Genomic DNA, 72,089 nt, shown 5'->3' with positions numbered 1-72,089 from the left:
AAAACAAACCAGAGGAAGAGAGTACACTTCTTAACTAATTCTTTTTTTTTTTTTTTTTTTTTTTTTTTTTTGAGACGGAGTCTCGCTCTGTCGCCCAGGCCGGACTGCGGACTGCAGTGGCGCAATCTCGGCTCACTGCAAGCTCCGCTTCCCGGGTTCACGCCATTCTCCTGCCTCAGCCTCCCGAGTAGCTGGGACTACAGGCGCCCGCCACCGCGCCCGGCTAATTTTTTGTATTTTTAGTAGAGACGGGGTTTCACCTTGTTAGCCAGGATGGTCTCGATCTCCTGACCTCATGATCCACCCGCCTCGGCCTCCCAAAGTGCTGGGATTACAGGCGTGAGCCACCGCGCCCGGCCAACTAATTCTTTATGGCTAGTGTTACCCTGATATCAAAGCCAGAAAAAGACTTCATAAGGAAAGAAAATTATAGACTAATATCCCTCATGAACGAGATGCAAAAAATCTTCAACAAAATCTTAGCAAATTGAATTTAGCAACATATTGAAAATATTATACACTACACCTGTGATTATGTATCTCAGGAATCTAAGAGTGGTTTGACATAGAAAAATTAATTAATGTAATAGAAGAAAGGATTTTTAAAAAGCACATTAAAATTTCATTCCAAGCAGAAAAAGCATTTGACAAAATCCAACAACCTTCTATGATAAGATTACTCAACAAACTTGGAATAGAAGAGAATTTCTTTAATCTGATAAAAGGCATATCTGAAAAACACACAGCTAATCTCATACTTAACAGTGAAAGACTGAAATCTTTCCCTTTAAGATCAGAATCAAGATGATGATGTTCACTCTCACCAACTCTATTCCACATTGCATTGAAAGTTACGGCCAGGTCCATTAGGCAAAAAAAAAAAAGAAATAAAATACATCCAAATAGAAAAAGAAATAAAAGTATCTCTATTGGCAAATGACATAATATGATAGATAGAAAATCCTACGAATCTGTGAAAAAAAACCCTATTTGATCTAATAAAAAAATTCACTAAATTTGCAGGGTACTACAAGACTAACATACAAAAATCAGTTGTATTTCTATGCACTATCAATGAATTATACTACAAAAAAAAATCAGGAAAATAATTTCATTTACAATAACATCAAAATGAATAAAATACTTGGAATTAAATTTAACCAAGACAGTGTAAGACTTATGTTCTGAAAATGAAAAACATGGAAAGAAATAAAAGGAAATCTAAATATATAAAAAGATATGCCATGTCCATGGATTGGGAAATTTTGTTAAGATGGCAATATTTCCAAAGTTATGTACAAATTTGATGCAATCTCTGCCAAAACCCCAATTTCCTTTTCTGAATAAATGGAAAAGCTGATTCTAAAATTAATATTACATTTTACGGAACTCTGAGTAGCCAAACAATCTTGAAAAAGAAGAATAAATTTGGAAGACTTATACTTATTGAATTCAAAACTTATTACAAATGTACAGTAATCAAAACAATGTGGAACTGATATAAGGGTAGACATATAGATCAATGAAATGAAATTTAGAGTTCAGGGATAAACCTGTACATTTATGGTAAAATCATTTTTGACAAGGGTGTACCAAGACCATTCAGTGTGGAAAGAATAATCTCTTCAACAAAATTTGCTGGGATGACTGAATAACCACAGGCAAAAGAATGACACTAGACCCTTACCTCATACCACATACAAAATTTTTTTCAAAATGAATCAAAGATCTAAATGTAAAAGTATAAAACTCTTAGAAAAAAGCATAGATGTAAATGTTTATGACTTTGAGTTTGGCAATGGTTTGTTACATATATGACAAGCAACAAAATAAAAAATAGATAAATTGGACTTCATTCAAATTTAAACCTTTTATGCATCAAAGGACATTGTCAAGAAAGTAAAAAAAAAGCCAGACCACAGGGCGGGGAGAAAATATTTGCAAACTATAAATCTATTGAGTCTTGTATATAGAACATATAAAGCACTTGAATAACTAAACAACAAAAATACCAAAAAATCTCAATTAAAAATAGGTAAGGGACTTTAATAGATATGTCTTCCAAGAGGATATACAAATGGCCAATAATCACATAACATTATGCTAAACACCACTAGTCACTAGGGAAATGTAAATCAAAACCACAATTAGATACTACTTCATAGCCACTAGGAAGGCTACAGTAATAATGATTTTGAACAACGAAAAATAGCAAGTTTTGATAAGGATGCAGTGAAACTGAAGCCTTCATACATGGTTGGTAGGAATGCATAATGAAGCTGCCACTGTGGAAAACAGTTTGGTGGTTCCTCAAATATTCCTCAAATATTAAACAGTAATTCTGCTCTTAGGTATACACTAAAGAGAATTGAAAACAGGTGTTCAAACAAAAGCTTGTGCAGAATGTTCATATTCATAGCAACATTATTCATAATACCTAAAAAGTGGAAACCACCCAAATGATTATCAGATGAAGAATAAACAAATGAGCTACATCCATAAAATGGAATATTACTGTCAAAAAATAAAGTACTGATACATGCTACAATATAGACAGATCTTGAAAACAAAAGGAAAGAAGTGAGACACAAAGAGCCACATATTGTGTGATTCTATTTATGAGGAGTGAGAACTTAATGAGTATAGAGTTTTTGGGGTGATGAAGATATTTTGAAATTAGGTAGTGGTGATGGTTGTGCAATGTTGTAAATGTACTGGAAGACACTGAATTGTACACTTTAAATGGTTAAAATACTGAATTTTATGCAATATAAATTTTTACCTCAATTAAAAAAAATCAGGAACCCATTTAAAAGGAAATGTTTCAAATAACAAAAATAAAATAGTGGTTTAAAAATGACCTAAAATCACCTCGACTCTTTCTTTTTGAGTGATAGTATTCAACCAAAACTCTTTATTTTTCCTCAGTATCGCAGCCTTTGCAGTAGATATATGCATCATGCTACCATAATTAACACAATTTCCTTGTGAAATTACATTTGCAAAACTACAGATACGTTTTCAGTTGTCTTGCATTCCTTCCAGATAGCACACCATCATCATGTATTATGCCAGGAACTGCAATAATGTAATCAATATTATAATTAAATGGTCCCCACTGTAAGCACATATTTATATACTGTGGTGTTGACAACTGGCTTTAAAAGAGCCTAGAGTTTAATAGTTGTGCGCATCATTTACAGTTCCCCTGTACTACTGACATGATTGATTAGCACTACAATTAGAAATTATGTCCTCTGCAGAATCCATCTTGTATTGGGAGAATTGATTATATCTCACTGGGGAGGTCAGGTCTCATAATGCAAATGTTAATTAATTTTTTTGTATTAAAAGCTAAATACAAAGATTGAATCACTTTTATTAGGAACTTCTTTTAATGAATTCACTGTCCTTTGAACCCAAACAGTTTATCTTTTAGCATATGCATTCTATTAAAGAATAAAAACAATTGATTGTGGAATCATCTACGTGCAGTCTCCCAACTAAGTTATATAGGTATGTGGCAATGGCCTCTCAGTGGCTGTTACATTTAATCTCAGGCTTTTAGCAGATTTCCTTCCCTTCATTTTTCTATTTTCTCTTACTTTTTCTTTGAAAAATAATTCAAAAAATAAGCCTGAAAATTAAATAGTATCATTTTATCTTTCAACGTGAGGATTTAGAGGGGAGTGAGAATATATAAGTTATTTATTCCAAATATATTGTACTAGGAAAGCATCATGTCAAAAATCTTTATGGTGATGTACATGGTAGAAGAGCTTGTAAGTAAACTAAAGAATTGCTAGAATATATTTCATAGGTTTTCCAGGTAATGAAACTTCATGACTCTAATGGAAACCACCTTGTATGCATTTTCATAGAAATTTTGCTGGAAATTTAAATTAAAATGTAACCAATGATGGTTTGCAGTTGACTAGTCTTTGTAATGACCTGGTCTATCTGTAAGGCTTTTAGAGATTTCAAACTCTGTTATGATCTAACATATCTGCATTAAAAACTCTTTCTTGATTAATTTGATGAAGCATACTTTGGTTACCATATCACTTAAGACCAGAATTCTGGGACCAAAAGTCTCTTATGCAACTCTCCCCAGCATGGGATCATTGCAATAGTTTGTTTTCTTAATGTTGTTCCTGTCTTCCTTCAAAAAGTTATAGTAAGCCCACAATTAGTTTGAAAAATCTCATTAGGTATCAAATGAGAAAATCGTTAAATGTGCTTCACTGCGGAAAGCATGCCACACTTTGAACTACATTACTTGGAGTGTTTCACTTCAGAGTCCAGTGCTAACTTGAGTTTGCAACAAGCAGAGCATTAGAGATTTCAACAAGGGGCCATCTCTCATTTCTGAAGATATGTGGTCTTTGGCTTATTTGTGTGCGTGGATGGCAATAAACAATTTGGAGACTCAATTTTGGGTTAATTATCTCAAGGCAATTTTCCCTGGGCTGTATTATTGATGGCTCATAGAGTTACTTCTCTGATACCTCCATGCCAGAGCCTAGCTGAAGCAAAATGGCAACTTGGATGGGTTATCCTTAGTGTTAATCTCTCTATCCACATTCTCCTCTCTTTTGCCATCTGCTCAGACTTCTTGTCTTGGTGTCTAATATCTCCTGTTCCTTTCTGACTCTCCAATATAATGCCCTAATCAGACGCATTTCATCCAAAGAGTGTATGCTTAAAGGAAACCAGAAAATCTGCACTATCTACCCCTACGCCTAATCTTACAATGCCCAAAGAAGGGGAAAAAAGTCTTAGCTTTCCAAAACATGATACTATGTGAAATCTACCTCATAAATTCTGAAATACAAAGCAGGGTTTTATTTGCTTTCCATAGTAAAAAATTGCATATTTTCAACAAGGGAAAAAAATAGTAATTTTAAAAGACATTCACTCATGTCTTTAAAAATCACTGAAAACATTTTCAGTTTTCTCTGGTTTCCTTACTCTAAGGAAATAAGATTTCTGCCTGATGGGTCCACTCCTGGTGTTTGGAGGATCTGGCAATTGGGCAAAAACAGGCAGAGAGCTCAGATAATTGACCTAACTCATAAAAAAACCGAGGCATACCACCAACCAATGAGTGGATAAAGGAAATGTGGTGCATATACACCATAGAATACTACTCAGCCATAAAAAGGAATGAAAAGACAATGGTCTTTTGTGGCAACTTGGATGGAGCTGGAAGCCATTTTTCTAAGTGAAGTGACTCAGGAATGGAAAACCAAATGTTGTATGTTCTCACTTATAAATGGGAGGTAAGCTATGAGCACGCAAAGGGATAAGAATGATATAATGGATTTTGGGGGCTCAAAGGGGAAGATTGGGAGGGTGGTAAGGGATAGAAGACTACATATTGGGTACAGTGTACACTGCAAGGGGGATGGGTCCAAGAAAATCTCAGAATTCACCACTATAGAACTTTAATCAAAAACCACCAGTAGCCCAGAAACTATTGAAATTAAATATATGAGAAAAAATCCAGAGGCATAGAGAAGAAAGATCAGTGATAAGAAAGCCTCCAAGAGCGGGGTTTATAAGAACATCAAGGAGCTTGGAGTTGTGGAGGTGGGGCTTGCAGTTATTGGGGTAGCTGTGGCATGTGAGTAAAATGGAGTGAAGAAGATGGGAATGAGGATTTTAGAGGAGTTTTGCTTTATATTACAAATCAGCTTTTCCTTTGATGCCTTAAAAAGATATTGAAGTAGGTTAAATTTTTTTTAATGATTTTGGATGCTGAACTGCTGTGTCTTTGTGAATGGCACCCATCGTAGAGCTGGGACCACAGATGATTGTTTTACACATTCCACAGATAGACCTATGAGCACACTCTTGTGAGAAGAGGGACTGCCTTTCTAGGCATATTTTGCTCCATGCCGCCACCTTACTCAAGAATTCTCTCAAGCTTTGTTACTTTCAATAAGTTTATAATGCTTTTTCTTGATCAAAATTACCTCTCTTTTGACCAGTTCTCTTGAGAATGTGTTTTCTACTGCCTACTTGCTGAATTCATGTATACTGATGGTTCTAATCAAGGTGACACATTTTCTGCCATATTTGAGTTTCTAGAAAATATGACTCTACTCGAAGGAGGAAATTGTGGAAATTCTAGGCATTATGACACGTCAATGACACTTTTTTCTATCGAAATACTTCAAATAAAAATATACGTTGTATATTTGCTTCCACAGGTTTTTTCTATTCTGTCTTCAAAGAAATTTGTTCCCTTCTTTATTCAGTAATTAGAGAAGCTATTAAGTTAAAGTCAGATTAAGAACAGAATCAAGCACGTGGCCAAAGTGTTTGCTAAATATGGAATTTTGCTGAGCACTGGGGTTACATGGAATGCAAAAAGACAAGGTTCCTAACCTCAAAAAAATTGTAGTCAAATGGAAATGACAAGTAATAAAAACATAACCACACATATAAATGTATATTCATGTCCTATGCTAAGTGCTACGTAGAAAAGAGATAGGGTGCTATGAGAACATATAACAAAGGACATTTCCTAGGATGGGATCAAGGAAAACTTTCCAGAAGAGGTGACAATAAAAGCAAAATATTATTTGTAGGCATTAACTAAGCAAAGAGGATGGGGAAATAGTAGTCAACCACACGTAACACCATGTTCAAAGGTCCTGAGGCAGGTCAGAGCATGAAACATTTGTTTAAGAAGCAGAAGGTAATCTAGGCACGGTGGCTCATCCCTGTGATCTTAGCACTTTGGGAGGCTAAGGCAGGAGGATTGCTTGTGTCTAGGAGTTTGAGGCCATCCTGGCATCATAGTGAGACTCTGTTTCTACAACAAATCAAAAATTTACCAGACGTGGTGGTGTGAAACTGCACTCCCAGCTACTCAGGAGGCTGAGGTGGGAGGATAGCTTGAACCCGGGAGATTGTGGCTACAGTGACCTGTAATTGCACCACTCCATTCAGCCTGGGTGACAGTCTCACAAAAAAAAAAAAAAAAAAAAGAAAGGAAGGAAGTCATCATAGCTAGAAGACTTGGAAGGAGGTAGAGAGGATGCAATTTGAGCTTGAAGAGGCAGAGCAGGCAAAATCAGGTTGGGTTGGTGGGCTGTATTAAATTTTTTTTTCATAGAGTTATGGAAAGCCATAGAGGTGTTTTAAGCAGGGAAGTAGCATGATGAAATTTGCCTTAAGAACTTCAAATGGAGAGGAATGAATGCTGGAAGATGAGTTGTAGAATATCGCCATGATCCAGATAAAGTACAATGGCAGTTTGATCTAGTTTTGTAATGTGACTGACACAATGAAGGGCAGGCTTGACAGATATGTAGGAGACAAAAATTTATAAGACTGAATAGTGATTGCACATGGAAGTAAAGGAGAAGAAAAAGTCAAGGATAACCCTCAGGTTTTTGTTTTGTTTTTGTTTTGGCTTCTGTGGCTGAACAAAGAGTGAGGCCATTGATCAAAGTGGAAAACAATGGGAAAGCCTAGACTGGGGTGGAAATGGGAGTAATGATAGGGCAAGAGCATAAAGAGATCTATTTGTTCGTGCTAGAGTTTGAATTGCTTTTGAAATACCCAAGTTGAGATGATAGCATCTCTAAAGTGAACCTAATGATAACTGTCTGACAGGGTGGCTCTGTGGATTACAGGAGAGAGTGTCTGTAAAATACAGTTCCTGTCACATAAAAGGCCCTCAGCAAAGGTGAGGAGACTACTGGAGTGTGACATGTGTGTGCAGTTAAGCTTGTGTGCTTGCATGTAAATAATCAAAATAATCCTCTCCATTTATGTTTAAACTCAGCAATATAAAGCTATTATATAGAGGATAATTCTTGTGTTTCTTATTAACCTCTGAACTCCTAAGTAATTTAATTCCAAACACAAGATAGACAAGATTAAATATAGCCAACTTGTGTTATGCTATTTTATCTCTGCATTCATTTGAGCCTATAAGTTCACAAAGTCAGGAAAAAAATGGCATCCTGGTTTTAAATAATTACAGTATTTTAACTTTAATTTAATTACAGGGCATTGAACAGTAGACCTTTTAAAACTATGTAGTGACTTGCCTCAGTGAGTTAGATTAATCAGCATATCTCATTATACTCAACACAAAAAAGGATATATGTCTTCTGCTTTATAACATATTCCTTCAATGAGCTCCCACGGTGCTATCAAAACTGATGCTCAAGTGTTTGCAGAGCTAGATGGTTTTCCTTTAAAATAAAAGTCCTCAAGTGTAAGGTTTTTCAGGAAAGAGCTGGGGAGAAAGAAAGTTGGTGAACTGAGAAACAAGCTCTGTCCTGGCAGCATCTAGACTCTGTAGGAGCCACCAAGCACTGACCCCTTGGTTTTTTTTCTGACAGATGACATAAAGATGATCCATGAAGAACGTGGATGGAGAAATAATATTAGAAAACTCCAAATGAAAATAATATTTCAGTGAATGTTCAATTGATGTTCCCTTACTTTTCTACATCAAATATTTCTACACAAAGGGATATTAGGTGTATCTCCTTTTTAAAGACTGAGACCAGCACTTTGGGAGGCCAAGGTGGGTGGATCACGAGGTCAGGAGATCGAGACCACCCTGGCTAACATGGTGAAATCCCGTCTCTACTAAAAATACAAAAAATTAGCCGGGCATGGTGGCGGGCGCCTGTAGTCCCAGCTATTCGGGAGGCTGAGGCAGGAGAATGGCGTGAACCCGGGAGGTGGAGCTTGCAGTGAGCCGAGATCGCGCCACTGCACTCCACCCTGGATGACAGAGCAAGACTGTGTCTCAAAAAAAAAAAAAAAAAAAAAAAAAAAAAAAAAAAGACCGGGACCAAATTTGTATTATGGGAACGTTGAGAAAGCTTTACTCAGCTACATTAAGATTTTTAAGATTTCATACATAGGTTTATCCCAAATAAAACTGATTGCCAAAATTAAAAAAAAAAAACAGTTTTGAGCTGGTTCTTAAATTCTCCATCTATCTAACTGATTAACTGTGCAAACACTGAGTGGGGGTTGGGATGGGCAGAGGGTGAGAAGAGCTAGGGTTCAAGTTATTGAATGAAATTTAAAGAAGATAAATTAGGTTAAGTAATTGGACAGTGAGAATGACTGGTCATATGATTTTCATCTTTATTGACTTAACTGTAGGATAGAATATGAAACATTTTGGGCACTGAAAATGCAGGCTGCGACTTGAAAGATGGCCAAGACTTCAGACCCAAATGGCTCCAGCCCACCTACAAGATGGTGCAAAATAAACCTGTAGTGTTTAAATGGATGACATACCAGAGCAACTGGGTCATGAGTATCAAATAACAGGCCTATAATCCCCAGAATATTAAACAGCACTGTGGCTTTATTTACCAATGAATTGCAGGAGATGGTGAGGCATCTGTGGTTTGGATAAAAATACACCACTTCTTTTTCTTATCCTGCTTTTAATATCCCACATCCATTAGACTTGGTTTGGGCTTAGAGTTGCTTGAGGCTTCCAAAGCTGCCATAGTGGAAAAAAAATACATTCTACTTATGGAGCCACAGAGGTGGGACGGTGGTAAAACAGGCCCTGCACACTTCACAAAGAAAGCTCTCTGGCTTTCTGCTACTAGATATTTTCCATAGCCACCTCTTGAGGAGTCCTTCAATAACCAGATCTTGGAAACACTTTTGCAGAATTACAAAAATTTGGAGTGAGAATTGACTTCGTCTCTTCTCTTTTACTTTCATCTGGCTTCCTACACCTAGCAGGTTTTCAGAATAACACACATAGTTAAAGAGAGCTTAGTGGTAAAAAAAAAAAAAAAAAAACCATATTTTCCACATAGAGTTTGATATCCCATATGTTGGTAAGTATGTATTTAAGTATGAGTGACATTCATTCATTCAATTCACCTCAATTTTCAATGTTTCACTTCCTGCCTTCTTTTTTCCTAGCTGTGCTCCCAAGCCAGGTAGAGAGACGTTTCCAGAACCTCATGTCTTTCTTCCAGTCCTTGTTTTCCCCCAACTCTCTTGGGTGGGCACTTCATTCTCTGGTGAGAAACAAAATAAATTTCTTTCTTTTTGAGTTCTCCAGCATTTTTTCTTGGTTCAGCCTGTATTATCCTTTAAGTAGTATTCTGCCTTTCCGCTGACCATGCTCCCCCAGTCTCCGTGTAAACATCTCTCTGAATTTCTTGCTGTCTTTGGACATTTTCTGTCAGCCTGGAACTTTTTCCTATATTTAAGCCTTTTCTCCTTGATTCTTGTTGAGTCTAGTGGCCAGTTAATAGATTCCTTCTGGTTGATCTTGCACCCTTTCTAATTAGATCAGATCTTACTTCTGTTTCTGACAACAGTTTTCCTGTTGCTTGTCAGTTTCCACCAACACCCTTTCTTTCCTCTTTCATTCACACACACGCGTGCGTCCACACACAGAGCAGTCAGCATCAGCAGGAGCATGCCCTGCCCTCAACCTGATATTTTTGAATTCCCATGTTGAAGCTTTCATCCCCTGGCCCCATTGCTCTTCGTTCTACCCTGGCATTTCTGAAACTATTTGGCATTTGATAATTTCTTCCATGCACAATGAAACAAAAAGAATGTGTGGATGAAGTAGGCAGGGGTCCCACTGCTACCAATCTGGTGTGATTTGCATCTGCCCTGGAAAGCATGACCTGGTAGCTGAGAACGTGTGCTATTTGCACCAGGTGCAGCCAGAGGCATAGAGAACAGAAGTAAGAGATCTCACTCCAAGCAGCAGGGCGCCTGTCAGGGATATAAATATTGCAACACCATGGTTGCTTGATTTTTAGGATTGTTTTGAAGTTTTGTGGCTGTCTTTATCAAGCCAGAGTAGCAATGACTTGTTAACACCATGTGAATATATGACGAGATAAAAAAGATAATATGAAATTTGTCATCCTGCACAAATATAATGACACTTCCATACCAAAGTGATGACTGTTTTTTAAAAACACCCACACAAATAGAGATACAAGTCATTTTCTCTTTTATTTTGTCTATTCCTCACCTTAAAAATGTTCTAGTTTATGTGACAGAGAGATAGTTATTCCTATTCCAAATTTATAAATCGAGGCTCAAAGGATAAGTTTATATAGGTGAAAAAAAATTCTCCTTTCAAGCTCATGCCAAAGAAATAATGATATTTTTTCTGCCTCTAAAATAAAGATGTTTAAACACTGTGTAGTTGTATTATGTGCTTCAAGTGCTTACTCTGCTAGGAGACTTTATTTCTTATTCTATTCTAGGTATAGAATATAATAATTATTTCTTATTCTATGCATAGAATAAGAAATAATATCCCCTCCTAATGTCTCCAGTATTTATAAAGAAACTCTCAATTTTTTTTAAAAAAGTGCCTTAAAGGCCTAGGTGAACATTTCTTTGGTAAACATGGGCTCTGAACTGTGAGCCCTGAGACTGAAGAACTGTCCCAGTCAGGCACAGCTTCCTCTGCTCCTGTGTTGGGAACAGAGCACAGGTGCTGCTGAGGCGGGCCAGGAAACTAGGAGATCAGCTCTCCTCAAGTGGTACTTTCTAAAAGATACGGTGCATCTTAATCAATGGAACCCTGCCCTCAATCACTGGGTACCACCTGGCACCTTTTGCAGCTGATTGTGAACACAGAACACAAAGGGATGTCCAATATTGCACCTCTCCCATCCCAACTTGGTCTCCCTTTGCTCCAAACAGAGTTGGCCTTTATGCAAGGAAAACTTGAAGTCCCCTCTGCCTTGGTCTCACTCCTACTTCCGCTTTTATCTCCTATCCCCACCCCAACCAGTATCCTTGATCCAACCTTCCAAGATCCCACAGGGTTAAATCCAGAGACAACATTTTTCTGTATACCCCCATTTTAATGTGGAGCGAGCAACATCAGTGGCTCCTGGACATCCATAACAATGACAATCCATCTCTCACCAGCCCTATCTCCTCATGACGTACAACTTGGATGTTAAAACTTCCCCTTCCCTCCAGGCGTGGGAATAAGAAGCAAATGAGGGGGGAAGGGGAAGACAGAAACCATGATGTCACTGAAGGCATTAACTTTCATCCCAATAGCCATGAATGTGAGCTATTATTTTTAAAATTAAAAGTAATAATAAATCAATCTATTTGTGCATTCATGGGATCTTAGTTTCATGGGAAGCCTTTTCTGTGTGTCTGTTCTATTTTCATTTTTGACGTCTGCCTTTTCACCAGAAAGCTACATCTATTCCTTTGCTCAAAAGAAGTGACAGTTACAAGAGACTAAATCATTAGTTAAAACCCCCCCCCATGAGTGATTTGCAGAATTGGGGTTAGAATTTAGAATCCCTGGTGTGTACTAGGTATTAGCCCAGGCAACCCTAATTTCAGACAATTCCCTTCATGGTTAGCTAAATTTTATGCTAATTCTCAAGACATCTATTCTGTGAGCAGCCCAAGAATATAAGAAAAAGTCCTTGACCCACTTAATAAGCCCAACTAACTGATGCAAATAGTGGTGGATGCCTTATAATCTGTCTTGTGTAGAACTGAATATTTCTAAGGCGAGTAACCAAATTCGACTGAACTTTGAGTCTTAACCACAGCTCAAAAGAACAGGTTGGATCCGCTGCTGGAAAAACTGGTTTTGGGCAAGATGGATACCTGTGTCTTTGCCTGGGGAGCCACACAGAAGCAACAGTAGGTAGAACAAATGTATCTGAGTGTGGTTAGTTGGTCTCTGTGGGTCTAGCAACCCTTCACATGGTCTGCAAGCAGTTTGATGGTTTCAGAGGAAATGCAAAGACACGATTTATTCACATACATTACTGAATTTGAAAGAAATGATTAACGATTATATTCTGAAAGAATCTACTTATTCTACAGGGACCGCCATGACTCTCCCTGCAGGTTCATTCAGGGAACAGATTTATCTTGACTAACTCATTATTGCCTCATTTGCATATTATTATTTACATTTGTTACTTTTCACATTTCATTGTTACTTTTCTAAGGTGTTATATTCTCGATTCACAGAAATGAATCAGTAGCTCAAAAGTTGTTAACTGAAGCATGAAAGTAGTGATGAAAATAGTAAAGCAAATACCACAACTTCGAACAACATTGTAAATATAAATAGTGAACAGGGCTTGGATGTGAATATGGAATGTGATTCTGCATGTGCTGAGATAACTGAGTTTCTAAATGTGATGAATTTTCACAAGCTAAAAAAGAAAAGTGCAAATAAGAACAATGGATGTCTAAAAATCTGATTTTGTTGAACCAAGCTTTTGTTTTTTCTTAAGATTTCAGTATTTCATTGGATATGAAACTTTGTTAGATAGCAGTACGGAGCCGCCAATTTTCAAATCATTTTAAAGTATACTCACCACACTAGGAAGTTTATCAATATTTTTTAGAACAACAATAAAATGATGCTTTCCAGCATTCAATGGATACATTTTCTTTTTGAAGGCTGAGAAAAGACCATCCAGAATTGCTTTCCTTATAGAAAAAAAAGCAAAACAAAAAAACAAAAATCTTGTTCCAGTCACAGTATACTGACAAGCATATAAAATTTAATGACAATATTATGCTTGGAGAGAAAGTATTATGAGCTTCTGGAAAAATCCTTTTATGAAAAGACACTGTTGGATGTCAACGGCATGGTAGCAGATATTTTGCTTTATAATTACTTGACACTAGTGATGTGCAGAATGTTTGAATCAGCTCTTCTGTAATAAGCAAAAGATACATAAGAAAATAGAGCAAACATTTACTGAAACTTTCCACTGTACTCTGTACTCTATCTCATTTAATCACCCCCCAAATTCTATGAAGTAGGCACTATTCTTATCTCTACTTGACAGCTAAGAAAATCATAGCTTGGAGGAGAAAATTAGAAGTAGAACTGAAATGCTTGACCACCAGGGCACCAACTCCAGAGACTTTGCAATCATATTCCACTGCTTATGGGGGAGAAAACTCAGTGGCTTTTTGTTTGATTTATCACCAAAAAATGTGCTAAAGGGGCAAGAGTATTTAATCTGAATGGCTCGCAAAGGTGCATTGGGATCAGTACTGAAGAAAAATACAATTATAGAACGCATCTCAATTACTAAAGTGTACTTTTCCAGCTTGGGTTCCCTGGGAAGCAACCTCTGAGAAGAAAATTAGCATTCAGGCCATCTATTAGTGAACGCTCTTGGGATTGATACCTATGACATAGAAGGGAAGAGATTGGCATGGGGCAGAGGGAGAAGTTGAGCAGTGCCATTGAAGGCCTCACTGACTTCTTGGAGATCCCTAGAGTAAGAATGGTTTTTGAAATTTTCCTATGTTTGAGCAAAGAGCCTTCATCTTTACAACCCTGTGAGATCATGCATTGGATGTGGAGGGCCCTTGGAAGGAGGTGTCACCTTCAGCAAGGCAGAGAGCTGACAGCTGAGGGTTATTTATCTTCCAACAGTGATCTGAGCAGGTGGATGAAAAAATAATTCCCTCCAAAGGGGCATCTCCCTAGACCACCATCCACAGTGCTCTAAGCAGAAAAGGGTGGTGGGTTGAGTTCTTTGCTTTTCTAGTCTATAATGTTCTGATTGTTGGGGAGAAAGTACACAAACTTTTAAGAAAATCTATAATGCTAATGGGCCAGTTAAAAGTTTAGTTAGTTTCTATGGGTCATGTATATTGTGCAGCTCGGCTACATTCAATACCTAGGATAATGCAATCTTCAGGGCTGACATACCATCTATTTTAGCTGTATAATAAATATCAAGATTTTTTTTCAAAAGCTATAGTTGAAATAGAAAGGATATAATTACTAACAATTGGTGTCTTTTCTAATTAAAAATGTTTGGTTTTTACTCAGTGCTAGAACACCCAGTGAGATGTGATTGGGTACACTGTGTATGTATCCATAAACTACAACAGAACATGAAATATGCAACCAAAGATGGGATTTGAAATTCATTTGATGGCCGGGTGCAGTGACTCACGCCTGTAACCCCAGCACTTTGGGAGGCCGAGGTGGGCAGATTACGAGGTCAGGATATCGAGACCATCCTGGCTAATACAGTGAAACCCCATCTCTACTAAAAATACAAAAAAATTAGCTGGGCGTGGTGGCGGGCGCCTGTAGTCCCAGTTACTCGGGAGGCTGAGGCAGGAGAATGGCGTGAACCCGGGAGGCAGAGGTTGCAGTGAGCCGAGAATGGGCCACTGCACTCCAGCCTAGGCAACAGAGCAAGACTCCAGCTCAAAAAAAAAAATTATTTAATATTATTTCCAAGTTGAAATATTCAACCTTCAGTTTTTTAGAGTAATATGCTTTGGGAAAAAGCAGTCTGTGGTAAAAATAAATATATAAATAAATAACTGTAATTTCTGGATCCATGTTTTATCTGAATTTATGGAACTATTTGAGTTTAAACAGCCCGTATTTGTGAATGCAGATTATCCAGCTTAATAAAAATAAAGTGTAAGGAAGGAAACTTACTGAGAATGTAAAAGTGGGCCAATGGCTGAAGATCTCTGTCACTACACGGAAGGCACAAATACTGGAAGAAGAATTCCAGGAGTGTTCACTCACTGACGAGAAATGATTATCATCATTATTCTTAATTTTGAAATATTGCATTTTTAGTCAAATGTCTAATTGTAAAAAACATTTTTAAATGTAGCCTGCCAACGTGTCCAATGTTAGTTGAAGGAATCTATAGACACAGAATTGCTGAGAAGTCCAATGTAATGGGAAGACTGGATGTTGGGTTATAGTTCTGATTCTTCTACTGTAGGCTCTGTGACTTGGCCTCATCCTTTACCTCTGTGGAACTCGCTGATTGCATCTTTAAAATGTAGGAGTTTGTTTACTTCAGTTTCTCAGCTTCAGCAATATTGACATTTAAGGCCAGGAAATTCTTTCTTGCAGGGAGGAGGCTGTCTTGTGCATTGCAGGATGTTTGGCCGCATCCTGGCCTCTACCCACTAGCCAGTCACACCCATCCCTCCCTCCCCACATCATGAAGACCAAAAGCATATTTAGGCATTGCCAAATATTCCCCAGGGGCAAAATTACCCACAATTGAGAATCACTGGTTTAGATATTTCCAAGGTGAAATCAGCTTTAAATTTCTATGAATTTTATGAACTCTTCCTGACAAGAATGGTTTGTGACTTTAGGAAGCCAGGACTTGATGATTTGGGAAATTCTCAATCTTTCCAGATGGCAGATGATGCTAAAATGAAGAAACTGCTTCTGAAAGCATAGCGTGGAGAAAAAGCCAAGGATGTGACTGCAAAACATTCTACTGAAACCTTTTACTGAAACTCTGAAAGATCAAAATGTTAGAATACTCAGTAACAGCAAGTTAAGGATCATAGATGGTCTCAATCAAACCAGAGGGCCCTAGGAACTGTAAGGGCAGTGTCTCAGCTGTCTCACCAGAAGCCAAAAATAGAAAAAAGATTATCCAAGAAAATCTGTGGATGAACCTTTTGTCTAAAAGAGTGAACACCCATGAAATTCATGCATATGAGGTTCTTGAGAATTTTATGGCAGCAGAAACACTGCCAGTTTGGACTGAAAGGCACAGAGATTACAAAGGCTCTCAGATCCAACGTTCTGTGAACAGGAAACAGGGTGATAAAACTACTCAGCTGAAATTACATGCTACCATTTTCACAAAGAAGGAAGAATGAATCTGAGGACAGAATCAAGAGCACTTGACATCAAAAGAAGTTTGCACAGTTGGATTTCAAAACTGCTTTGCATGGTTGACTACTTTTTACTTTCAATTTTACTGATTTCTGAATCTCAGTGTGTAAACAGTTATCTTATGCCTATCATACCACTGAATGTTGGTAGCAGATAACTTGTTTTTTATTTCCTTTGCTCCACTGATGGGGAGAAATTGTGGTCAGGGGCCTCCACTGTAATTGGTTTAGGTGACTGAGACAAGGAGACTTTGGACTTTTGAAGTGACGAGATTTAGATGAGATTTGGGACTTTGAATTGATATCACAATGGGATGAGACCTTGGAAACCTTGAGCTGGTGCGAATATATTTTGCATTTGAGAGTGATGTGAATCTTTGGGGGCAGAAGGGTGGACTGTGATAGGGAGAATTTCCCGAACCCCCTCACAACACGAGTGTGTTCCATCCCAATCCCTGGAAACTGTCACTACGATGAGACATTACTTTCATGACTATGCTGTGATATATAGCACAGTTAACTTCAGGATAGGGGATTATCCAAGTGGGCCTGATTTCATCACACAAGCCCATAAAACAAAAAAGGCAGAATACCCAATGCACGAGGAAGATTCCATGTGTCAGTGCTTGTTTGAAGGTGGAGGGAGCTACCTGTGAAAGGATGTTTAAGGAGCTGTGAGAGGCTCCAGCCAGCAGAGAGATGAAGATCTCAGCCTTGCAACTCACGAAGGAGGTGGATTCTGTCAGCTTGAATGAGCTTGGAAGTGGATTTCTTCCCGGAGCCTCCATATGAGAACTCAGCCTGTCTGACACATTGATTTCAGTCTTGTTGAGCCCTTCTGGACTTCTGACTTACAGAACTGTGAGCTAATATGTGTGTGTTCTTTTACAATAAGTTTGTGGTAATTTGTTGTGCAACAATAGAAAATGAACATATATGGTAAATGTAAAGGAACTGCTGAAGAATACCATTTAAAGAAAATAATAATAATACCATATTAGAAGATGGCAATGAACAACAAAAGAAATGATTTTCTGGAACTTAAAACATGAATTTTCAAATAAACAATTTAGAGAAATTGAAATAGACCATGATCAAATATAAAATTGTGGCCTATATTATCAAAAGTGATAAATATCCCTAAGTAAAGATAAATGAATGGAAATAGTGAAATAAATGCAAACAAAAAGCAAGGGTTTGCAATCTATATGTAAAATTAAATAAAAGTAGGACAGAAGTACTAAATGAGACAAAAAGAATGCTTATAATGCTAAAGTCACTAGTGCTCAGTAAAATGAAGCGATTACTAATATCCATATACAAAATATAGCAGCAACCTTTACAAAGCAGAAATTATAGGATCCGAAAGGAGAAATAAGACACGCACCAAAAACTGGAGACTTAAAAATGTGTCTCTCGGTCCTAGATAGATCAAGCAGTCAAAAATTAGTAAGGATCTAAAGAAATAAACTACATAATCATCCGGTGTGTATTCTGGATGTTTAAAAGAAAAAATTACATAATGAAGCTACAAAGAAAAACAATAATTTCAAAAACTGAAACAATACAAACATAATTATCTGATCACAATAAAACAAAGGTAAATAACATAATAAAATCACCCTCCTCCCTTGAAATGTAAAAAACTCTATTAAAGTAACTCCTGCATCAAAGAGAAAAACAAAATTAAATCACAGAATTTCTAGAAAATAGTATTAATGAAAAGATGATACATAAGAATTTTTGAGCACAGTTAAATAGAGGCAAATTCATAATACTAAATGATTATAACAAAAAATGAAAAATAAAAGTAAGTGAATTTAATGTCCACTTTAATGAACCAGCAAAGAACAACAAAGGAGAGTGAAAGGCGGCAGAAGGAAGTGGTTTTAATAGTAAATATAATGGTAGATGTCAATGAGTAGGAAAAGAGAAAATCAGTAGAAAGCAATAAATCACCTGGCTCATTTAAAAAAACTGAAAAAGTTATAAACTATTAGATGCACTAAAATAAAGGAAAAACAACAAAGGAAAGTTCAGAAAGTGCAAAATAAAAAATGATGAGGGAATGAAAGCTATGAAATCACAAGTAGAAAGAAGGGAAGAGACAGAAAATCATGATAAATTGTGTGTATAATTTTATATGAATACATTTTAAAATCTAGATGAATTGAATAATTTAGTAGTAAAATATAATCTACCTCAAACAACTCTAGTATAGACAGAAATTCTGGAAAAATAGTTTTCTTAGAGAAAAAATATGTAAAATTGTAAAAGAACTCAACCATATAAAAGCACCAGGCGAAGTGGTTTCATAGAAAAAAATTCTACCAAATCTTTATAGGAGAGGTAATACAAGTATTACTAAAAATCTTGTTGAATATACAGAAAAAAGAAAATCTTCCAAACTGTTTTTCAGAGACATGTACTGATATATTAACACTTGATAAACAATGAAAAAAAAGAAAACCATAAACTAATCTTATATATGAAGATTAATGCAAAAATCTTTTAAACATAAACAGATAGATTCCAATAATACATGAAAAAATGCATACATCAGTGCCAAGTGGGGTTTATTTCAAGAATGTGAGCTTGCTTCAATATTAGCAAATCAATAAACACTCTATAAACAAAATGTTAAAAATGTAACTAATTCATATTAACATATCCTGGAAAAAAAATAAGAATCATTTCCAGAGGTGCCTAAAAGACATTTCAAAAAATTTCAACACCCATTCCTGATAAAGTCAATAAATAGACCAGGAATCATAGATACGTTTAGAGTATAATATATATACATATGCATAACTTCTAAATCTGACTCTTATTAATACTTAATGGGGAAACATTAACAGCATTCTTGCTAAAGCAAGAAAGAAGATAAGAAAGCCTAATAAGCAAATGCTATTTAACATAGTTTTAGAAGTATGAGCCAAAGACATTAGATGAGAAGGAAATTAGTTGCACAAGAATTAGAAAGAAAGACTTCTAAAATTTTATATCTGGGCTGGGTGCAGTGGCTCACACCTCTAATCCCAGCACTTTGGGAGGCAGAGGCTGGCAGATTACTTGAGGCTAGGAGTTCAAGACCAGCCTGGGCAACATAGCGAAACTCCATCGCTGCTAAACATACACATAATAGCCTGTAATCCCAGCTACTCAGGAGGCTGAGGTGGGATGATCGCTTGAGCCTGGGAGTCAGAGGTTGCAGTGAGCCAAGTTTGAGCCACTGCACTCCAGCCTGAGTGGCAGAGTGAGACTGTGTCAAAATAATAATTTAAAAATAAAATAAAATTTTATATTTGGAAAACTCAACAGAATACTGGGGAAGCTATTACAAACAAAAGAATGTATTAAAAATATCAGGGTATAAAATTAATACATAGAAATCAATACAGATTTGTATATCTAAAAGTTAAATGATGCAATGAAAGACCCAATTAAAATTACAGCAGACAAAATGAAACACCTATTCACAAACTTAACAAGAAATGTGAAAAAGCTAAATAAATAATAATAATTAAAGAAACTGAAATATCCCTGCAAGACTCCACATTAGATTTAAACAACTGGAAAAATCTATAATGTTCATAGTTAAGAAGACTCAATGTCATGAAGATAATTCTTTCTAGAGATTTTATAAATGTAACACAATTCCAATAAAAATACTAAGAAATTTTTTTAATTGGTGCTCCCCAAGTTGATTTTAAATTTCACGTAGAAAAATAAACACACAAAAACAGAGAATTCTGAAAAAGGAGAGTATTGGTGGTGGGGATGATGACCAGTCCTGTCAGATAGTTAGATAGACAGATGCTAGAAATTGTTTCTGTGAGTATGCCATTAGTGCACAAGTGAAACATAGCACAGAATTGATTCCAATGCACTTGGACATTTGGTATATGATAAAAATGGTATCTCACATCTGTAGGAAAAGTTGGACTTCTTAATTAATGGTGTTGACACATTTGGAGAAAGATACAATTAAATCTGCACTTCACTTTATTTACCAGCATAAACTCCAAATTATTGAAGATCTGTATGTAAAAACTGAAAGCTTTCAATCCTGAGAGTAGACTTGGATAGATCCTTTATACATTATAAATAAGACCTTACTAACTATGACTCAAAATTCATAAGCAATTTAAAATAATTAGGTTCAATTATACAAAAAATCCTTTGCTGAAAATATCACCATATACAAAATCAAAATACGGATTTAAAATATTAGAAATTTAGATTAGAAAAGATTGTTACCACTAAAATACAAGCAGCTACTAAAATTGAGGAAAATACGACCAATAACCCAACAGAAAAATGAACGAAGCATATAAACAAGTAACTCACAGAAGAGAAATGGCATTTAAACATAAGAAGATCCTCAATCTTACTCATAAGATTAATAAAAATTAAATGAAATTATCATTTCTCATGTGTTAGTTTAATGAAAATCTAAAGATTTGGAAGTAGAGAATTTTGGCAAGTCCGTGGGGAAATAATCACATTCATATTTTTGGTAGAAATGCAGTGTTGTACAAACCCAATTGAAGGGCATTTGGCAATATCTTTGAAAATTATATATGCATTTATCCTTTTTATAGCAATCTCACTTCTAAGAATCTAGCCTAAAAATACACTGGAAAAATATGAAATAACTTATGCTCTAGATTATTCACTGTGACATTTTTTTAGACTTGTAAAAGTTTGAAATCAACCTCAATGTCCATCAATTTGAGACTGGTTGAATAACATATAGTACATTCATATAATATATATTGTGCAGCTATAAAAAATGAGGAAGACTTTTATACACTCATGAGGAGAACCAGAATATACTTCTTAAGTGACAAGAGTTAAGTACAGAAAAATATATATGATATCCTACCTTTTGTGTAAGAAAAGGGGTTAAACATATAAATGTAAATGTAATTAGTATATTTGAAAAAAAGAAACATTAAAGAACAAACTGAAAATGAATAAAATTGTTACCTAAGCAGGAGGATGGAGAGGACAGTGACAGAAATGTGGCTTCTTTGAATATTGGTTGGTTATACAGCTTTGACTTTAGAATCATGTAAATGTTTTACATACTTAAAAATTTAAATAGATTCAAAAAAAAGAAAGCAATTCTTAAAGATTGTTAAAAAAAAAGTATAAACATCTGTTACTGACAGAGACACAGAAAGAATATTTTCTTACACATTAGTGGTGTGAATTAAAACATTTTTTAAAGCAACCTGCCTGGCAATATCTATTAAAATGGAATGTAGTGTGTGTGTATGTGTATGTGTGTGTGTGCATGTGCCTGTATATGTGTGTGTGTGTGTGTATGTGTGTGGAACAATCCCATTCCTGGGACTGTATAACAGAAATAAAAACAAAGGATATATGAACATCAGCATTGATTGCAGCAAAAACCTGGAGGTGAAGTTCTAGGATTTTATGGCAATGATTGACAAATTCACAGGGTGTCCACACTATGAAGTACTACACAGCCATAAAAAGAATGAATTGGAACTCTACTGGTAGACTTGGAGAAATTTCTATAAATACTTGTAAATAAAAAAGACAAGATACAGAAAAGTAGGCATAGGATAAATCTTATATTTTATGTACATGTATTTATGCATATTTGTGTGTATGTGTGTGCGTGTTGTTATATAATCATAAAGAAAATATGGCTGACCACACTGAAAGCTGTCAATAGAAATTAACGATGGAATTGGGACAAATGTGAAGTCATGGGAAGGCCAAGCAAAAAATGGAAGGAACAAAACTGCTTTAAAACAAATGAAAACACACACACACACACACACACACACACACACACACTCTCACACATGCAGAGTCTGATTGCATTTTGCTTTTCTGTATAATTATATATGTGTGTATATATAGCCTATATAACAAAATAGGTTAACAGGTAAGAAAAGGAAGACATACAGTTATAATCTTAAATATGGTATGAATAATTAACATGGGCTCAAAGCTGTTTAGAGAAAGGAGTATGAGAAAAAGAAAAAAGGAGAAAGGATCAGGACTGGAAGACTGGAGGAAGCTGGAAAAAGAAAGATTTGGAAGAGTGTGAATGTAGGAGGCTTGAAGAACCAGTGCTCCACAGGAAAAATATAAGCTTCACGTCACAGTGTGTGGCCCAGAGACTTGTTAACATCCTCTCTCAGCTGTGGCTTCCTCTATGAAGCCTTTCCTCTTGACCCAAGCAAAAATAATCTATTTCTTCTTAATATCACCTGTGATCTACTGTGTACTTCCAAACATCCCATTGGCTGTAATCATTTATGTGTGTTTTCTCTTCTTTGATCTCCTTGTCATCTTTGTTATTATGATTTGGTAAGCTCTGCATGTATCTCAATGTATGCATATAGAAGTCACCATATAATATTTATCAAATGAATTCATAAGGTTAAGTCTTCTTTCTTTAAGGCCACTCTGCTGCCATAAAGGGAATTTACAAATTAAAGAGTGGAGATTGTATTTGAAGGTTTTGAAACACTTATTTGCAGTATCCCAAAAGAGCAGAGGTACTCTCCTGGGAAGTAAATAATGGAATTATGGAAGCAGGTTGGGAGATAGGTGAGGGGCAAATAGAATGAGATCAGCTTTCTTTCCAATTCTTTATATAGCTGTGAAGCTCTATATAAATTGGCATAGCATTAGCATAATTAAACTGTCCATTCTCCTACTTGGGCAACTAAGATTGGAGAAGGAGCTAGAGTGTATTCTCTTTGGTTATAGCATTTGTAAGCTTGGAAATTGGAAGTTTAAGAAATTGGGACAAAGTCAGTTTCTTTCACCTTAGAGTCTCAAGAAAAGATCTGTGCTGTAGACCACCTTCACATGAAGAAAACAAATACCTGGGCTCTAGGAAGCTGAAATCTCCTTTTCTGCTCTCCACCTTTTGCCTTTGCTTGTTTTCCCCATCCTTAGTTTAAATCACATGTCTATGTTATACATCCTCTCTCTTTCAGAGTTAGAGCACACACTTAGCACCCGGCTAAAGCTTTTCCATCATCGCTATTTTATTCTCCTCATTCCTTATTGAAGCCACCAGCTTTGGGGCTTAAATTGCTTATGTCTGGTTTTAACTCATTTAAAAAATACTAAATCTATTCACCAGTTTTGAATTATAGGAACAGAGCAATAAAGTGTGTGCCTTTCCATTTCAGGCATCTAGGTGCATAAATATCTCTAAGCAATAAAATCTTTGAATTTCATCCTTTTTAAATGGTAAATTCCCGGTGTGAGGTTGAAAGTCTAAGAAAAATGTTATGTTTTAATAATACAGTATTACTTAACCATTTCAATCACTTCAACCACATATTATTACAATGTATGAATTTCTTTCCTGAGTATTTCTTTGCTTGTGCATGTGGTTTTGAAAACAGGAAGAAATCTTCAATCCTAAAAATAGAATAATAATGAAGGTAGTCCTATATAAGAACTATCTTGAAATAAACCATATGAACAAGAGTGCATTCTTTTGAAAAATATCTTTTGCAGGCATGGTTGGAGGATTTAAGGTACTTCCCTTCCCTTAAATAAAGTTCGTATAAGATATTAGGGCCTGCACATAAGGGCTGGCAAGCCATTCTTACGGCCTGAGACTGCCATAAGCAATCAATTGTGAATTATAGGTATAATTTATTTCATCTATTGTTTGGATTGGAGCTCAATATAAATTTTAATTTGGCTCCACTGTGGTGTAGTTTCAATGCCTATTATTAGATAGATCATTCTGTCTTATTTAGAAATGTTTAATGTAACAATTGCCCAAAATAGTTTTTAGTAAATTATCTCTCTGACAGGTTTTTCTCACCAAGATAATTAATTTTCTATTTTTCCCCATCATTAAGTATTTTAAATATGCAAGTCTGCCGGCATTTAATACCGTCTATCACAGAAGTGCCAAAAACCCTGCAGAATCTTGTTTTTAGAGACTTTGTTCACAGGCTTCCTTAACAAGGTGTAATTGGCATAAAATAAGCTTAAATTGATTACATATTTCTGATACGACTTTCTATTTCACAAGACTGGGTTTGGGAGAAGGCATCTGTGTGTCACCACTGGCTGGCGTTCCTCCCTCTGGTAAAATGGCTGTCTGCCACCTTGAGCCCAGAACAATGTATTGAAGTCATGAAATAATTTGTCAGTGTTCCTTTTAACACTGTAGTCATGTATTCCATGATTATTAAACTTGTACATACCTGATTAGCAAACTCCAACCAAAAAAAGATAAGCAAACAAAACAAAACAAATACAAAAAAAAGGAAAGAAAAACAAAACAAAACAAAAAGCTTTTATAATTAATTCTCCATATGCTAAGCTTCACAGTAGTGACACAAGGAGTGTACAAGTTATGATCATGAGAAATGTTTGCTTGGCTGTTTGGGGATAAATTACAATGGAAGTTATTTATTCAGCAACCAAGAGTCAGTTCAAAGTTCTAAAGCTCACAAAAACTTAAATGCATTTCCTTTGTCTGCTCAGAAAATCACACACATTCATTTCCTTCAATAATATTTAAATATGTATTGTGTGTCTACTAGTAACAGGACTAGATGCTTGACCAGAGAGGCAGAAGAGAAACAAAATAAAACCTGTTTCTGCTAAGAACCTATTGTATACCGAGGGAGACACACATTAACCACGTAATCACAGGGTCAATGTAAAATTACAAATCGAGACACAATGCAAAACAAAAAAAAGTTGCAAACTCACCTAAGACAGTTTGGTAGTTCACAATGATAAGGTGATTTACGGTAGATAAAAGTGGCCTTCAATAATTAAGATTGGAGAGGTTTGCAGTTCTCCGCACTTACCTTCTCACCGCCAGATGTCAGTTACAGTGACAGTAAGTCTCAGATGGAATTCTGCCACACAAATGATTATCAGCTGACTGGCATCCAAAAAGAAAAAAAAAAGAAAAGAGCATCCATATAACCTGGTCTGTAAACTTGATGAAGTCCCAGCCTTCAGCTATTAAATGTAGGCAGTGCGACTCAAATGCCACAGGAATCACTGGGGATCTTGTCAAAATGTGGTCTGTCTGGAATGGGGCCTAAGAGTTGACATTTCTGGCCAACTCCCAGGTATTGCTGATGCTACTGTCTCCACACCACATTTTGAGCAGCAAGGCTTTTTAATTTTATTTATTTGTTTATTTTTATTTGAGACAGAGTCTCACTCTATGCCTCAGGCTGGAGTGCAGTGGCGTGATCTCGGCTCACTACAACCTCCACCTCCCAGGTTCCAGTGGTTCTCTTGCCTCAGCCTCCTAAATAGCTGAAATTACAGGTGCACACCACCACACCGGGCTAATTTTTGTATTTTTAGTAGAGACAGGGTTTCACCATGTTGGCCAGGCTGGTGTCGAACTCTTGACTTCAGGTGATCCCCCTGGCTTGGCCTCCCAAAGTGCTGGGATTATAGGCGTGAGCCACTGCGCCTGGCAGCAAGGCTTTTAAATGCTCTGACAAAGCACATGACACAAAATATTCACTTGAAATTAATGTGATAATATTCAGACACCAGGATTCGGGTATCAGCATCCTTTGTAAGCTTCTGCAGTCAGAACCAGATGGACTTCTAAACCTAAGGCAGACTTCTGAAGAGTTTATGCTGCTGGCCTTGCTCAATTCTTTGTTTCTGTGAAGGCAAGATAATTTGTACAAGATTTCTAGCCAGTCCACACTGTTTAAAATGCCACTCATTAAGTTAATGAAACATTATTTTAAAAACCATAAAAAAAGATTAATATTTTAACAATATTTTTAAAATGCTGATTATTAAACCTTCTGGTGGAATAGAGATCGAGATCATTGAAGCCTTTGTGTAGACGCCTTGAGTGTAGATTTTCTATTAGTTTTTAAATGCTCACTAATCATATCTTGAGTGTGTATTTTAGATTAAGGCCCTTCTACTATGAATTAAATATCTCCAAGATGCAGATCAAGACAAACACACACACTATGTACGTTGAAGTATTTACAAGTATTTACAGACAACATAAATTGTCTATAACCTGGGTTCTGAGCATGCCTAAATTAAACGAACATGGCACAGATGGGAGTCACTTCCCTGGGGAAGAGCTGAAATCTGCAGGATGAGGAATGTGCCTTGGAGGTGAGAGCATTCCAGTCAAAGGGAACAGCACCTGCAAAGCAGGTGCTCCCATAACAGGGCAGAGCCACTGCCTTACAGCATACCACCATCACATAATTATGTAGGTCACAGCAAGTCTCCCATGGCGGACAAAATATGCAGCCCTCCATTCTTCTTTCCCTTGGGGCATAGAGTCTCAGTCCTAGAATATGCTTGGCAGCTGCAGAGTCACAGTTCCCTCTGTGATGAAGCTGCAAAACTGACCTTCCTAATCATTTAGTTTTGTCCTCTGCCTGACTGATTGTGCCCCAGTTCACACCTGGACACACAGTCATTACCCCTGTGGCCATTAAGGAATTGCCTACAGCTTCTGGGAGAGAAATTCATGGAGTCAGCTGAGTGTCATCTGTTAGCAATACAAAACTTTGCATTTGGTTCAAGAGGTGCTTTTGTGGCTCATTGAAATTCACATGATTCGAGACTAAATCTGTTGATGAAGGACAGTTATTTTGGTGTATCCATAAAAACAGTACTGTTAAGTGACAACAGCACGAACATAGTTTCAAATGAATGAATTTTTAATAAGGAGGAATTAGTATTATATAAGATTTGTCCTTAAAGTGAGATGCTATTAGTATTTTTATATCATACTTTTTCTGATTTAATTAAAGTTAATTCAAAATGTGATCACACGTAATACACAAACGTTTGTTCTTTATATATGTTTCTTAGAACCCATTGTCAATATGGTATGCTGTTTGAATTTTTTTTCTTGGATGCATATTTTGCTGAACTACGCCCATAGTCGATCAGTTTTATCTCCTGACAGTCCCCTCTTCCCATCCCATCCTATTAAAGATGAGTGCTTGAGGCATTAGGAAAAGGAGGGGGCAGGAAAAGGGATATAGATCAGCTTCTGCAGTAGTGTTAAAGGTTTAGTTTGTTTGTAAAACTAACAAGCCTGTTTGAGGATGCAAGTGCATCACCTTCAGAATTATATTTAACCTCAAGAAGCAAAAGCAAAAGAAATATATACATACATATATACACATACACACATAATATTCATCACCTTAATGAAGATAAATATCCAGGTTAAGGTTATTGGAGATAAGGGTGGGAAGAGCTCTTATATTCATGCACCTTATCGCCACAAGTCAAGTCTAGATTGCACTGCTGGTTACAGCATACCTTACAGTAACTGTAGCTTTTTAGAAATGAACTCACTTTTGACTGTGTGCGGATTTATTGGCTTAGGTGATAACTCTTTAATAATGAAGAAAAAGTTTGATTGGTTTAATCGCTAACTCTACTGTTGGCTTTGGGGTCCAGTTAAACCAAGTTGTGTCTGGAGGAGTGAAATGCCTGTACGTGTGTTCCATTATCTGCCCCACCATCTCGCGAGGCTACTCTGTTATCTCCATGGTGTCTACCAGGCTTATTCAGAACTGGTACAGGCTAGAAATAGAAATAGCTTCAAAAATGTTTAGATAAACTCATGGATGGGCCGTGTAATTAATTATTGAGGGAGGCTGGCATGGTTTGTGTTAACTTGCTGGTCTTTTTGTGGTTGAGATCAGAGGCAATAAACACGCTCTCCTGCCAAATTGCTATCACAGACGAAAAGGGGGACTGCAAGGACTGACCTGATGAATGAACATTTTTTATGACCTTTTAAATCACCTTCTATTTTTAAGAAAGGGAGCAAACACATAATATCTTGAGGAGATTTGCTTAAGCAGTTTAAACTAAGTTGGATGGGAGGGATGGTCCATCATTACTAAGCCAGGAAAGATATGGTCTTAAAAGGCAGGGCTGCCAAAATTGCCAAGTTGCAAATACAGCATTAGTCAAAAATGTAATTCTGCAATATTGAAGAGATTTGCTGGGTATGCAACTATTTTTATAGTCAAAAGCCTAAAAAGTAATTGTGAAGTTGTCTGATGAGTGGATGCTAGTTCATTATTCCATTCTACTTTTATATACATTTGACATTTTCCATAATAAAAATGTTAAAGTGATTGTTAGTAATGGCATTATGGAATAAGAGGGACTATAAAAAGTGGATGTTGGCCATACCAATTAGTGGCTAAACCTGTTATCATTTACTCATATTTAGCACTCAACCAGTCAATGGGCCAAGAGTCAACATAAATTTGAAAAGTTGGCATCACAGTTTCTCGGGCTATCATGGGTTGTCCAAGCAGGTTTGGCATAGAGCAGTTTGCTCAGGCTGCCTAGAATGGGTTACTGCCAAGAACAGGAAAAAGTTGAGAGGCAAGAGAAGTCATCTGGCTGCCTAATACGGGCACAGCCAAGTCCCTGGTAGGACTCAGGTTAGAAATTGGGAGCCTGGTTGATATCAAAGGAAAAACAAGGGAGAAAGGACTAAGAGTAATCAGAGAGGGAAGGGGTTAGATCAAAATAAGCAGAGATTACAAGGCCAATCCCCAGGTTCTATCTCCCATGCGGGAGCTTAGTACATTGTATTGAAGTGACATGGTTTGGATGTGTGTCCCCTCCAAATCTCATGTTGAAATGTGATTCCCAATGTTGGAGGTGGGGCCTGGGGTGATGATTGGATCATGAGGCAGATCTCTCATGAATGATTTAACACCAGGCAGATCTCTCATGAATGATTTAACACCAGGCAGATCTCTCATGAATGATTTAACACCATCTCTTCTGTGATAAGTGAGTTCTGGCTCAGTTAGAGTTGAAAAATCTTGTTTAAAAGAATCTGGGTCCTCTCCTCTCTCTTGCTCCCTCTCTTACCATGTGATACATTTGCTCCCCATTTAGCTCTCACTATGATTGGAAGCTTCCTGAGGCCTCACCAGAAGCAGATACAGGCACCATGCTTCCTGCACAGCCTCCAGAATCATAAGCCAAAATAACCTCTTTCCTTTATCAATTACCCAGCCTCAGGTACTCCTTTGTAGCAATGCATAAATAGACTAACACATGGAATTTCCTCATTATATGAGAAGCACGAAAAGCCTGCATGGAATCAAGAGCTACCTGCCCAACCACACCAAGTCTAAAAGGAATTTTTCCCTGCTTTGGAATCATAGATTTTGCATAGACTTTAACTCTCTCAAATTCTCCCATTCTGAACATCACTAGAGATTTCAAAGAGATGATGGAGTAAAGGCAAAGTACATTTTTTGAATGAATCCTAGTTCTCCGCAAAGCTCAGCACAAATTCAAGATGTTAGCTAAAAGGAAGAGTTCCCACCTTTTGTTATCAGTCTCACTCCAGTTCTCAGTGTTAGCCTCTTTGGTGTAAGAAAGTGAGATTTATTCCAGATTTTGTCTGGCCATAATGACACGTGCTAAAAATGCCTGCTCCTGATCAGTGCTGGAGGCTATTTAGAATTTGACTGTTTTATCACATGTATGTCTCTCATTCATGTGTCCATTTGTCTACATTCACTGAGTATTTCTTGAGTCTACACAGAGTAATAGGCCCTAGGAATAAAACTCTAAATAAAATATAATTCTTGCCTTCAAGCGCTTAGAGATTTGTCCTGATGATGTTTTGGGGGAAGTTTCATCACGATGAAAACAGTGGATACCTCTTTGCTAAAAGATTGCCCCGTGGTATACATGGCAGGTCTCCTCATTGCACACCCTTTGCTTTTTCCATTACCTTCATAAAGTAACGACACGGGAGCAGGTAGTCAGAAACACACAAAAATGCAGAACATTATGCTTTACCTGACTACCCCTATCAATTTTTCTATTTTTATGTGTGTGTGTGTGTGGCTCAGGTTGCTGAGTAAATTTTCAAAACTTAATCCGGCTGAGAATAGAGATAATACAAACTCATCTGCATGGGATCGCACAATGATTTGAAGCAAGGAAAGAGAGAAATACAGCACAGACCTCTCTAGATCATATGGCTCTTCCTGTAACCAGATGTTTTCTGGTTCCAGAAGCCTCACAATGTGGCTGCATGAAATTTCTGCATTTTATTGGCTTACATGTCTCTGAGACATTCTTTATACAACCCTTTTCTACAGTGAGTTATATCTTTCATAACAACACAAGAAAACATGCCCGACAAGCAGCAAGTTGAGGCAGAGACAATTTTATCTAAAGTACTGAATGAATTCTCAGATAAATTCTCAGTAGTATTTATCCAGAATTGTCATTCTCTTTTCACTGCCAATCTTTTCCAGCTGTAACAGCAGTAGCATTTGCCTAGACTTCAGCAAATAGAGACACTGTACTGTCACATTGTTAGATGTTAGATTTAGAAGGCTGGAGCCATTCATTGGGACAATTTTCCTCTTTAAGCCAATTGTATTGGCTTCTGTTTCAAACAAGAACCAGAAATGGGAATGATATCTACCCTAATTTGACAAAACCACTCAAACATTTCACTTTCTAGGTCAGTGAGTTTTTTGTGCTTTTCAATTTTTCTCTTTTTAGTAACCCCATTACCCTCCTCAGTTTAGCTCTTAGTGAATTTCAGGATTGGAGAGAAAGTGTATTCAATTGGTATTGGAGATAACAAAAACCTTTCTATCTTTTGGCTCTTTCCTTTTAAGAAATAGTAAAGGCAAGGTGTTTTCATTTCACAATCACAGCAATTTATCACAGTCAGTGACCCTGGATGTCTTTTTGCTTTTGATAATAATCTCTTTGTATTTACTTGGAGCCCTGGTCTGTAGTAATAATAATAATAATTATAACCATTTACTTATTCCCTACTATAAGCTCGGCAGCATGTAAGGAATTTTACATACATTTCTTCTCTTAATCCTTGCAGCCAGCCTGGGAAGGTGAATATTATTACTATGACTTTACCTACCAGGAAACTGAGGCAAAGAGTGAAGAAAACTGTTCAAGGTCATTTAGCTTCATATTATCTTGCATGCCTAAGGTTCACGGTAATCAAAATCACTTGTGGTCTGTCTCTTGAAATGTCCTCTTTGCTCAATGTATGCCCACCATCTATAGGCATACCTAGTTTTACTGTATTTCACTTTATCGTGTTTCTTAGACATTGAAATTGCAAGTTTGTGGCAATTTATTGAGCAAGACTATCAGTGCTATTTTGTAACAGTCTGTGCTCACTTTGTGTCTCTGTCTCACGTTTTGGTAATTCTCACAATATTTCATACTTTTTCATTATTATTTTATTTGTTATAGAGATCTATGTATTAGTCTGTTTTCACACTGCTGATAAAGACATACTTGAGACTGGGTAATTTATAAAGAAAAAGAGGTTTAATGGGCTCTCAGTTCCAAGTGGCTGGGGAGGCCTCACATTCATGGTGGAAGGCAAAGGTCACATCTTACATGGTGGCAGACAAGAGAGAATGAGAGCCAAGTGAAAGGAGAAACCCCTTATAAAACCATCAGATCTCATGAGACTTATTCACTATGACGAGAATGGTATGGGGGAAACCTCTCCCATGATTCAATTATCTCCCACCAGGTCCTTCCCACAAAACATGGAAATTATGGGAACTACAATTCAAGATGAGATTCAGGTGGGGACACCCAAAGCATATCCATCTATGATCAGTGATCTTTGATGTTCCTATTTTAATTGTTTTGGGGTACAATGAGCCATGCCCACGTAAGATAGCAAACTCAATGTATAAGTATGTTGTGTGTTCTGACTGCTCCACCCACCGGCTGTTCCTCCATCTGTCTCAGGTTCCTCAGGCCTTCCTACTCCCTGAGACACAACAATATTGAAGTTAGGTTAGCTAATAACCCTACAATGTCCTCTAAGTGTTCAAGTGAAAGGAAGAGTAACATATCTCTCACTTTAAATCAGAAGCTAGAAATAACTAAGCTTAATGAGGAAGGCATGTTAAAATGTGAGATAGGCCAAAACTAGGCCCCTTATGCCAAACAGTTAGTTAAGTTGGGAATGCAAAGAAAAAGCTCTTGAATGAAAATAAATGTGCTACTCCAGGAAATACATGAATGGTAAGAATGTGAAACAGCCTTATTGTTGACATGGCAAAAGTTTTAGTGGCCTGGTTAGAAGATCAAACCAGGCAAAACATTTCCTTAAGGTAAAGCCTAATCCAGAGCAATCCCTTAAGTCTCTTCAAATCTATCAAAAGTAAGAGAGGTGAAGAAGCCACAAAAAAATGTTGGAAGGTAGCAGAAGTTGGCTCATGTGGTTTAAGTAAGGATGCCATCTCCATAACGTAAAGGTGCAAGGTAAAGCTGAAAGCACAGATGTAGAACCTGCAGTAAGTTATTCAGAAGATCTAGCTAAGATCATCAATGAAGATGGTTACACCAAACAATAGATTTTCAATGGAGACAAAACAGCTTTATATCATAAGAAGATGTCATCTAGAACTTTCATAGCTAGAGAGAAGTCAATGCCTGGCTTTGAAATTCAAAGGACAGGCTGACTTTCTTGACCCTTAGCCTGTGGAATGGATGTTATATTAGCAGATGTGAAAACAACATTAATCTCTTTGTATATCTCCATCAGAGCTCTTAGGTAACCAGGCGCATTGTCCATGAGCATTAGGGGCTAATGCAGCTGGTGACTTTAAGTTGGGGGTAATGCTTATTTAGCATTCTGAAAATCCTAGGCTCCTAAAAATTACACTTAACATATTCTGTCTGTGCTCTATAAATGGGACAACAAAGCCTAGATAACAGCACATCTATTTACAGTATGGCTTTCTGAATATTTTAAGCTGATTTTTGAGACCTACTTCTAAGAAAAAAAGATTCCTTTCAAAATATTACTGCTGATGGACAATGTACCTGGTTACCCAAGAGGTTTGATGAAGATGTACAAGGAGATTAATGCTGTTTTCAAGCCTGCTAACACAACATCCATTCCATAGCCCATGGGTCAAGAAGTCATTTCGAGTTTAACATCTTATTTAAAAACACATCTTGTGAGGCTATAGCTGCCATAGGTGGGGATTCCTTTGACGGATCTGGACAAAGTAAATCAAAAACCTCATAGAAAGGATTCACCATTCTAGATGATACTAAGAACATTCATGATTCATGGGAGGAGATCAACAATGACAGAAGTTTTGAAATAGTTGATTCTCCTTATTTTGTTTGTGTTTTTTTTTTTTTTTTTTTGAAACAGGGTCTACTCCCATTGTGCAAGCTGGAGTACAGTGGCACAATCTCCACTCACTGTGGCCTCTACTTCCCAGGCTCAAGTGATCCACCCACCTCAGACCCCCAAGTATCTGGACTACAGGTGCCTGCCCCCATGCCCGGCTAATTTTTGTATTTTTTGTAGAGACAGGGTTTTGCCATTTTGCCCAGAGTGGTCTCAATGTCCTGAACTCAAGCGATCCATACTTCTCAGCCTCCCAAAGTGCTGGGATTACAGGTGTGAGCCATCATGCCTGGCAGGAAAAAAAGTTGATTCTAACTCTCATGGATAACTTTGAGGGGTTCAAGACTTCAGTGGAGAAAGTCACTGAAGCTGTGGTGGAAAAGCAAGAGAATTAGAATTAGTAGTGAAGCCTGAATATGTGATTGAATTGCTGCAATTTCATGATAAAACTTTAATGGATAAAGAGTTTCTCCTTATGAATGAGCAAAGAAAGTGGTTTTTTGATTTGGGATCTACTCCTGGTAAGGATGCTGTGAACATTGTTGACATAAATGACAATAAAGGATTTAGAATATTATCGTTCCTGCATTTCTGGGGCTGTCTTCACCCATTTTCCTCTCAAAGCTGAGTGCTTTTGTTAATCCTTTCACTTCTTCAAATTATCCTACTGTAAGTAAATAAAGTATTTTTAACTGCTTTTCACTCTTCTCCCCCTTTCTGAGGTTCTCTCACCTAGCTTTCTGTTATTAAGTTCAGGGTATAACTAAAAATATATGATTCTGTGGATTTTCTTCAAAATAATATAATGGTGGGAAAGTGGATGGATAGGGTGGGATTGGCCCTTGGTTGATGGGTGTGGGGGTGAGTGATGGGTACATGAAGGTTTATTATACTATTTCATTTCGTTTTTGTGGGTTCTAAGTTCCTCATAAAGTAAAGCTAAAAGTAGCCAACAAACAGCAACAACAATAAAAAACAGAGACCTGACCATGAAACTGAGCTTCAGGTCTCCCATAAAGATGAATATGACTTAAGAGCAGTTCTTGACAGATGGAAAAGGGAAAGCTCTTTTAGGCTTGGAGGTAAAGACTGAAGGAGAGAAGAGAAAAGCAAGAGCTCAGCTGAAGATACCTAGCTCCCTGTATAAAAGAGCTTTCTCTTTTCCAACTGTCTTACTGGCTTGGAATCTGGAAGGGGTGAAGAGGGGTAAGAAAGTGGTGGAGGCCAAAGTGGTGGTTGTGAGAAAACATAACCCAGTGGAATCATAGGGACTTCACTTCCCTGGGCTTCCAAAGAAGCCTTTCTAAGTCACGAGTTTTGTTGTTGTTGTTGTTTTGTTTTTGTTTTGAGATGGAGTCTTGCTCTGTCGCCCAGGCTGGAGTGCAGTGGTGTGATCTCAGCTCACTGCAAGCTCCTCTTCCCGGGTTCATGCCATTCTCCTGCCTCAGCCTCCCGAGTAGCTGGGACTACAGGCACCCACCACCACGCCCGGCTAATTTTGTTTTTGTATTTTTAGTAGAGAAGGAGTTTCACTGTGTTAGCCAGGATGGTCTTGATCTCCTGATCTTGTGATCCGCCCACCTTGGCCTCCCAAAGTGCTGGGATTACATGGGTGAGCCACCGCACCCGGCTGTCAGGAGTTTTTTGTATGTTTCCATGTTTCTCTTCACATTCAGCACCAGAATGGTCTGGGAAGCCATGGAGTAATGTGGTTATGGGAGGCATCTTCTTAGTCACTCATTCATTCATTCATTCATTCATTCATTTATTCATTCATTTGCTCATTCATTCATTTCACTAACTTATCTGATTCAGGAGACAGAAAAGACTTGCTAATGCAGTGCCTGGCAAATAAGTGGTGCTCCACAAATATTTGTTGAATTAATGATTGGATGAAGGGAAATGCTATAAAGAAAAACCTTTAATTATGGAACTCTTTTGACATTATATCAATATTCAATCTGCTACATTTAGAACCTGCCAGAGTCTCTGCTGCAAATTCTATTTCGAAGGCCGCAACAACTTGGCCAGGAAAACATTACCACTGAAATTTTGCGTAGACATCCACAGCTTGAAATTTGTTCTAAGAGACAGAGTTTGACACCCCTAAATCAAGTTTTCTAGCTTTGAGTGACAAGGATGTCAAAAAGATGGAAATTAATCTTTCAAAATATGGTTTTCGCTTGTTGAACTGAAAACTTTCTATTTTTTCTGGGTGGAGAAGTTCTTTCAATAAGATGAATTCATAATGTAGAGTTAATTGTCTTAGTAATTTTAATGGCAGTTAATTTTAAAAGATGTAGCAAGCATTTGTTATATTTAACTGATAAGAATCTAAATGGGCTCTTATATATTTTCTCATATTAGATGTATGGACTGTTCTATGGCCATCAATGCCTCTGTTTATAACATTCATTCAAATCACAGCTATTCACACAGGACCTACTGAATACAGGGTACTATGTGCTACACAAAAGAATGAGAAGGCCTGACTTATACCTACAAGGAATTAATAAGCTAATAGGAGACAGAAACTACATAATTTTTGGCTCCTTTATAGGCAAGTCAATTGCTTTGAAAAGTAAACAAGGAAATCATCATAAATTATATGCAGCCTTTGGCAGGCATCACGCCGCTCCCCCACCTTCTTCTCACCAAGCTGCATCCCTGCAAGGCAGCATGCAACAGCAATTCCTCATCCCACTGTTTCTATTTGTTCTCAAACATGTGAAGGTAAACATAACCAGAGCTAAGAAAAATGGAAAAACCAGTGAAGTTTGTCTAACCCAGGGTTCACAGATGTGTCTTCATGAAAGCATTATTCCTTTTTTGGAAAAAAAATATGTTTTTAGAACAGCTTTGGATTTACAGAAAAATTTCTAAGATGGTATGTTATGTGTGCATAATTACAAAATCAATATTGGCTGGGCACAGTGGCTCATACCTGTAATCCCAGCACTTTGGAAGGCTGAGGTGGGCAGATCACTTGAGATCAGGAGTTTGAGATCAGCCTGGCCAACACGGTGAAACCCCTCTCTTTCAACCAAATACAAAAATTAGCCAGGCGTGGTGGTGCACACCTGTAGTCCCAGCTACTTGGGAGGCTGAGATGGGAAAATCGCTCGAATCTGGGAGGTGGAGGTTGCAGTGAACCAAGATCGCACCACTGCACTCCAGCCTTGGTGACAGAATGAGACCCTGTCTCAAAAAAAAAAAAAAAAAAAAAAATCAATTCTGATCATTATTGCTAATTGAAGTCCATACTTTATTTAGATTTTTTTAGTTCTAGCATTGTTCTTTTTTATTCCATAGGCATAGTCTGAAATGGAGAGATAATAGAAGGGGATGACATAGGAAAATAAATTCATAAAGGTTGAACTGATTACTGTGTGATTGGAATCCACAGATGAAAACTTCCCATGGGACCATGATGGTGGTGTTTTGTCCTTGGGCCCTGCCCCTGCTCCATTTTGAAACGGTCAATTTACTCCTTTCTCAACTTTAACTTGAAATAATCCAAGGAGCCCAGCAAGATAGCTTTCCTGAAACAAAAGTACAATTTGTCCTCAAAGGTGAATTCAAGCAAATCTCTCAAGAGAAACAGGAATACCATTTTAAAATGATTTTTCTGACTCCTGCACTCCTGGATAGCATGTTAAAACAAATACAGATATAGATTACATTTACCTTTGTTATTCTTGGTCCCTTTTTGAGATCTTTTTCCCACTGGATGGTGACTCAGAAATGCCTTCTGATAACACAGTTTGGACATTCCAGGGTCCTGAAGCTGCCTCTCAATCCTCAAAATATAAGAAATGTACCCAGTACAAATGTAAAGGCAGCATCCGTGGAGCACACGCTGCACACCAGGTGTCAGCTCTGTCTTGGCTGGTGACTTTCTGACAGCCCTCTCAGGAGATTGTTGGCTGGAGGTTGCTTCCTTCACCTATTGAGGAAGAATCATGCAAAGATAAGAGGTGGCCACCAGAGGACACAAGGATTGGCACCTGGGAAAACTGGCATGGAAATGCCAATTTCAGCCTTCTGTGTCTGCTTTTAGGTGCTCTGTAAGTAACCACATACCCTCAGGTCCCTGATAAGATCTTAGTCTGCCCGTTGAATTAGTTTTTTTAATCTGGGGATCCATGGAGCCCCAAATGGGAAACCTTATTGTCAGTCCTGACTCTGAACTCAGATGCGGTTTATAGTCTACCCTGTCTTTTATTTTTTTGTCCTGAGACAGCTAAGAACATTTATGGTTTGTTGGGTTATTTGTTCTTATTTTAGTTCGAATTTTAAAATATGTTATTCCCTTTTTGACATCTTACTCCTATACCATCTAGCTTATGTTTAAGTTTGAAAATGAATTTTCAGTCCAGACTCATTTCTATTGATGAACAAGATTCTATTGAAGGAAAGCCAATATCACTGTAAATAAGGCAAACGACTTGATAAAAAGGGTGCAAAAATTTGAGCACTTACCAAAAATATGTGAATGGCAAATAAGCATATGAAAAAATGCTCAGTATCATCAGTCATTAGGAAAATATGAATTAAAGCCACAAAGAGATACCATTACACAATCACTAGACCAGCTAAAACCAAAAAACCCAACGATATTAAGCCTAACAAGGATGTGGAACAATTCCTAGACATTTACCCAAGAGAAATGAAAACATGTCTCCACACAAATATTTGCACATGGAAATTCTTCAAGGCTTCATTGATAACAGCCAAAACTTGAAAAAAAAAACAATTAATGGATAAATAAATTTTGATTCACATCTACAATGAAATACTACTCAGCAATAAAAAGGAACAAACTGCTGATATATAAAACAGCATGGCTGAATCTCAGAAGCATCATATTCAGTGAAATAAACCAGACATGAAAAACTACATATTGTATGATTTCCTATACGTGAAATTATAGAAAATGGAAAAATGTAGTGAATGGAAGCAGAGCAGTTCCCAGGGCCCAGGAATAGGGGAGGGGATTGATAGTAAAGAGGACTGAGGGGACTTTTTGGGATGATGGAATATTCTATGGACTGTGATAATGGTGATAATATAAACTTTTGTCAAATGCATACTTTAAATAGGTGAATTTATACTTTTATGCCTTACAGAATTGGTAGATTTTTTTTCTCTTAATAATAGGGATTCTGTAATACTATTATCTCCATGTTTGCCCTGGCTTTTAGGAAGTTTATAGTAAAATTTAATGCTCAATTGCAGTAAAAATGAGTGCCCTTTGGATTAGCAATGCACTTTCTTTAGGTACAGTTGACATTCTCTATTTATGTTTAATAAACAAACCTTTCGTGTGTCTTTTATTGTAAGACATTTAAGAGCCTTTTTAAAAACTGGCAAAGCATAAAATGAAACCTAAAACATATGTAACAGTCATAAGGATATAGAAGCCTAATTAAGGTTAGCAATTGAAAGGATAGGACAAAATCATGTGCCATTCACACACACACACACACACACACACACACACACACACACAACCTGTCCAAGTTTATTGCTGATTCAGTTTTCCTCTCTCTACTGCCAGACAGGTCCAGGATACAGCAAGCCACTGTTAGGATGAAGCTACAGATGGGCAGACCGCTCAAGAGCTGGGTTCCCACAAGACACTTGTTTCTAAAGGAAAACTGCTTAACTGTGTATAATCTTGAAATTATAGCTTGACAAAGAACATCTTAACAGCAATGCTTTATGAAGTAAGGCATTTCAAATGTGCTACAATATATTTTTACAGAGTTGAATGATATTGTCCCTTTCACTGTGCAAAGATGTAGCTCACCCATTCAGAAAGATGCTCCAGCAGAACGCTGTATACAAGGTTTTGCCCACTCTGTGAACTAGAATCTTTTCTGTATATATCAAGGAGTGTTTACTCATCTAAGATTCCTATATGCATTGATACCTGGAGTTTCTTTCTTTGGGAACATGTTGAAGATAACTGCAGGGTTTATTGCAAATGACCTGAATCTCCACTAGGGAAGGAGAAAACAATATATATTAATAGTAATGAGCAAAAGAAATTACTGCCGGGATTATGAAGGATATTGAGGAGTCTCTCAAATCAATTTCTACTTCTTTCTCACGGTGAAATGAGTGATAATTTATCCAGTATGATAAGGGAGAGGCGTCTGTTCTGGTCGTTTACAAAGTTCTCTCCCCTCATGTTTCAAGGGTCTCTTTTCCCATCGAGCTCACCCTTGCCTGATGCAGTCTGGGATGAAATGATAACATCTTATAATTAGAATTCTCGTTACGATTATCAGATTATTCTCTATCTCTGGCTACATGATTGTGCAAAGCTTAAATACATATGCTGTCCAGTGATTCTGGTAGAGCCTTTGCTTTGGGTGATATGCGCTGTAGCATGCAGGCTGCCCTTTTCCTCGGTTACCTGGCTGCTGCACTGCTCTGTCATTCTCTATCCTGAAGACTTCTCTTCTGCCTCTTGGCCTACCTTTTTGCTGAAATAGAAAAGGTTATCATCTCTTCCTGGGCTTGGGAGGGTGTCAGGATTTGATTAGGGTCTGTCTGGCACATCAATTTCTGCCATCAGTCATTGCAACGTCACCGGCATGTCCCACCGCTACACCACAGCAGCAGTAGCTCAGGGGACTGCCCCTTAATTATTTATTTCCTGATGTCCTGGAGGCAACTTGAGAGCAGCCCTCAACAAGATGGTAGCAACTTTTCAGAGTTCGTTAGAAAATAAACCAAAAGGAGTTGGAGGCCAAAGTGGTCTGGAGGGAAGACCATTCCAGCCCTATCTTCAATCTTGGCCTAAATTCATTCTTTAAGAGATTACTGAGCTAGGCAGGGTTAGACATAATACATCTTTGCCTTCTAGGCAAAACTATGACTGCAGGGAGGATACAAAAGAGACTCTTCCATTTACTGTTACACCTATATCAAATATTACTTGCTCCAAAGCAGTGGTCTTTAAATTTTAGTATGCATAAGAATTAATAGTTTGTTAAAATATATATTCTCCTGTATAATTTTGGATACAGTAGGTTTCAAGTGAAACCCAGGAATCTGAATTTTTACACTGTCCCATAGGAAATTCTAATGCAGTGGTCCTTTGACCAAACTTTGAAAAACACTGATTACTCTAACAGAAGAAGCAAATCTAATATATTTACAAACTTGAGAATTTTGAAAAACCAAAGATCAAATCAGGGATTCAGTTCTTGGTGTGTGAGCTTATTGGTATAGAGTAATATTGATATCCTAAATGTTGATTTTTTTTAAAAAAAAAAAAGAGAAACAGAAATAAAAAACAAAACAAAATAGACTATGGGGCTTCATCCAGGTCTACTGGGGAAAAGGCCCAGGAATCTGCACTTGTACATTTCTGGTGATTCTTAGGTATGTTGAAATTTGAAGATCATAGAAAGAAGGACCTTGTAGTCAGCCAGTTTTACCCTCATTTACCAGAGTAGCTACAGAAAGCAGGTTGATGAGTAAAGAACCATGGTATGGGAGCTTCTAGCAAAATCTGGTAGCAAGCTGCAATGACTTAATTAACATTCAAATCTCATCTCTATTCCTAAAATTCAATTCCACTGCAGCAACAAAAAACCACTTCTGCATACAAGCAACTACTGAGACAAACTTGAGTTTGAGATTTGGCTTGTGTGGTTTTTTTTCCTTCACTGTTTCGAGGAGAGTAAATTATGCCTAGTGTTTTAACCTCAACAGTTGCTCTTTTGGTAGGAGCACGGAGCCAAAAATGCACTGTTTTCTTCTTCCACTTCGATATCTTAATGGAATGAATGTGATATTATTTATCAAGTGTAAGCTTGATGGAATATATCATATAAATCATCTCAAATGTTTTTTACCACCTGCCTGCCTGTTCTGAAATGCATGCAGGCTTAATTAATCTAATTAGTCAATGCACAGATCAGGAGCACATTTACAGCTTCTCTGTCATCATAAATAGACTAGTTTTGTTTTCATAGGCTAAACAATTCATTTTGAAGATGGATACTAGAAAGAATGTGGGAGAGCTGACCTCTATTACAGTAAAACATGGAATAACGATGACAGGGTTTTCTTTTTGTTCTGTGTGCCCTCCATTAACCTTCTATTAAAATACTCCTTTGTGGGGGAGGTAAGGAGGGGCTGAGGTGGCGCGTGGCAGAAATGTCATGCCCTCCCACCTGGAGAGGCATTCCTGCCATTTCCCTAGAAATAAGCATACCCATTTTAAACCTCATGATTGAAAGACACATGGATTCTCAAGCACATACATATGCAATGGAGACCTGCAGACCAAAGATGCTATAAATTTGGGAGCCTGTGCTGCTGGTTCTAGACAGACCCAAAAGGGGGAAAGGGTCAGGATCGCAGGTGAGAAATGAGGCTAAGCACAGTGAATGAGTCGGATGTTGTGAATGAGTCATTGTTTCTTTTAATAGCCGTAGTTACCTGGTGCAGCCGTGCTCTCTGCACAGTCCCCAACTCTAGAAAGCACATTCACCTGACAACGATGTGAATGAAATGCTACACGGTGGTCCTGAAATATACAATGTGAAATAGATCTAGACTTGCATCCTGCCTTTCACTATTTACATGCTGTGTCTCCTTACACTGTCTCCCTAACCTCTTTGCCCTATTGCTTCTCAGTATAATGTAGAAACCTGGCAGGATTTTATAAAGGATTGAATCAGATAACTCAAGCACATAGCACATGACCTGCTCCTAATATATTTGGGGGCTCAAGGGAAGATTACGAATGAGCCACCCTCTCCACTGCTTGTTGCCCTTCTTCTCCCTGCCCCTCATCACCACTTAGCAAACAGCCTCCCCTTGGATACTGTCAGCCTCAGAAGCAGGACCCTAGGGAAGAGGGCCATGCTGGAACTGAAAGTGGCTTAGGGTCATTTGGGGAGAGAGTAGCAAGGTCTGGAGGATGGGCAAGAAGGCAGGGGTGGTGCTGGATTTGAGGAGGTTTTGTGCAGGCTCTGATAGGGCACGGCCGCTTGCCCCACACATGCTTTGCCCCACAGGGGTGCCTAGGCCTAAGAGTAGTACTGTTAGAACAGTGTGTGGTACATAATAGATGTTCACCAAATGTCAGCAGTTATTGTTATCGTTACTTCATCAAGTCAGCAGTTTTCTATAATTCAATGTATATTTGGGAGGATTTTGTGAAAAATTGAAATCCCAAACCACTAACCCCTCAAGAAGCTTAGATTATTAATTAATTACTTATTTATTTTTAGAGCTGGGGAATCATCTCACTGTTATCCAGGGCTGCAGTGCAGTGGCATAAACTTAGCTAACTGCAGTCTCAAACTCCTGGGCTCCAGGGATCCTCCAACATGATCCTTTGGAGTAGCTAAGACTATAGGTGTGTGCCACCACACTCAGCTAATTTGTGTGTGTGTGTGTGTGTGTGTGTAGAGACAACGTCTCATTATGTTGCCCAGGCTTGTCTCAAACTCTTAGCCTCAAACAATCCTCCTACCTTAGCCTCCCAAAGTGCTGAGATTATAGGCATGAGCCATTGCACTCGGCCAAGAAGTTTATATTCTATTTCACCAGATTGCTATATTGGCAATGTATTAATACATAACACCACCTTGCTAATTCTAGTAAGAAAATGAATTTCACTTTGTTACTTCTATGCTTAACAACATTTAACATCTTACCACTGGCTATAGAAAATATCCAAACTTTTCAGCCTGATATGCAGGACTGAAGCCACTGATAATCCCTATGTCCCAAGTAAACTGTGCGGTGCTGTCAGTAAACTCCTTCCCTGTGCCCTCATTCTCCCAAATTATTATGCAGATTCATGTGCCAACTCTTGCTCACAGCATGCTGTGGCTCAGCATGCCTCTCTACTTCTAGATGAATCCTACACCGGTAGATATCTCGGGATATGTCTTGGGCTCCTCCTCTCGATGACAGCACTCCAAAGCCAGGAACATGACTCATACCTCTTTGTGTTCCCCAAGAGAACATACCATAGTACCCTACACAAAGTGAGCTTTCTTGTTTATTTTATTTTATTTCATTGAGATGGAGTCTCACTCTGTTGCCAGGCTGGAGTGCAGTGTCACAATCTAGGCTCACTGCAACCCCCACCTCCTGGGTTCAAGCAATTCTCCTGCCTCAGCCTCCCAAGTAGCTGGGACTACAGGCATGCACCACCATGCCCAGCTAATTTTTGTACTTTTTTTTAAGTAGAGACGGGTTTCACCATGTTGGCCAGGATGGTTTCGATCTCCTGACCTCGTGATCTGCCCGCCTTGGACTCCCAAAGTGTTGGGATTATAAGCGTGAGCCACCATGCCCAATCAAAACGAACTTTCAGTAAATACCTGCTGACTAATACAAGCTGAAGGAGAAGGATTCATGGAGGAGGTGATGTCTGAATAGTACCTGGAGAGACGAGATGACTCAGGGCCCTTCAGGCAGAGGTCTCAGCCTTTCAGGGACAGGGAGGTATGAAACAGCATAAGTGAAAAAATGGATGAGACACAGAGCAAGATAACGTAAAGGAGTTAAACACACCTGGAGGAGAGAGCTCAGCATACACAGCATCTGGAGATGTTTTATGAGGTGTCAGTTTATGGAGAGCGACTTCATACCGGGTTGATAAACAGAAAATGGAAATCTGCTCCAATAACCTTCTGTATTAGTCCATTCTCATGCTGCTATAAAGACATACCAGAGATTGGGTAATTTATGAAGAAAAGAGGTTTAACTGACTCACAGTTCCACAGGCTGTACAAGCAGCATGACTGGGGAGGCCTCAAGAAACTTACAATCATGGCAGAAAGCAAAGGGGCAGCAGGCATGGTCTTCACATGGCCGGCAGGAGAGAGAAAAAGAGGAGGGGGAAGGTGCTACATACTTTTAAGCAACCAGATCTTGTGAGAATTCTCTCACAAGACAGCACTAGGGTGATGGTGCTAAACCATTAGCAACCACTCCCATGATCGAATCACCTCCCACCAGGCCTCTTCTCCAACACTGGGAATTAAAATTTGACATGAAATTTGGGTGGGGACATGGAGCCAAACCATATCATTCTGCCCCAGTCCCTCTCAAATCTTATGTCCTTCTCACATTCAAAATACAATCATTCCTTCTTAAGAATCCCCCAAAGTCTTAACTCATTCCAGCATTAATTCAAAAGTCCACAGTCCAAAGCCTCATCTGAGATAAGGCAAGTCCCTTTTGCCTATGAGCCTGTAAAATGAAAAATACATTAGTTACTTCCAAGATACAATGGGGGTACAGGCATTGGGTATGTGCTCTTATTCAAAAAGGGGTAAATTGACAAAAAAAAGGGGCCACAAGCCCCATGCAAATCCAAAACCTGGCTGTGGAGTCATTTAATCTTAAAGTGCCAAACTAACATCCTTTGACTCCATGTTGTACATCCAGGCCACAGTGATGCAAGGGGCAGGCTCCTACGGCCTTGGGCAGCTTTACCCCTTTAGCTCTGCAGGGCTTAGCTCTCAAGGCTGCTCTCAAAGGCAGGCATTGAGTGTCTGCAGCTTTTCAAGGCACATGGTGCAAGCCGTAGGTGGATTTACCATTCTGGGCTCTGGTGGATAGCAGCCCTCTTCTCACAGTTCCACTGTGCCCCAGTGGGAACTCTGTGTGGGGTGTCCAACCCCACATTTTAATTCCACACTGCCCTAGTAGAGGTTCTCCAGGAGGGCTTCACCCCTGCAGCAGACTCCAGCTGGGACATACAGGCATTTCCATACATCCTCTGAAATCTAGATGGAGGCTCCCAAACCTCAACTCTTGCCCTCAGCAGCACATGGAAGCCTTGGTGGTTTCTGGCTTACACACTCTGGAGCAGTGGCCTGAGCTGTACCTTGGCCCCTTTTAACTACAGATGGAGCTGGAGCAGCTGGAACACAGGGTGCTACGTCTCAAGGCTGCACAGAGCAGCAGGGCCCTGTGGGCCATTTTTCCCTTCTAGGCCTCTGCTGCAAAGGTGTCTGAAATACCTTGGGTGCATTTTCCCCATTGTTTGGGCTATTAACATTCAACTCCCCTTTACTTATGCAAATTTCTGCAGCTGACTTTAATTCCTCACCAGAAAATGGGATTTTCTTTTTTACCATATGGCCAGTCTACAAATTTCCCAAACTTTTATGTTCCACTTCCCTTTTAAGTGTAAGTTGTAGTTTCAGGTCATTTCTTTGTTTATACAGATGAGCATAGGCTTTTGGAAGCAGCCAGGCTACATCTTGAAAGCTTTGATGCTTAGAAATTTCCTCCACCAGCCAGGCGCAATAGCTCATGCCTGTAATCGCAGCATTTTAGAAGGCTGAGGTGGGCAGATCACTTGAGGTCAGGAGTTCAAGACCAGCCCAGCCAACATGGTGACACCCTGTCTCTACTAAAAAAAGAAAAAAGTACAAAAATTAGCTGGGTGTGGTGGTATGTGCCTGCAGTCCCAGCTACTCAGGAGGCTGAGGCAGAAGAATCACTTGAACCTGGGAGGTAGAGGCTGCAGTGAGCTGAGATTGCGCCATTGCACTCTAGCCTAGGTGACAGAGCAAGACTCCATCTCAAAATAAATAAATTAATAAATAAGAAATTTCTTCCACCAGATACCCTAAATCAGGGGTGTTCAATCTTTCGGCTTCCCTGGGCCACACTGGAAATAGAAGAATTGTCTTGGGCCAAAATACAGCAACACTAACAACAACTGATGAGCTAAAAAAGAGTCCATGCATAAGTCTCATAATGTTTATGAAAGTTTACAAATTTGTTTTGGGCAGTATTCAAAGCTGTCCTGGGCCACATGCTGCCTACAGGCCACAAGTTGGATAAGCTTGCCCTAAATCGTCTATCTCAAATTCAAAGTTCAACAGATCCCTACAGCAGGGTCACAAGGCTTCCAGTCTCTTTGCTAAAGCACAGCAAGAGTGATCTTTGCTCCAGTTCCCAACAAGTTTCTCATCTCCATCTGATACCTCATCAGCCTGGCCTTCACTGTCCATATCACTATCAGCACTCGGGTCATAACCATTCAACAAGTCTCTAAGAGGTTCCAAACTTTCCTTCATCTTCCTTTTTCTGAGCCCTCCAAACTGTTCCAACCTCTGTCCGTTACCCAGTTCAAAAGTCAATTCCACATTTTTAGGTATCTTTATAGCAATACTCCACTCTCTGTACCAATTTTCTGTATTAGTCCATTCTCAAACCTCTATAAAGACATACCCAAGACTGGGTGATATATGAAGAAAAGAGGTTTAATTGAGTCACAGTTCCACAGGCTGTACACGCAGCATGGCTGGGGAGGCCTCAGGAAACTTACAATCATGACGGAAGGCTGAGGGGAAGCAGGCATGGTTTTCACATGGCTGGCAGGAGAGAGAGAAAGAGGAGGCAGGAGGTGCTACACACTTTTAAACAACCAGATCTTGTGAGAACTCTATCACAAGACAGCACTAGGGGGATGGTGCTCAACCATTAGAAATCACTCCCATCCTCCAGTTACCTCACACCAGCCCCTTTGTCCAAAACTGGAAATTATAATTTGATATGAGATTTGTATGGGGATACAGAGCCAAACCATATCACCTTATTTATGCTCTGTGCCCCTTCCGTTGATATATGATTCTTATACAATGAGTAATTTAATGTACCTTTAGGATTTGACCTAAGCTCCTTACTTTTGTTTAGTATTTTTAACTAATACTCTTCCTCCTCCCCCTTGAGTGATATGGTCAGTATGAATGTATATTTTCATGGCACTCCCAGACTGAAGGTTAAGTCATTACAAGTACTCCTTGGTGATAAATGGTAAAGGAAGACCTCCAGCAAGGAAGGATTTTCATAAAAACCCATCCCTTTTGCACTGGCTCACTTTAGAAGCCTGGATCTGTTTTTGGGGGTTTTGTTTTTTTAAATAAAAGAATATCTCAAAGCAACGGAAATGTGTAACACAAATTCATGTTACAGAACTTTAATGTTTGAAAGCTAAAACAACAACAACAAGATGCTGTGCAGACAATGACATATGAATCTAATTGTGTTACAAACATATTAAAAAACTTTACAGAAGAGGTAGGGGGTAAAGAAGCTGACCTAAATAACTCTGGAAAATTATGTTTTGTCTGGGACCTGTAAGGATAAACATTGGACTATAGCTGGTAAATTTGTTTCTTCTGGAGGTATGGGTTAAACAATTGTGAAACAGCTTTATATGTATACTGGGGCTGAACACATAAATGCATGATGGATGATGGGAGTCAGGTTTCTCACTGCTGCAGTGGAAAGTGAGAGATAAGCAAGAAGGGTTGGTGAGAAAGAATGTGGTACTGGATTCGAGTCTGAGACATCAGTATGAATTCACATTTAACTTATTATCCACATAGATGGATAGATGTGGGAATAATCACAGAAATGTGCGTAGGTAGACACGTGAAGACATGCATGGCTATAATTGTGTATCTTAATATACACATATATACTACCTAGCTCTGTTAGCTGAGAGGGCCTGGAAACAATGACACCGTAGTAACCATGAGCATATCCAGCACTGAGATTTTGATTTCAAAATACTATTCTCCAGTAAATAGAACCAAAGCTCCCTGGAGAAATGGCTGGCTCTAGGGCCAGGAAAGGAAAATTATAAGATGAGCCTGAAGCATCTTGTAGTACAAGAAAATAATGAAGTCATCAGAAAATTAGAGAATGGGGTCATGTCAAAGGGACACAGGAGCCAACTGGGAGAGCTCTTAGTGGTCAAAGCTGGAATTTGAGTAACAAAATAAATATTATAATATTGCATTGAATTATAACTCATAGTGCAAAATAAATATAAAGGAGTCAAAATATACACCAATGTCTAAAATAAATATGTATGAGTCCACAGAGACATAAATAATTGAATAAATAAATAAACAAGAGAGAAAGACAATCTTCTTCACAGAAGAATTTGAAATAATATACATAGATACTTGCCACTCCAAGAGGTATAAGCTTATTCATGCTCCACCCCCTCCCTTACCAATTTGTGCTGGATTTAAAGACTTCTTTCCAAAGACTAGATATCAGAAAACTGAGAAGTGTCACAGACCAAAGTACATTAAAGAGACATGACCAATACATGGAATAAAATATCCCAGATGAGAGTCTGGAACAAAAAAATGACATTAGTGGAAAACCCAAATAAATCTGGAGCCTAGTTAATAATAACATACCAGTGTTGTTTCTTTTGACAAATTCACCATGGTAATGTAAAATGAACTAGGTGAAGGGTATACAGGATCTCTACTGGTTTGGCAACTTTTCTGTAAAGATGCAGGTTTTCAAAAATAAAAAGTTTCTTAAAAAGAGGATTGTACATATGGTATTGCTTGGTGCAGTTTACCTACAACTATCACATCTCATCCATATCCCAAGCAGATTGGAATCTATCTCAAGAATGATTTTAGAAGGCTGAATGGAATTAGAAGGCAGGCCCAGGATGGACTGCCTTCTCATTTCTGTCCCAAATCAGGTCTTCATGGATGGGAACAAGATTTCCTGAAAGCTTGACATTCAATCCAAAATTGCAGACAGTGGACTGGGCTGAAACCCTCTCAGCTTACTGTCTTTCTGCATTCACTACACCTGCCACATTTAGATGGTCTGGTGGAAGTTCTTCAATGTTCTTTTCAATAAGACAATCATCATTGCCTACAGTGTAGAATAAAGATCTCTCAATTCTAAGAGTTCTAAAGAGTTTTCAAGGAGTGTTTTTACAGGGAAACTGTGAATGAGTGTCCCATAAAATTGGCCCACATCATTCCAGCTACCCGACAGGCTTTTGTGTTCCTCAGATCCAAACCCCAAAATCATCAATAGAAACAACAAGCACTTTGCAAAACGAAGTTTAAATATGATTCTTGACCTTTATAAGATTAAATCGTGTCAAGTGGCAACTGAATTTGCTGCTCAGGATGCTGATGGTATTTTACCCTTTGACTGACATCACCAAGTCTTCAGACAAGGCAGTTTTTAAACATCTAATCTTGAACAAAGGGACAATTGTGTTGACTTTCTAGACCTCTCCTTCTTAAGTCCTGAAGTAGTTCTGTACCAGGTCTTCAGGTTCCTGTGCCTTTTCTGATATGCATATAATAGGCAATAAATTAGAATATTTCAACTATTCAGGAATCTGGGCCTTGGATATTTCCTTCCAATTGGCATCTTTCATTTGACTTCCAGTCAACACAATGGCATATTTACATTTTGTGTTAGGCAGAGTAAACTCTGGGAGGTGCAGCTAAGAAACAACTTTTCTCCATCCCAGTATGCAGATTTACAACAGAGCTGTCTGCCAAATTAAGGTTGAGGCAGAGACAAACTGTTGAATTGGCACTTTGGAGTCTCAGGAGCTATTTATTGTGAATAGCTTCAGAGACAACAGGAGTCCTCTGGTTATGTTCCAAAGATCCCAGCTTTATTTAAACATTTCTCTTGTAGAGTAACACTGATAATTTTGTATGCCACATTTATTTTCAGTTTAACCTGTTTCTTACTCTCAATTATTTATAAAGACCCTCACAGAATCCTGAAATAAGCCTGCCCCTGCCCCTGCAGCTGTTATTGCCTTTTCTATTTCTTCCCCTGAATTTTTTCTGGTGATAATCACAGAGGGGCTCCACTCCCTTTCCTTGCTTGTGCAGCAATGCTAATGGTGAGGCCAGAGAAGAGTTTAAATTAAAAAAACAGATTTATAGCAACTTGGCAGCAGGCCACTTTCTCGGATGGCCGTGGGCGGGAGATGAAGGCCCTGCATTCTTTCGGGGGCACTTTGATGCAGCAGGAGTTAGGAAGGCAACACTCCTCTTGTCAGTCTCTGTCAACATCTCTCATGATGATCCCCTCTGGCAGTTTTGTCTCCTTCCAGGTGATTCTAGCAAACAATTGAGATATCAAACTGCTATAGATTTCTTTCTTTGACTGCCTTGCTAAAATGGTTGGTGCAACTTCCAGACCTTAAGATACACATGGGTATTCTTTTTTTCATTGATCATTTATTCATTCATTTCATCAAGTTGCAGTTTTTGTGTTTACTCACAATAGGGGAAAACCACTTGCTCTCAAGTGAGACAGATTGGGTTTTGGGGTTTTTGTCAGGGACCTACCGTATTCTCACTGGGCTGCTTTGGACAAGTGACTTAACCTAGAAGAGCCTCAGTCCTCCTCTCAGTAGAAAGGGGGTTCTACCGTTTCTAAGATTATAAAGATTCAATATTCACTCTCAGCAGCTAATACAATGATAAGCCTTTGTGCCAGGTGCTGAGGATGCAAAATTACATCAGACTCTATTCAAAAGCTGGTAGAATAGGATGTGAAGGTATCTCAGGCAAAGGATTTTCTTATGCTTTATGGAATTAAAATATTTGAGAATAAGTAAAAGATACAGAGGCCAATGAGGCCCTATTGTTATTATCTCTCAACGGGAAAAATAAAGCACAGTGATGTGAACATAATCTATTTTGACCATGTAGGTAAAAAGAAAAATAACTGATTGGTTTGCTATTGAGAGGCCAGAGTGATTATGCTAATGTTCCAACAATAAAAGAAAATCTTTAGCTTGCTTAAAATATTATTTTTCTTGTTGTATCAACTGAACATCTGGACTCAAGTTCTAACTAAGCAATGGTGGAACCCTGGATGAATCACTGCTCCCTTCTGCAGGCCACCATATCCATCTTCTATTTCCTCATCATGAAATGTGATGGTTAAAACAAGTCACCTCTCAGGTCTTCTCTAGGTTTGTAAACATTCTATGGTTTTAGGATTTTTGACTCCCCTTATCAATGGAAGCTTTAATTATAATAATAACAACAGCAGCAATGCAACAGCGAATGGACATCTAAATACTTCCTCACATAGTCCTTTTCCCGTCTTCAAGCCAAATCCTGAATGACAAGTGTGAGGATGTTAAGCTGGAAACCAGTTAAGATAAAATACCAAGTTTTGGAATAAGCAGCCTTACATTGCCTGAAATTACAAGCCATAGTAGAAATGAGATTTTGGAAAATATACTTTGATTTTTTGTGAGTCATACTTTTAGCTAAAATATGCGTACTTAATCGAAATATTTAACATTTCAATTCTCTATTTTTACGTAATTAGTAATTAGAGTATTAAGGGATATTTTATGTCAAGTAAACAATAACAAGATGTAGGACCACACTGCAAAAGATCAATGAGGACAGCAAGAAGGATAAATGTCTAGTCAAAATGTTAGAAAATTGCAATTAAAAATTAGCGGTTTTCTTTCTATCCTTCCTTTTGTCCTCCCTCTCTTCCTTCCTTTCTTTCTCTTCCTTCTTTTGTTCTCTCCTTCCCACTTTCCCTCCCTTCCTTTTTTTTTGTTGTCCAGTAGAAAACACGTTCACTGCCCATTGACCTAGTTATGAGGACTGGCTTCCCTACTTACTAATGTTGTCCTTGGGCAATTCCATTCATTTCCCAGAGTCTTATTTTCTTTATCTATAAAATGATGCAATCAATAAAAATATCTGCCATGAGATTTCTGTATAAGTCAGATGAGATAAAGTGTGTACAAATATTCTATCAGCCACAAAAGGCTGGATTGTATTAATATCATTCTGCCTGTGTCTGCAGAGAGAGACACTGCTGTCTCCTTACCCTTCCCTTTACCATCCATATCTATAAACCCTTTTTCCTTCTCTACTCTACCCACTCCGTCTAAAACACACACCAATCTGGAAAAACTGAAGAATCCTGCCTCATTTCCTATTTTGTGGGCTTCATTTTATGATGCAATAAGGATAAATGTTTCACACACCATATAAAAATGGAGGGTCAAAGGTGTTGATGCTATCATATGAAACTGTCTTGCTGGTTTTCAGGGAAGAGAAAGGGGATGATTTTCTGTTTCACTGGTACATTGCATCCCTGGTACCAGTGGTTCCAATCATTTCCAGAGGACCAGCATGGGTAGGTCTGCTATTCTGTTCACTTATACTACTTGTCATTGAATGGTTAGTGGGTCAAATACCTGACCAATACTTTTATGCCACCACAGTTTTGGATAGGTGAATAGATGTTAGTGTTTCTCTCTGCTCTTTACAAACTACAGTTGACAAATAATTTTCACATCTTCTCTCCATCTGACTGCTGAAAGTTATGCCCACCCTAAAAGACCTCAGTTTAGTCCTTGATGGTCTAAGGCAGTGCTTCTCAAACCTCAATGTGTGTACATGTGAATCATCTTGGGATCTCACCAAATAAAGATTCAGACTCAGTAGGTTTGGGATGGAGCCCAAGATTCTGCATTTCCTGCAAGCTCCCATGTAAGAGTTGGTGCTCATGTTGCTGGTCTGCAGATCCTACTTTGCAGAGCAGGACTAAGAGTGCTGTGGAAGGGGGATGAGTTAGCCCCGAAAGCAGTGGTTTCTGGTTCAGTTGATAGAAGAGAGTGAATGATGGGGAATGTGACAGGATGTATGGTATTTCCCAAATATCATAGCTGGTCAAATGAAGACTGAATGGTGTCCATACTCTATCGCCCAGTGGGAGTGCCCAGTGGACCTGCTGATGAAGATACGCACCCACCATGTCCGACTGACATGTTTCTAGCTGCATGCCCAAAGAAGCCATGCAACGAAACATTTTTTGTGTCTTCTTAACAATCATTTTCTTTGTCTTTTCTTTTCTTCTCTTTTTTTTTTTTTTTTTTTTTTGAGACGGAGTTTCGCTTTTGCGCCCAGGCTGGCTGGGGTGCAATGGCATCATCTCAGCTCACTGCAACCTCCACCTCCTGGGTTCAAGTGATTCTCCTGCCTCAACCTCCCAAAGTCCTGGGATTACAGGTGTGAGCCACCACACCCAGCAAAAATCACTTTCTCCCAGTTTTATTCCCTGACCTTCAGAAGTCGAAGATATTAATCTTGTCCTCTAGCTCCAGATTCAACCAAACATTCTCTAGACATAAAGTCTCTTCAGCTCCTTTAGGGCCATAGTTAGGCCTCATCTCTATCATGTCAGGTAAGAGCTTTTTGTGGAGGGAAGTAGGAAGTATGAACTGAGGAGTGGCAAACCACTGAGTCAGGTGATTTAGGGAAGCCTGAGTCTTACCACATTCCTCCCTTGCAACTATTAATACTCCCATACTCCCCAAAGTGACATCTGGACCCCGCCAATTGGGCTGAGTGTGCATCTGAGTGTGTGTGTGTGAGGGGTGGAGGTGTGAGCTGATGGTTTGTTTTCTTTGTGATTGTTATTTGGGAAGGAGAGAGAGGAAGGGCAAAGAGCCAAGTTGTGAAGGAGAGAAGTAAACGTCTGCCGAAGGTTTATGGCAGTTGCTCCCACCAGAGAGGTGCAGAGTCAGGGGCTGCATTTTATGTTCTCAATCCTTATGCACGGAAAAAACACAAACAGAGGAAGGGTTTTTCCTTCCTGGTATTGAGGTTTATTGTTCTATCTTAACATAATCCTCATTGTCTCCCAACTCAATACACCAAGCATGGGTTTTAAAACAGAAGTGCAACTTTTTCACTTACCGGCATGAGATCTTGGGCATACTTAACTTCTCTGAGTCTTTTTTTCTAATCTCTAATATAGGGATAATAATATATCCCGTTGGGTCTTTATTTGTATTAAATTAGACTAAATGATATACTCTATATGAAAAGACCATTATGTGCATTGTATGTTATAGATATTTAATTTTACTATCATTATCCTATGTAATTATATACATATATATATTTGTGTGTGTGTGTGTGTGTGTGTATGTGTTTGTGTGTGTGAGTTTCTGACTTCTGAGCTGTTTATTTCTGGGATGATAGGACTCAGAATATGTTTGCCTGCACTGTTCCCATAAGCCTCTGTCTGTTTAATCTGAGTTCAAAATCAATCCAGAGCATAACTCCCTTACTTTTGTATAGTATTTGGGTTTTGATTCTAAGTCTGACTGGCTTTGTATTGTTATCCATTATAATAGTGATGATGATAATAAGAAGAATATCAATTCTAGTAACAACTAAGACATATATGATCCTCACTACATGCCTGGCACCGTTCCAAGCCCTGTATGTGTATTAATTCATTACCACGAAAGACAGTTCCTATTATTATCCTCATTCTGCAGATGAGGAAGGTGAGGCACAAGTATCATCGAAAGCACTTGAGCATGGGCTTTTTGATTACCTTTAGATTACTTTGGTATTAACAAACACAAACTTTACTTTTGTTTTCTTTAATGTACACACTATGGCTATAGATCCTTCTGGGCCAGAGTGATGACCTAATAATCTCCTGTGTTTATGTAGTCTTGTGCAGAAGCAAATCTTTGTTTTTCAAATTTGAAAATAAATGCAAAATCTAAGGTTGGTTCTTCAGCATCCACTGCCGAATGTTTCCTGAATCTGATGACTTCTGCCCAATGAATTTCCTTAAACCTTCATTTAACATGCCACCACCTCTTGCCTGGAGGTTTGCAGCACTGCCTCTATGGTCTCCATGCTTGCACACTTGCCTCTCAATCCATTCTCCCTACAGCAGCCTGAGTGAGCCTAATGTAAGCCAGATGTTAACAATACCCTGTGACAAGCCCTTCAACACCTACATATTAAAGTACAAACTACCAACCAGGTCACCAGGTCAAAAAAAAAAAAAAACAAAAAAAAAAACACCTCCCGCCCACCACAGCCCCTGCCTACCTCTCTGCCTTTGTCTTTATTTGTCTCTGTTACTAGTCAGAGTTCTTCGGAAAAACAGAATCAGTAGAATGTGTGTGTGTATCTATCTGTCTGTCTGTCTATCTATCTATCTTTCTATCTACCTATGAATCATGGTTAATATTTGGTGTCAACTTGACTGGGTTGAGGGATGCCTAGATGGCTGGTGAAGCATTGTTTCTGGGTGTGTCTGTGAGTGCGTTGCCAGAGGAGACTGATAATCAGTGGACTGGGAGGGGAAGACCCACCCTCAGTGTGGGTAGGCAACATCCAATCTACTGCCAGCATGGCTAGAACAAAGCAGATAGAACAAGGGGGATAAGCAGCTTGCTTACTGAGTCTTCTTGCTTGCTCTCTCTTTTTGTGCCATGTGAACAGTTGGCTTCCTCTCCTCCTGCCCTTGGACATCAGACTCGAGATTCTTCAGCCCTTGGACTCAGAGATTTGCACCAGCGGCCTCCCAGGGGCTCTTGGGCCTTTGGCCTCAGACTGAGGGCTTCCCCGTTGGCTTCCCTGGTTTTGAGGCTTTCCAACTTGTACTGTCCCATGCTACTAGCTTCATCTATTTCCCCAATTTGCAGACGGCCTATCATGGGACTTGGCCTGGGAATTGTATCCTATTCATTCTCTCCCTTTGGAGAACCCTGACTAATACCATATATAAAGATATTATAAGAAATTGGCTCACACAATTATGGAGGCTGGTAAGTCCAAAATCTGCAAGGCAGCCATCAGGCTGAAGACCCAGGGAAGAGCTGATGTTGCACTTCGAGTCCAGAGGCCTTTGCTGCAGAACCAGGAAGAGTCAATGTTGCAGATGAAGTCCAAAGGCAGTTTGTTGGAGAATTTCCTCTTGCTCAGGGGAGCTAGTCCTTTGCTCTACTCAGGCCTTCAAGAGATTGGATGAGACCCACCCACTTTATGGAGGGTAATCTGCTTCACCCAAAGCCCACCAATCTAAATTATAACCTCATCCAAAAACACTCTCAGAGAAAAACCCAGAATAATGTTGGGCCAAAAATCTGGGCACCCTGTGGCCCAGCTAGGTCGACATGTAAAATTAACCTTCTCACTCTCTGTATTCATTAAATCACAGCCAAGTTTGTCTCTGAATCTCTGTCCTGCTCTTTCTCCTACTTGGAATGGTATCTACCCTTTCTAAAATGTGAATTCCTTCTGGGAAAAGATTCTGTTCTGTCTTGTTCACTGATTTAATCTAGTGCCTACAAACATGCCTGCCACCTGGGCATGCCCCAAAATTGTATATTTACAAAGTAGATGATTAAAGTAATTAATTAATCTGTTCAAAAAAGATAGTACACCTGGACCTAAAAACCCAAGAGGTCATTTATGTTGTGTGATATTGGAAACACAATGAAATCCAGTCTTTCTCAAAGCATCTCTCTCCTGAACCATCAGACAAACATCCTCATCTGTTGCCTCAAATCTGTACCCTTCAAGTTGCCCCTGATTAGATAACACAGCCTGAAACATTATGACCCAATGATCTCCACTAAGTGTTTATGTTACCTGAAGCTTTTGCTCCATTTCTTTTACATAATCATATTGATTCAAATTAAGTTGTCATGGAACTCTTTTGGCATTACCTCCAAAGACCCTGAGACTCTGACTCTGAAGGAATATTCAGAGAATATCAGAGGCGAAAGACCAATGTTACAATAGCCAACTCTTCTTTTTTATAGATGAAAAAACTGAGGCCCGCTCAAAGAAATTGTCTTGTTCAAGACCAGACGACCAATTAAGAAAAAAGTTTAGTACAGGACTTAAATCCTTTCAGTTTGGTACTCTACATAACAGACAGATTTCAGCAAAAGAAATATACTCAACAGTACTGAGTGAGGTGTCTGCACGAAGCAATATTATAAGGGTTTGGGGGTGGGAGAATGTGTGTATGAGGCTGTATGTGTATATGAGAAAGGGGAATTATTGTTGGGGTTTGGGAAGGAAAAAAATATTATCCTTTTTTCCTCTCAAGTCTGAAAGCGATTCATAAGTAAATTATAATGACCAAGAGATGAACATTTTAAAAAACTGCTTTATTATCATTATTATTAGGTTGGTGCAAATGTAACTGTGTAATTGCTGTTTTTGCCATTAAAAGTAATGGCATTACAAGTAGTGGCAAAATCCGCAATTATGTTTGCACCAACCTAATATTATTATGACAAGGTCTCACTCTGTTGCCCAGCCTGGAATGTGGTGGCGAGATCATAGCTCACTACAGCCTGGACCTCCTGGCCTCAAGCGATTCCCCCACCTTAGCCTTCTGAGTAGCTGGGACCACAAGCATGTGCCATCACACCTGAGCTAATTTTTTAAAAAATTTGTTTTGTAGAGACAGGGTCTTGCTATGTTGCCCAGGCTGAAATTGCTTCATTATTAGCACTAATTGGAAAACAGTTTTATATGTGCAGCCACACAGCTTGTTAACACTATTCTTCATCCAATTCTTCACTCTTCTTTGAGTGAACTTCAAGAAAAATTTCACTCAAAGGAGAGTTTTAACCTGAAGACCAGAAATAAATATCCAAGATCATTGTTTTTAGTGATCCAGGGCAGGCATAGAACAAAGACACTAAATCTCCATTGGCTGCAGTTTTTTTTTTTTTTTTTAGAGATCTGTCGCTCAAGCTGGAGTGCAGTGGTGCCATCTCAGCTCACTGCAACCTCTTCCTCCCAGATTTAAGCAATTCTCCTGCCTCAGCCTCCCGAGTAGCTGGGATTACAGGCACACACCACCACGCAGGCTAATTTTTGTATTTTAATAGAGACAGGGTTTCACTATGTTGGCCAGACTGGTCTCAAACTCCTGACCTCAGGTGGTTTGCCTGCCTCAGCCTCCTAAAGTATTAGGATTACAGGCATGAGCCACCGCACCTGGCCTAGTTGCAGCATTTTGATAAATTCACTACACAGCCCCAAATGTGGACCGATGTTTCCACATCCTTAACACAAATCCATTTCAACTCAATCCAATGAGTTGCTTTTTTATCTCCAGGAAGAAAAGGGGGGTTAGAGGTCTGGCTGGAGTGACACTTATAACTAGCCAAATCTCTCCAAGGGGAGAAAGGCAGGCAGAAGGACTGGCATGAAAACAGTCTGCTGTTGCCCAGCTGGGGAGAGCAAGTCTGGGTGATGGGATTAATGTGAAGGAATTTGACCTTCCCTGAATAGCAGGATTCTTAACAGATCAACTACATTGTTCTGAGTGATTGAGACATCATCATTCTGCTAGATCCTCTTCTCACTGTATTGCATAGGCCCAAAAAGCAGGGGCTAGTATTCTTATTTTCCTTTGATTCCCTAGAACTTCACAGTGTCTCATATGCTGTGTATAGTGGAGCTACTCGCTCAGACTTTGAGGAGAGTGATGGTCTCAGCTGCTCACATTGTCTCTATGTCTTTTATCTTTTCCCTAATTCCTTATAGGGAGGAGCATTGGTCTAAGGTATGGATTCTTTTTTTTTTTTTTTTTTTTTTTTTTGAGAGGGAGTCTCATTCTGTCACCCAGTCTGGAGCGCAGTGGCGTGATCTCAGCTCACTGCAACCTCCACTTCCCGGGTTCAAGCTATTCTCCTGCCTCAGCCTCCCGAGCAGCTGGGACCACAGGTGCCCGCCACCACATCTGGCTAATTTTGTATTTTTAGTAGAGATGGGGTTTCTCCATATTGGTCAGGCTGGTCTCGAACTCCCAACCTCAGGTGATCTGGCCACCTCGGCCTCCCAAAGTGCTGGGATTACAGGCATGAGCCACCATGTCCAGCCAGGTATGGATTCTATTCCTGTAACTCTAAATATCATGTGTGTGACTTTTGAAAATTATCTCTCCGCCATGTCTCAAAGTTCTGACAAAGTTAGGGTGATAATATTGCAGGGAGTATTAAATAGGATCCTGCATGTGAAGCTGTTTGCCCAGTTCCTGGCATATAGGAGGCACTCAACAAATGACAATAAAATGAGGGCTGGCTTCATGGGCATGAATCCAGTGCACATGGAAGGGACCTGCTGTTGGTTTAGTACCTTGTTGCTGCCATCTTGAAATTCTTAACATTCTTTCAACAAGGGGCCCCATATTTTCATTTTACACTGAGCTCTGCAAATTATGTTGTCAGTTTTGATGATATAGTGATCCTGGAGGAATATGGACGCAAGTTAAAGGGAAAGAAGCAGGAGCAGAGAAAGAAAGATAAGAGAAAAGAAGCGAGAGGGGAGTAAGGGAAGCTCTATTTGTATTATTCAATTTTTCCCAGAAAATTAAAATATTAAAAATAAAAAATAAATTTGTTTTTTCTGTGGGAATGTTTCTGAGAAAATTGGGATAGGGTTGGAGAAAAAGAGAGGTTAGCATGTAGGCCAAAAATGGATGGGTTTCCAAATCAAATTTTAGCCTATCTTATCATGATGCTTAAGGATTGCCCAGAAAAGGGGCAAAAATCAAGAAATCCTTTTGAATAGACAAATCAAAAGCACAATACCAAGAAAACTGACATAATACTATAAAAGTCTCAGACTGAAATACTTGTGTAATCTTTTCTTAAATGGTGAATAATATATAACTTGTCCAAGCACACAGAAAAGCAATCTTCATAACATAGTGCATTCAGTTGCTCAGAACTTTGGAGAATAACGTACAACCACACCTCATGGAAGAGATAGGCAATCTAAAATCTTAAGATAACAGGAGGTTCATTATAGATGTTTATTGACCAGTAATTATTTGCTTCTCTCTTCAGCTGAAGGGATTCTCTCACAGAGCCCACACCTGCCAGAGAGTAACTTTTTTCTATTGTTTCATGTTCTACCTACTGCAACAACACAGAACAGTCCACACCCTCATGCCAATCCTCTATCGTCAAGGACAGCTGTCCTTAATTCCTAAGATATTCTTCCCCCAGTTAAACCTCCCCAGTGCTGCCTACCTGTAATCCCAGCACTTTGGGAAGCCAAGGCAAGAGGATCACTTGAGCCTAGAAGTTCAAGACCAGCCTGAGCAACATAGGGAGACCTTGTCTCTACAAAATAAATAAATAAATTAGTTGGGTATGGTGGCACATGCCTGTCATCCCAGCTACTTTGGAGGCTGAGGTTGAAGGATTGCTTAAGCCCAGGAGGTTGAAGCTGTAGTTAGCTATGATCACGCCACTGCACTCCAGCCTGGGCAACAGAGAAAGACTCTGTCTCAAGAAAAAAAAATTTAAAAACCACCTCCTGCACCATTGGTTACATGGCATAGTCTTTAAATCCTGCATTATCTTAGCCATTCATTCTTAATAGGTTCTAGTTTTTGAATATGCCTCTTAAAATATGGTGCTTGAAATTCAAACAATCCTCTGGATATATAGTCAGATGAGGTTAGAATAAAGTGGATGACTCATTTCTACTTCTATGGCCTTGAATCACATTTATTTTATCTGATGGCTAACCTGAAATTCTAGCATATATTAGTCTATCCATTAAGTAACACCTAGAGATAGGCGGTGTATTAGTCTGTTTTCTCTTCTCACACTGGTAAAAAGACATACCTGGCTGGGCGCAGTGGCTCACGCCTGTAATCCCAGCACTTTGGGAGGCCGAGACGGGCGGATCACGAGGTCAGGAAATCGAGACCATCCTGGCTAACACAGTGAAACCCCGTCTCTACTAAAAATACAAAAAAAATTAGCCGGGCATGGTGGCGGGCGGCTGTAGTCCCAGCTACTCAGGAGGCTGAGGCAGGAGAATGGCGTGAACCTGAGAGGCAGAGCTTGCAGTGAGCCGAAATCGCGCCACTGCACTCCAGCCTGGGCGACAGAGTGAGACTCTGTCTCAAAAAAAAAAAAAAAAGACATATCCAAGACTGGTTAATTTATAAAGGAAAGAGGTTTAATTGACTCACAGTTCCACATGGCTGGGGAGGCCTCATGAAACTTACAATCATGGCGGAAGGTGAGAGAGAAACAAAGGCACGTCTCACATGGTGGCAGCCCAGAGAGAGTAAATGAGCGAAGGGGGAAGAGCCCCTTATAAAACCATTAGATCTCATGAGAATTCACTCACTATCATGAAAATAGCATAAGGGAAACTGCCTCCATGATCCAATCACCTCCCACTGGGTCCTGCCCTCAACTTGTGGGGATTATGGGGATTACAATTCTAGGTGAGATTTAGGTGGGGACACAGAGCCAAACCGTATCAGGAGGTTTCCATGAACTGAATCAAAGATGGACTTCTTGGCTTCTGGGAGGTTTGAGTCATGTGTATGTACACTTTCAGGGAGGAGGGCATCCACAGCTTTCACTGGATTCTCAAAGGTTTCCAAACCCAACAAATCCAAAGAGCTTTTAAATAAGAACTGCAGTAGAAGTTATCTAGTACAGAAGAATATTTTTAAAAAGGTAAATTAAAGAAGGAAATTATTTTAAAATGACACATAAAGGCTTTAAACATTTTGTTTGACTTAAAACATATACATATGCAAATTTTGCCATTTTTTGAAGGAGTAAAACCTTTTTTTCTGTTTGGGTAAGCTAATTAGAATTTTGTGTTTGCTTTATAAAAAAGCATACTATTAAAAGCATCATAGAAGAGTTCCATTTGGAGTACGTTTCAAATGAAGGGAGAATTTTAGGACATGGGAGAAGTAACATGAATGCAGAATTCTAGATTTTTATAATTTTTTGATGAATGTTTACAGTTTCCATGCTCAAATTTAATTGCATTTATTAAATGATTTGCCTGGTCAACTCTTTTTAAAAATATTCAACTTAGTTGAATCAACAACTCTAATTATATGTTATCAATTTAAGTAATGTTGAATTAAATAATGCAATTAATATTGTTAGGGTCTACAAAAGTGAACTCGAGAAATAGGATTCTCTTTCCTATCCAGGTTCTGAACAAGTTGAAAATAAAACACAGAGCAAATATTGAGGTCAGAATATCACTTCTGTAATTACAGAGCCCAAACTGAAGGACTTGACTTTAGTTTTTATTCAAGATGATAGTGCAAGTAGGAATTAGGCCAAGACTTAATCACCCAGTCTAAAGAAGCAATGGGTTTGGGCTGGCCTTCCCCTACAGGGGCAAAGTTCCTTGGGAGCAGAATGTGGCATGTTTATCTGAGAGAGAAAAGCAACGCTTAGCCGGCCACATCATTTGTCTCAACTTTACCATTGGTAAATTACTCTGTCTTCCCAGGGGCAGAAAGAATGAAGGAGAGAAAGAGGTTTGGAAGGTGCTTGGGGAAAATCCCTCATTACGGAATCGAGGAGTGGGGAAAAGGACTTTTCCTCTCACAGTAATACCAAGTGAAATTTGCTTTAATAGGTTCAGGAGCACACCTGTCTGGCACTGGGTAAGCACACAACTCACACATGGCAATAGCAGTGCATGGCTCTGCTGGAGAATAGCCTGCTAGCTGGATGTGTTCAGTCAGCATGCTTTTCAGAAGCAATGGCAAGTGTCAGTTAATCCTTCTGTTTGATAGACATCAGTGAAGAGAATTCAATTATCTACTGAGCCCAGGCCTACTCCATCCTGTCCATAAGTTTATAGGGGAATTAAATGTGTAATTTTTTACATTTCATCTTATTTGTTTCAAGATATGATTTTAGGATGTTACTCAATTCTAAGAAACATCAGGAAAACAACTTTCCCGAAGGCAAAACTGAAAACTTCTTACTTTCCTAAAAACTTTAGAATTTTCAAGATGCCTTATAACAAAGCAAATATTTTGTAATTAATAAAGTGTTAATGAAAGGAGTACAACGCTATTAGCACAAAGTTTGTACCCATCAAACTCTATGGTCAGATAATGACAAATATCACTTGCAAGGATTAAAAACTAGAATACGTTGACCCTAAACACAATCTTTGCCAAAATTTTATCTTAAGTAAACTTAATAAAGCATAGATATTTGCTTAGAATATTTTTCTCCACAGGGAGCATTTGGAAGGCTTTTCATGTGACCTAGGTGTGCAACAGCTTAAAAAAAGCTCTAATTGTCTATGTTTGCAGAGTTCTTATTAGGGAGCAAAGTAATTATTTTAAAATGTAGTTTTTAGTTTAAATATTTCAACCCTTAAGATAGAAAACATGCATATGCATGACAAAAATGTATTAAACATGTTCTGATTCTTATCCTAGGTGAGCCAATTTTGAAAAGTTATCTGAACTCTATTCCTTTCTAAAAAGAAGGAAAATTTCTCATGACCTTCTTTGAAAAGTAAGGATTGTTTTTGTTCTTGTTTTTCATGATTTAAAATGAAGTCTTTCAATTTAGACCCACTCCTCCCTCCACCTCCACAATCCCACGAAATATTTGTGACTGGATAGTGCTTTTTTGCTTTTAAAGACAGATAGTTTCATAAAGCAATTTTACAATTACCAGTATGAATGTGTTTTTTGTTTGTTTGTTTGAGACGGAATCTCGCACTGTCACCAGGCTGAAGTGCAGTGGCGCGACCTTGGCTCACTGCAACCTTCGCCTCCCAGGTTCAAGCGATTCTCCTGCCTCAGCCTCCTGAGTAGCTGGGATTACAGGCACCCACCACCATGCCCAGCTAATTTTTGTATTTTTAGTAGAGACAGGGTTTCACCATGTTGGACAGAATGGTCTCGATCTCTTAACCTTGTGATCCTCCCACCTCGGCCTCTCAAAATGCTGGGATTACAGGCGTGAGCCACCATGCCCGGCCATGAATGGTTTTTAAAACGCATTTCTAGAAAACGTCTGAGAGCCTGGAGACTAAAATGAATTGAATTCTTACTTTAACATGTTTAAATACACATACAAAGGTTACAGTTTTGGCTTTGCAAAGCACATGAAATTTATAAAAATAGACACACACAACAGAGAAAAAAATGCTATCCTTAGTCATGGGAGAACCTGTACTGGTTGCCATATTATTTATCCTAATATAGTTGCGTGGTAATCTCATGCAATAATTTTCAAATTGTTGGTCACCAGCCAGTGGCTGGGTGTGAAATCAATTTAGTAGATCTCACAAATTTAAAAAATAAGCAAACAGAATAGAATAGAGAAGAAAAAATGACAGAGTGTATCGTACATGATAACTATATATATAATTTTGTGAACATTTTGTTTGATTTGTATGTTATATGTGTGCTGGGTTGCCATGTGTAATGTATTTCTTATTGTAGGATCTTGATGCCCAAAAGGCTGCAAAAAGCCCCCAAGGAACCAAGATCACAGACTTCTTCACTGCCAGATATGACCTTTACATTGATTACTGTTATATTTGACCAAAGTGGGGTAACTGACACTGTTGATTACAACTTCAGCTCTGTGTTGAAAGTCAACCCTTCTTTGACTTCTGCATTGTTTCCTTCCTATTTTCTGACTCTCCTGGTCACTCTTTATTATCTCTTATCCATCCTGTTTACAACTCCTCCAGCATAAAGGACACGTGTCATAACAGAGTAGAATACCCTTTGTGGCTCCCCTAATGGCTCCTGGTGCCTCATCTCCCATCTCTTTCTCTCAGACATCCAATCCTGTAGCCACACCATATTCCTTGCAGATCACCTGGTTGGGCCATTCCATCTTTCCTGCCTATGTTTAAACTGCTCCTTCTTTTCTGACTGCCAACCTAACATAATCAAACGGGTTAGAATCCAGTTTAAAGACAGCTTATTCAAGTGCAAAGGCTGAGGACTCTAGCCCGAGACACACTTCCAAGTTGTCCTGGGGAGTGCTCCAAAGAACAAAAGTTTTTAAATAAAAAGAGGACAAATCAGAAGAGGGGGTGATTACAAAAGTTTTTGTTGAACATTCTCTTTGGTTTACAGAAATAACATCGTTTAGTGATTGGCTGTACATTGTTAAACTATAGAGCGCATGGCATTTTATGGCCAGTGTCGTCAGTCTAGAGCCTGCGTAGCAAGTGGCTTCAAGAAATAATTATTTAGCTCAAGGAAGAGTGAGATCTGATTATTGTTACATTTTAAATTCCTTTCTGGGACTGATAATTTAAAGGAGCTTGCATTCTTCAGATAAAAGGCTTTTATTCTTTCTCATGACCAATCATCAAGTTTCCTTCTAGAGAAATACTGTTTAAAATATTTTGGTTATCACTAACATTGCAACTCATTACATGTATTTAATGCATGTATATGTATCCATATACATATACATAATGTCTATACTTAATATAACATATACTTATATAATCAGATATAGATGTTTAGAGAAGAAAGACTTACCTTTCTACCTAGGATGCATTCACATTTCTCTCCCTTTACATTTTAAAAAATGCAGATTCTGAACCAATAATGCAGATTCTGAACTAATAAATTAATTTTACTAATTAGTAATAGGTTTCAATCCAAAATAGGTTATAACCCTTTCATGGGAAAACACCTTGGAGTGAACTAAAGCCTCTTTCTGTCTCTCTTTCTTTCTTTCTTTCCTTCTTTCTTTCTTTCCTTCTTTCTTTCTTTCTTTCTTTCTTTTTCTTCTTTCTTTCTTTTCTTTTCTCTTTCTTTCTTTCTCTCTCTTTCTTTCTTTCTCTCTTTCTCTCTTTTTTTTTTTTAACAGAATCTTTCTCCATCACCAGGCTGGAGTGCAGTGGCGCAATCTCGGCTCACTGCAACCTCTGCCTCCCAGCTTCCAACAATTCTCCTGCCTCAGCCACCTCCCCCCACACCCCCACCCCCAGTAGCTGAGACTACAGGTGTGCGCTACCACGCCCAGCTAATTTTTGTATTTTTAGTAGAGATGGGGTTTCACCATGTTGGCCAGAATGGTCTTGATCTCTTGACCTTGTGATCGCCCACCTCGGCCTCCTAAAGCCCCTTCTTTAACCAAGTCTCCCTCCTTTGTGTGTCTTCTCCAGGGCATTTCTGGTGATGTTACATGCTTCTTTGCTATGTCTCCCAGGATTAAACACAGTGAAATATTCTGAGCACACTTCTCACTCATAGGTTTGTAGCTTGGGCAGGTTCACTCACGCAACAAATATTTATTAATGTCAACTATGGAAAAAACACTGTGCTGAGCACTGGAGATACTGAACCTAGATGGAGTAGCTAGACACATTCCATCTCTGGTCTCACACAGCTTGGAATCTTATCAGTACTCTGGAATGTAGACCTTCCTGTTTAATCTGGTTAAAGTTAACCTTGTTAGGTTTGGCTCATTACTACAACCTGTGGTATCTTTCTGCAACTTAATTCTACCATCATTTCCAAATGAAAAGTCAAGTCATATTTAGAACTAAACCTTCCCAAATATGGGTAGTTTTAGTCTCTATAGTTATTTGCAAATGATGAGCATGTGTTCAAGTCATGGTGGGAGTCAAAGGTAAAAATTATTCTCTGGATAAAGCCAGAGTTAAATTCCATAGTTTCCTAAGTACCTCTGATTAAAATTTGCATATTCCCCTCCATCATCCCAAGTAGATTATAATCTTCCTAAGGAGATACATGATCAGATTTTATATTTTTTGTGTATTGTCCACAACTTGAGCACTAAAGATGCTCAAAAAATATTTCACTAATTAATTGCTTGGAGAATAGAATTAACAAAATATGCTCCACATTTTAAAATATGAATGTGGAAACAGAAGAAACAACTTTCAGGCATGCAGAATGCATAGAAAGTTCCTGTAAAGATGGATTTTAATTCCCAATTTTAATGTGTATGTAACATGGACAATTATATCATTGGTTAAAAATATTTCTGATTTCACCATATTCAACTATGTTTAGTTTAAATAATATACTTGAAACTAACAAAACCCACGATTGCCTTTTGAGATTGCTTTTATCAGCATTTAATACTCATCCTGTTTTAAGATAATTACATGAAATAGTCACAGCTAATTAACACTGTTTCCTTAAATAAAGATTAAGTGGAAAGAATTTATCAGTGACTTTAAAATCAGATCGTTTTCTCCACTGGGTGATTCCTGGGCAGATTTTCAGCCTCTTCTTGAGTCAACAAGCATTACCTTCACTCCCCTTAAGCTGCCTTCAGCCAGAGACAGTCGGTGCAGCCAGTATTGACTTGATGTCTCCAACTATAGTGTTTGATTTTAAAGCTTTTGGCCACTGAGTGGAAGGTAGTGACAGAATAAAACACCCGGCTGGCTTTGTTCTTCCCACAGGTCCTCCCCGTCATCATGGCTACCCAGCCATGTTGGGGAAAGATAAGGGAAGAACTCCAGGAAGGAGAGCCCCTCCTTCAGTGGCTGGTCCTGAGGTTCACAAAGCAGAAGAAGGTTATAAAGATTCCAAAAGGCTGTATGAGACTTCAGGCTCCATTCCCCACCAATCCCTCCAGCAGCATTCAGCCAGACAAAGGGGTTCCTCTCAAGGAATTCAACTTGCAAATTTTGCGCCTTGCAGAGTTTGCATTGTAATTTAAGCTTCTTGTCACTGGAAGTTAATAGCTTACCATTCCCTGCAGCCTACACTGACGGAGAGCCCGGAGAAGGTGTCTAATGAATAATGTGGCACCACCCAAGGGGAGCATGAGCGTGCGCTTCCACAGAGCACTGAGAGGATTCAGACTTGCCGCTTTTTTAATAATGTCAAAAACCAAAAAACTCCTTCACTTATTCAGTAAGTGTTATATTTCCACCAAAAACTGTTTCTACAAAGTGCCTGAAAAGTTTTCAAACACACATGGCAAGTACAACATCTACCCCTTTGTGAAGGAGCTGGTAAATCTCATTTTATCCACATAAATAGTTTCCAATGAGGCCACTATGTGTAGAAACCCATATTATCGTGTGTGTGTGTGTGTGTGTGTGTGTGTGTGTGTGTGTGTGTTTTCAGAAAAGAAACTGGCTGGGGATATGAGATATCCAGTTAGTACTTTCCCTGTTCCCCATTTGAATATGTAGATGGAACCACTATAAGACATTTAATTTTATTCAAAAGGGAGAAAAGCAAAGAGGTGGCCAGGTGTATTAGTCCATTCTCACATGGCTATAAAGAACTACCTGAGACTGGGTAATTTATAAAGAAAAGAGGTTTAATTGACTCCCAGTTCCATAAGCTTAAAAGGAAGCATAACTGGGGAGCCTCAGGAAACTTACAATCATGGCGGAAGGCAAAAGGGAAGAGGAAGGGGAAGACATCTTCACAATGGCAAAGCAGGAGAGAGAGAGAGTGAAGGGGGTAGTGCCACACACTTTCAAACCACCAGATCTTGTGATAACTCACTCACTATCACTAGAAAAGCAAAAATCACCTCCCATCAGGTACCCCCCACAACACTGGGGACTACAATTCAACATGATGGGTGCAGACAAAGAGCCAAAACATATCACCAAGTATTGTAGAAGAAACACGCATTGAACACATGGCACACAAACTAGCCTAGAGTAGGCACTGAATTAATTCTTGTTGAATGAAAACAAAAATGAGTCATATGTCATATGGACCTTGTTGCATATCCTGATTCAGACCTTTGTTTTCTTTGTGGCCTGTGTGAGTTTCTTAGCATCCCTGAGCCTCACTTTCTCATCTTCATGTGAGGATGACATCTACTATAATAGAACTGCGATGAAGATTAAATACAGTGAGATAATGTATGTAACATGTCAGGTTCTTTTGTAGGACTAAGCTCACTCAATACATGGTTGCTATTATTTTGTTATCCTTTTTTAAAATTGATACATACTTGGACATATTTTTGGGGTACATGTGATATTTTGATTCATGCACACCATGTGGAATGATCAAATCCAGTGTTTAGGATATCCATCATTTCAAACATTTCTTTGTATTAGGAATCTTCTCTTCTAGCTATTTTGACATATATGATAAATTATTATTAACTATAGTCACCCCTACTTTGCTATTGAACATTAGAACTTATTCCTTCTCTCTAACTTTATGTTTGTACTCATTCTCATTAATCAACTTCTCTTTACCACCCCGCACGTTTCTCAGCCTTTGGTAATCATCATCCTACTCTCTACCTCCATGACTTCCACCTTTTTAGCTCCTACCTAGGCATGAGAACAGATCATATTTGTCTTTCTGTGCCTGGCTTATTTCACTTAACATAATGACCTCTAGTTCCATCCATGTTGCAGCAAATTACAGATTTTCATTCTTTTTTATGGCTGAATAGTATTTCATTAAGTATATATATCTTATTTCCTTTATCCATGCATCTGTTGATGGACACATAAGTTAGTTCCGTATCATGGTTATTGTGAATAGTGCTGCAATAAACATGGGGGTGCAGGTACCCCTTTGATACACTGATTTCTTTTCCTTTTGACCAATACCCAGTAGTGGGATTTCTGGATTGCATGGTGGGTGTGTTTTGAGTTATTTGAGAAACCTCTATGCAATTTTTCATAATGACTGAACTAATTTACATTCCCACCAACAGCATATAAAAGTTTCCTTTTCTTCACATCCCGGCCAGCATTTGTTAATTTCTGTCTTAGCCATTCTAACTGGGGTGAGATGATATCTCATTGAGTTTTGATTTGCATTTCCCTGATGGTTAGTAACGTTGAGCATCTTTTTCATATACCTGTTGGCCTTTGTGTTAGAGTCTTCTCTGTTAGCTGCATGAGGCCAAGGCCCCATCTATTTATCTGTGTACTCAGAGGAGCTCAGAGGCACAGATAGGTGCCCAGTCTATGCTTTTCCAGGCAACACTTACCAACTGTCTTGCCTTTCCTTCTCCCAAGGACTCTGATTCAGGCTGATTGCCATAAATTATCTCATGGGCTTAGATCCTCAGTGGTTTATTGAGCTGGCTGGTACTTAAGAGATATACCCATAGCAAAATGGTACTCTACATTAGAAGAGCTACAGCTTAGAGATTCTGGACTCCGAGCTCAGGTGCTAGAATCTTCTTTCTTGCTGCCTCTGCTATGCACAGTTAAGAGTGAAGATTGCAGATCTTTCCCAGGTTCCACATATTTTCGCTTAACCATGCAACTATGCCACTTGCCATTTGGCAAACATTTGTGTGCCAGGCACCGTGCAAGGCTAGGGCATAGAGATATGCATAACACAGTCTGAGTCCTAGAGAATCTTAGGATTTGTTTAGCAGAAAGACTGTGATGCCATCAATGAAAGGTTTCCAATTCTGAGGAAAGAAAATAAGCACACAGAACAGCTTGATTCTAGGAACTTTGGATTCAGGTAGACTGTGATGAACAGTTACTTTCTACTGACTAGCTATATGGCACCTTAATCTGTATATGTGCTGCCTAATCTCCTAACACCTCTATTATCTACCTTTTCTCCACTTTACGTGGGGATTACTGGATCAGCACCATCTGCACCCCAGGAGCTTATTAGAAATGCCGAATCTCAGGCCCACACTCTGGCCTACTGAATTGGAATCTGCATTTTAACTAGCTCCTCAGCTGATTCTTATGCACAGGAGCATTTGTTACACCTTGATCTCTCTCAAGGTTTTAGGTAAGAGAGATGACAGAGGCACAGCAGTGAGCGTATAACATTAGTTTTCTTCTTTATGATACATGTCAAATGACCGATACCTTATGTGCCATTAAAGTCATATCACAGCCTTTAGGACACTAGTAAGAGACATGGCTGTAAGTAAATAATGTCTTACAGCTGCTGCTTTTGGGAACATCCATAATGATGCTGAGATCAGAAGGAGAAATAGTTTTAGGATGGGCTCCAGCCATACAGCTAGTCCTCATGCCAAAGAGGATAAAATCCTCAGCTTTGCTCATGGGCACCAGAGAAAAGGCCCACAGTGATAGGCAGAAAGTGCAAATGCATAGACAAATAAGAATATTACCCCTTGGAAAGTATGTCCACTGTAGGCATAAAGAGAAGTGTAGACAGCCATGATCAGCTGGAGATATCAGAAAGAGAATCAAAAATATGAAAAAGAGAATCATAATCCAAAAAGGCTCCCAGCAAGCAGCCATTGGCCAGTGGGTTAGAAAACCCAGATAACTCCCCAGATAGCCAACAAATATAGGAAAATACATTCAAGTTCAGTAACGATTAGGAATATACAAGTTGGAGTAACAATGAGGCATCACTTTACCTTCAAACTAGAAAGAATTTAAAAGTCTATAGTAAATATTTATGAAGTAAAAGAGGGAAAAAGGATACTCCTATACTTTGTCAATGTGAAAAGTTAGAGTCTTATGGAAAACAATTTGGCAAAACCTATTAGAATAAAAAGTATATACTTAAAAGTACCAGTATACACATATACATACACACACATATATACATACAAGCATACATAGACATGCACGTACATTCCAACATTGTTCAACAGCAAAAAAGTGAATAAATTTTGGAACTTCCCACACCATGAATTTTTATGCTGCCATTAAAAAGAATAAATAAGAGCTATGCCAGTTACTTTGTAAGGATAGCCACCAAGAATTAAAGAAAAAGCAGATGTAGCAAAGCTGAATAATATAATCTCATTTTTAGAAAATAAGTAACAACAAAAATATTCATAGCCTATGTCTTTATTTCTCCC

General features: G+C 38.6%; 1 annotated feature.

Moving 5' to 3' along the window:
• Positions 67,784–68,317: an enhancer, noted in NCBI's record as "OCT4-NANOG-H3K27ac hESC enhancer chr2:222657489-222658022 (GRCh37/hg19 assembly coordinates)". NCBI's record gives its function as "activates a minimal SCP1, AML or CMV promoter by ChIP-STARR-seq in naive H9 embryonic stem cells {active_cell/tissue: H9 hESC(naive)}" and the evidence as "EXISTENCE:reporter gene assay evidence [ECO:0000049][PMID:30033119]".

The sequence above is a fragment of the Homo sapiens genome, chromosome 2 (genome assembly GCF_000001405.40).
Source record: "Homo sapiens chromosome 2, GRCh38.p14 Primary Assembly".
In the NCBI taxonomy this organism is placed as follows: domain Eukaryota; kingdom Metazoa; phylum Chordata; class Mammalia; order Primates; family Hominidae; genus Homo; species Homo sapiens.
This window is presented reverse-complemented; position numbering and strand designations above follow the sequence as displayed.